At 43.1% G+C, this 57848-nt stretch overlaps 1 protein-coding gene across 1 annotated transcript; it reads right to left on the bottom strand.

Annotated features, from left to right (window-relative positions):
* Positions 1-12230: 12230 nt before the first annotated feature.
* CLRN1 (clarin 1) lies at positions 12231-55899 on the bottom strand. The gene is made up of 3 exons (NM_001192101.1): positions 55647-55899; positions 29482-29661; positions 12231-12496 (listed from the first exon to the last, which is right to left on the bottom strand). Exons 1-3 carry the CDS (start codon positions 55897-55899, stop codon positions 12231-12233), a joined length of 699 nt encoding a protein of 232 aa, NP_001179030.1.
* Positions 55900-57848: the final 1949 nt, after the last annotated feature.

Raw genomic sequence — 57848 nt, 5'->3', positions numbered from 1 at the left:
GCCTGGGGACCAGGGTAATGAGCCACTCGCCTGCTCTAGGAGCCATGACCTGCAGTGATGCTGGGCTAAAGCCCCCGGAGGTCTAGAGGAGAGATGAAGGTGTTAGGATGTCCTTGCCTTGATAGAGAGACTCCAAGTATGTGGCTTATACAAGCCAAAAGATCGTTGGTAAACTCCAGGTAACCTATATTCTAAAAGAGATATATCAACTTATTGCAATATAAGGAATTTATTTGGATCCTACAAAAAATTTTATGGAGGAAACTAAATACTATATGTTTTAAAAAGTGAATAAATACTGTATGTTTGATCATAATAACATAGAATTATATGATCATGTTTTTTAAGACGAGTCCTTCAGTTCAGTTCAGTTGCTCCGTTGTGTCTGACTCTTTGCGACCCCATGAATCGCAGCACGCCAGGCCTCCCTGTCCATCACAAACTCCCGGAGTTCACTCAGACTCACGTCCATCGAGTCAGTGATACTATCCAGCCATCCCATCCTCTGTTGTCCCCTTCTCCTCCTGCCCCCAATCCCCACCAGCATCAGAGTCTTTTCCAATGAGTCAACTCTTCGCATGAGGTGGCCAAAGTACTGGAGTTTCAGCTTCAGCATCATTCCCTCCAAAGAAATCCCAGGGCTGATCTCCTTCAGAATGGACTGGTTGGATCTCCTTGCAGTCCAAGGGACTCTCAAGAGTCTTCTCCAACACCACAGTTCAAAAGCATCAATTCTTCGGCGCTCAGCCTTCTTCACAGTCCAACTCTCACATCCATATATGACCACAGGAAAAACCATAGCCCTGACTAGACGAACCTTTGTTGGCAAAGTAATGTCTCTGCTTTTGAATATGCTATCTAGGTTGGTCATAACTTTCCTTCCAAGGAGTAGATATATACTACAATATTTATGGTTGAAACGATGTGATGTCTGGGATATGCCTCAAAATAACCCACTTGAGGAGGATCTGAAGTGAATGAGTCCATATAGATGAAAGAAAGTTGGTCCAGAGTTAGCAGTTGAAGACATGTAATAGGTAAACAGGGCTTCATTATATTACTTTTTTTAATCATGTGTATATTTGAAATTTTCCATAATAAAAAGTTAAAAATATCTGTGTTCATAACCAGTAATTTAAAATTTGTATTTTTAAAGGAATTTAGTCCAAAAAACCTTACACAAGAGCCAAAAGTAGTTATTGTGTCTTTGATAGAAATTTCTGGTAAAAAGTTTCCCTATGAGAAAAAAAAAATTCTTGAAGAGGAATAACTGTATTAAAACCTATAAGCATTAAAAAATTTCAATTGCTGAAATATAGTTTATTAATAATTTTGCTATTGATACATAATTATTTAAAATCTTACAGTAAATAGAAAAAGAAAACATAGAACTTGCTACTAATTCCCAAGCCAAATGTACCAGCTTTTATTAAGCTTGCATATTAATCATATAAACATTTAGCATTTACCAGTGCCTCCTGGATGATGGATGGTCTTATATTATTTTTTCCAATATAACTGTAATAAAATTATTTCTTGGGCTTGAAAACAAGTCTGGGTTAGCAGTGATTGGGATAGTGGCTTCTTAATCATCAGGAACCCAGGCTTTATCCATTTGTGTCTCTGTCATCCTCATACTTGGCTTGTACCTCATGGTCCGATATGGCTACTTCACCTACTGCCATTAACTCTGTTTTCCAGAGTGTGGAAAGGGGAAGGAAGAAAGGACAGGCCCTTTAAGAGCACGACGTGGCATTTGCACATGTCACTCTTGCTCATGAAACCCCTAGCTGGGCAACCGTTCATGCTGCTAAGAATGTTTTTACTATATTGTAAGGGGAGAGAGGCCATTGATGGGAGGGACAACGAATAGCCTCTTCCATTGATACCTTATATTAAAAGATAGATATGTTTATGTACAGTTTCCAGAAGTCTCCCTCTTGATCTGAATCTATTTCTTGCTTTTCTCTTTCCTCCATCTGTCTTCTGGTCCCTCCTCCCCTTTTCCTTGGCATCTTGTGAATAGCTTAGTTTGAGAGTGCAAGTGACTACATTCCTTCAGTTCTGGTGGTTCCGATCCAGACACCCACTCACCTATTATTCATGCATTTCTACCCATTTAGTCATTTGTCTCCCCCACACTCACACACAAAGTTTGGTTTTGCAGCTCGAGAGACATAGGTTTAAGTCCTACTTCCTCTCCTAGTCTGTCTGTGATCTTGGGTTAAGTCGACTAAGCTTTGTAAGCCTTGTTTTCCTCACCTGGAAGAAGGCATCATTGTATCTTAAAGAGTCCCTGCTTAGCCTACTTATCTGATAACTGTGAGGATGAGAATAGTCGTGGGGAAGTGCTTGGACTTTATAAAGGGTGAAGAGCCACATTGCTGGGAAGTAATGCACAGAGGGAGCCCAGGTATGCTGTACCTTCCCAAAACCTGATCATCCTGCTCTTCTCATGGAGTGAGCTGCTGGGAGCCATGTAGCTGCATGTGACCTTATCCCAATCATAGCAGATTCAGACATAGAATTTTGTCCCCAACAGGCTTGACTGTTTATTTGGGGAATATGCATTTGAACTGAAGAGTCATATGGTGGTTAGAGAATCCTCTAAGTGGTTGCGGTCTGTAGGAACCAATCACAAACCCTGGGTCCTTGGAGTTCAGCAAGTCTTTGTATTCTGTGTGATGCCTTATTCCTTCAACATATTGCATTTCTGTTCTTTGATTTGTTAGAGTGGTTTCTTTTCCGTACAAGAACCTCAACTAAGAAACTCTATTATTGGCAAATTTGGCAGAATGTAACATTTGGTGCTCTCATCTTATAAATCTGTGCCTTTTCACCCTCTCAAAGTGAAAGGTAAATGGTTTTTTGTGTTTCTGTGATCTTTCCCAATCATAACTGGGCATTAGAAGAGGCTCTGACAACAATTATTAATGCTGTAAAAAATGTGAATTTATGTGTGTGTGTATGTATGTATGTATGTACATATATATGTGTATATATATCCCTGGAGAAGGAAATGACAACCCTCTCCAGTATTCTTACCTGTAAAATTCCATGGACAGAGGAGCCTGGCAGGCTACAGTCCATGGGGTTGCAAAGAGTCAGATATGACTGAGCACAGCACACACGCACACACACACACACACACTTTATTCCTTATATTCCACTTATATAATAAAAGAGTTTTCTGTGTTAGAACAGAAATGAGAAGGTGGACTTTCTGAAGAAAAGGAAGAGCTTTCAACCTTCTCCACCTCCATTTAACACTAAAGCACTATGAGCAGATGACAGGGTGTGCTCTTCTCCAGCACACCCTCTCCCTATCACCGGCTCCATGCATTCTAGAACCCTAGGGTTGCAGAGCATCCCTGGGGAGCACTTCCTTTGCCTTGGGAAAGCAATCTTCTCACAGAAGCCTCAGAGTCAGGTAGGCTGTGAGCTGCCATGGTGTGAGCTGAGGTAGCAGACTTGATTCTGTGGGAACAGGAGGACTTAGAAACTTTCAGAATGAAGTAAAAGGGACTGTTTCAAATCCTAAAAGATGATGCTATGAAAGTGCTGCACTCAATACGCCAACAAATTTGGAAAACTCAGCAGTGGCCACAGGACTGGAAAAAGTCAGTTTTCATTCCAATCCCAAAGAAAGACAATGTCAAAGAATGTTCAAACTACCACACAGTTGCACTCATCACACACGCTAGTAAAGTACTGCTCAAAATTCCCCAAGCCAGGGTTCAACAGTATGTGACCCGTGAACTTTCAGATGTTCAAGCTGGATTTAGAAAAGGCAGAAGAAGTAGAGATCAAATTGCCAACATCCATTGGATCATCGAAAAAGCAAAAGAGTTCCAGAGAAACATCTATTTCTGCTTTATTGACTATGCCAAAGCCTTTGATTGTGTGGATCACAACAAACTGTGGAAAAGTCTTAAAGAGAAGGGAATACCAGATCACCTTACCTGCCTCCTGAGAAATCTGCATGCAGGTCAAGAAGCAACAGTTAGAACTGGACATGGAACAACAGACTGGTTCCAAATAGGAAAAGGAGTACATCAAGGCTGTATATTGTCACCCTGCTTATTTAACTTATATGCAGAGTACATCATGAGAAATGCTAGGCTGGATGAAGTACAAGCTGGTATCAAGATTGCCAGGAGAAATATCAATAACCTCAAGATATGCAGATGACACCACCGTTATGGCAGAAAGCAAAGAAGAACTAAAAAGCCTCTTGATGAAAGTGAAAGAGGAGAGTGAAAAAGTTGGCTTAAAACTCAGCATTCAAAAAACTAAGATCATGGCATCCGGTCCCATCACTTCATGCAAATAGATGAGGAAACAAGGGAAACAGAGATTTTATTTTTAGGGGCTCTAAAATCACTGCAGATTAAAAGACACTTGCTCCTTGGAAGAAAAGCTATGACCAACCTTGACAGCATATTAAAAAGCAGAGACATTACTTTGCCAACAAAGGTCCGTCTAGTCAAAGCTATGGTTTTTCTAGTAGTCATGTAGGGATGTAAGAGTTGGGCTATAAAGAAAGCTGAGCACCAAAGAATTGATACTTTTGAACTGTGGTGTTGGAGAAGACTCTTGAGAGTCCGTTGGACTGCAAAGAGATCCAACCAGTCAATCGTAAAGGAAATCAGTCCTGAATATTCATTGGAAGGACTGATGCTGAAGCTGAAACTCCAATACTTTGGCCACCTGATATAAAAAGCTGACTCTTTTGAAAAGACCCTGATGCTGGGAAAGATTGAAAGAGGGAGGAGAAAGGGACAACAGAGGATGAGATGGTTGGATGGCGTTACTGACTCAATGGACATGAGTTTGAGTAAGCTCCAGGAGTTGGTGATGGACAGGAAGCCTGGCGTGCTGCAGTCTATGGGGTTGCAAAGAGTCAGACATGACTGAGCGACTGAACTGAACTGAAAAGGGACATGAGTGAAAGGGCCAGGTAGGGATCAATGTCTTGGTTCTCTTTATGGCTGGAGGCTATTAAGAGCCATGAAATTTGGAAATTAAATCTAGTATGATTGTTATCTATGTTTGTCTACTGGGAAAGTCTGGGGATATTTAGATTGGTTTCAGATGGGTAAAGAAAAGTCAGGAAAATTTAACTTTTGCCCCAGTATTACAGAACTGGTGAGAGCAAGAGTTTGGGCTTAAGCCAAGTCACTTTCCCACTTCAGCAAGCTGATTCCACTGGAGTTCACTTACTGAGAAAATAGTCTATATTTTAGTGGCAGCATAGTTTCAGTGATTTGAGGGAACTGATTTAAGTTCTAAGAGAAGGGGCCAATGCCTTGTACATCTTTCCTGTAGGGTGTGTGTTTGAAGCTTAATCAACATCTCATGAGTCATTTTATTCACTAGAACCAGCATCAGCATCCTCTCTTAAATGTTGTAGGAAGTTCACTGGCAAAGATTTGGGAAGACGTAGTTAAACAATAGACCTTATATCTAACATTGCCACCCCCTCCAAAATGAAGAAGTGAAAGCCCTGGTAGCTTCATGGTTAGACAGAAACCAAGGGGAAGAGTACATGCAAAATGGTAGGAAGGAGACTGAGTTTAGGGACTTCAGTAAATATTAGGAGTAGTCAGATCTCTGGAACAGAAAGAAGAGTTGAAAATTGACCAACATTCAACAGAGATTTATCAAGTGCTTAGCACATGTCAGGTATTGTTCTAGGGACCAGGGATTCTGGGGACCACTGCTGAGTGGACAAAACAGAATTGATTTACAATGAAAGCATTTCAAGGATTGGGTTATATTTTATTTACATCTCTCCTTATTATGTTCTTGTCATTCAAAGATGATGGAAAGACTTGGATTTGTAAAGTCTGTATCCTCCTTGTTCAAAAAAACAAAGCAACTTCTAAAGTAGTATGCAATTAATGATGAGATTATAAAATAGAAGTAGAAGCAATAGGTAAATACATTTCAAAAATTTAAAAATCATTGGAATATGGACCCAGCCCAGAGTAAGCCTTGTTACTAAGACACATGTATCCTTGAAATGCTAGACACCGCAAGTGAGCCACAGACAGGGCTTTAGGCTTTTCAGTGGGGGAAGATGATACCATCACTGAAACAACCAACCACCCATGGTCTTTGGAAGAAGAATTATAAGTCCTAATACCAAGAGGAGGGAAAAACTTAAGAATCCTCCAAAAAGCAGGTCACTCTGTGAATATGCTAAAGGACTGTATCAGAAACCAAACACCACTTGGGTGAGGCTGGGAGAGCTCTCACCATGAATCCAGCGGCCGGGTCTCTGTGGGTTCACATGGCATCTCCTCCAACAACAGAGGGGAGGCATGCTCCTAGTGAGTCAGTCCCTGCAGCTTTCTTTGGCAGACATTAACACACGGGAAAGCATGGCTATTGATCCTGCATGTGTTTCATGAGATAAAGAACTTTAATGTGATTCGCAGAATCGCGAGAAGCAAGGCAAGAGGGAGATAAGAAGGCTTGAAGTGAGCTTCCTGCAGAGAAATGTGTGCTTGTAAACACGATCAGAACCATCTCCACTTGGGCCGTTTCGCTCACCCAGCTGTTATGTACAAGTGGGTCTGACCATAGCTGTGCTGCCAGGTGGGTGAGGAAGGCCAGAGAAAGGATGGAAAAAGGCTGTCACGTTTTGTTAGAATAGAAAGAATAAAGCTGGAATGAAACTGCTTTGCCTGTTCCATAGGAATCATCTAGAGTGCCCTCCTGCCCTTTTTAAAAGGGAGTACCCACTGTTCAGTCAGCCAGGATATCGGTGAATACAATACACAGAGAAAAGGTGAAGCTGCATCTCTATGTCTTTCTCTCAATGTAACTCCATGTCTTTTCTCTCTGATTTTAGAAAACAATAGAATGGGTAAAAAAATAGTGAAGTAAGTTTGGTCCATCATTAGAAGGCAAGAAATGACACTAAAAGACAATGAGTAATAAAGATTAATGTGTAGGATACAGACTCATATAACCAACCTTGATGGGTGGTTTTGGAGAACTTGCCAAACTGACATCCTCTTCTGGGATGAGCACATGCACAGGTACACGCAAGCACGCACATGCACGCGTGTGCGCGCGCGCACACACACACACACACACACTCTGCCCCCAGCCCCTCCCTGTAGCTGTGACTCATCCCTCTCATTGCTTGTGTGGAACAAGGGTGGGCACTTGACCAAGGGCATCTGGTACAGAGGCTGGCTGCTTCATTCTGATGTTCATTCTCTCTCTCTCCCACTCCCTCCCCCAATCCCTCTCACTCATTGGTCCTGGGTCTTAGGGGATACTGTAGATCCTGTAGACAATGTAGAGATGGAGTTTCTCCTCTCATACTTTGAAAAAACAAAGCTGGTGGGCAGAAAGAGAGAGGAAAGTGAATTAAAGGCTTAGGGAGAAAACAGGGGCCTGAGCCAGTGGCCTTAGATCCACACACACAGAGGAGGGGTAGGAGAAAAGAGAAAGGAAGGGAAGGGCAACCTTGGTCTCACTGGACTTTCCGATAGACTTGCCTGTCCAGGGGCTGAGTGCACACAGCGCCCTGGGTACCAGTGAGATGAAGATGCCTTGTGTCTTTCGAGTGAATCTCTCTCCCATGCATTCTCTCCCTCACTCCTTTCTCACTTAAGATGTTTTAAGTGGGTCTTTGTTTCTAAATTAAATGTTTCCTGACCAAGATACTAAGTAAAATAGAATGTTTTCTTTTTTTTGAGGTAAGGAATAGAGGATTAATGGATATGGCATAAATATATTTTATGTTTTTGTATATTTATGAATTTTAAAAAAGGAAATAGCTTATTTGTGCAGGTGGAAGGGTGGCTGTGAAATCTGCTAAAAACTGAAAAAAAAAAAAAAGTGAAGCAGAGTTCCCAGTGTTACGTTTCTTTTTAATTGATGTATAGTTGATTTACAATGTTGTATTGGTTTCAGGTGTACAGCACAGTGATTCAGTTGTACATTTTATATATATGTGTGTGTGTGTGTGTGTGTGTATACACACACATACTCTTTTACAGATTCTTTTCCCTTATAGATTATTACAAAATATTGTGTATAGTTTCCAGTTCTTATTGCCGGTTTTATGTTAATGTGTGTTTGTAGGGTGGGGGCAATATTTCACTGGTTCTATTTGCTTTTCTGCTCCTCCATGCCTGTTTCACTCCTACACCTGTACTCCAAACATCTCTGCCCAGTCCAGGTAGCTTCATATACAATTTGGACAGAAGTGGATGACTGTGGTGAAATGTAAAAAGTGATATTAAGTTCAATGGTCACTAATTTAGGAGTGAAACAGAGTCACATACATTCTTGCAGAAGAAGGTTGCTTTTTTCTCCAAAAAGTGATAGTGTTATTCACTCAGTCATGTCTGCCTCTTTGTGACCCCATGAACTGTAGCCCACCAGGCTCCTCTGTCCATGGGATTCTCCAGGCAAGAATACTGGAGTGGGTTGCAATGCACCTCTCCAGGGGAGTCTCCCAACCCAGGGATCGAACCCAGGTCTCCTGGATTGCAGGTAGATTCTTTACCATCTGAGCCACCAGGGAAGCCCCTTTTCCTCCAAACTAGCTAGAAAATCCCTAGGGCCAGGAGGGGCAGGAAAAGGAGAGGAAGTACACTAGATTATACCTAAAATCTCTGCTGGAGTGAGGGTCATCTTTTTCCAGCACCAGAGAACATTGGGGAAACTGAGGCAGTGCCCAGGTGTCATCCTCACTGCAGTCCAGGTGAAGCCCTAGTTGACAGCAGAGAATGAGTGTCCTGTCAGCGACCTTGCAGGAAGGACACCACTCAAGGCCCCAAGACTTGGCTTAGGACTTGTCTGACCCAGAACTGTGGAAAATTCCTCCTCTCAATGCCATGACCCCTCAGAAGGGGGAAGTGAGGGTAAGGTCATATGGTAAGGAATCTGCCTGTAATGTAAGAAATCTGGGTTTGATCCCTGGGTTGGTAAGATCCCCTGGAGAAGGAAATGGCAACACTCTCCAGTATTCTTGCCTGGAGAATTCCATGGACAGAGGAGCCTGGCGGGCTACAGTCCATGGGGTTGCAAAGAGTTAAGACACAACTGAGCGACTAATACTTTCACTTCTTTTCAAGGCAATTGAAAGATATTTTTCTTGGCTCTCAACCAAAGATCAAGAAAAAATGTTTATTAAAAAATGAAAAAACATTTTCCTGACTGTACATTTCCTCCCCCATCTTCAATGCTTTACACACAGCTAGATCCACTGTAGACGAAAGATTTGAATGAATGAAAAGGGATTTACTAACCAGCATTTGGAAAGCATACTGAAGGATACCAGCATAAGTTATAGTATTCATTTACTCTTGAGATATTTATGCAGAAAATTCATTCTCTGGTCTTCATTTTGGGGATAAGGGGATAAGTAATGTGGCTAGAGGGCCGGGGCTTCAAGGAAGGCAATGGTACAGACAGTCACTCAGTGGTTGTGGTTGAGGGTGCCCCTGGCCTGAGGCTGTATCTCAAGGGGCTTAGAGAGTGTCTCCTTGGCGTGAAGCAGAGCTTTCCTGGAGAGCAAGGCTTTGTTGGCGAGGCTTGGGTACTAAAAAATAACCACCCCAACTCAGCGGCTTTACAGAAAGTTTATTTACCACTCTTGTCACACTCCCAGGCAGGTCACAAGGCCCGCCTCTGTTTCGTCACCTCACCTCCTGGATCCCATGACTTCCCAGGCTGTACTGCCAGGGGCGGACAGAGGTGGAGGATCTCAAGTGAGAGTCTTCAGGGCCAAGCCCGAGAGTAGCTCAGGTCACCAGCCTACATCCCATCGACACAGACTCACTCCCATGGCCCCAGCTGCAAAGGAGCTGGGAACTGTGGCTTAGCTGTGTGCCTGAGAGGAACCTGATGGGGAATGCAAAACATTATCCACTACAGAGGGCCAGCGGGGGAAAGGGGGCAACAAACGAGCAGGGCCAAGGGAGCCCCTGTGTGGCAGCCAGTGTGAGTCTGCAGCTTCTGGTGGGCAAGGATGCGCGTCAGACACTGCCCTTCCTTGTGTGCAGGCACTGTCTCCATTTTGCACCGGCCTTGAGAGCATGTAAAGGGTTGTGAGAGCAGCTGCTCTGAAGCAGCCAAGGGGACCTCCAGAGCAAAAGACCTTTGTAATCGGCACAGCGTGCACGGAGGGAAGGCGCCCTCCTCCGCAGCCTCCTCTCCCGCCCCATATGCATGTGTTCGGTTCTGCAGCCTCCACGGGATTCAGGGAGTTTATTGTGTACGTGCACAGCCAGCTCTGCCCCGTAGAACCTGGCTTTCCGTTCCTTGCTGTTCTTTCCCACAGCGTAATAAGCACGGATGCTGATGGTGTGTGTGGACACCGGGAAAGGAGCGCCCTGCTGCGTTCCTGTTTGCTGCCCCGGAGCCAGCAGGGGGCCCCGCGTCCCCGTGAGAATGTGAGACCCAGGCTGCCACCTGGGGCGGGAGGTCAGACAGAGTGATGATTGTCATCCCTGGGCTGTGATCCTCCCAGAGGGACTCTCAGAGATCGACCCGGTCACGTCCTCCTTGGAAAGCTTTACTCGAAGGCCACATGGCACAGAGGTTTCTTCTGAGAGAAGAGAGGGAGCCAACTTAAGTGCTGTCCTCTGAGGGCCTGGGTGGTATCTTGTATTTTTGGGTGCGACCCACTTTGCAGGGACCGGCAGCCCTGCCTCCACTCCTCAGGGAGTGATCGTTCTCGTCAGGGAAGATCATTCATTCGCCTGTTAGGCTGTCACTGGATTTTCAGCTGCTGCTCTGAGTTTTCTCTGTTTATGGAACAAAGAACAATCAGGGAGGTGTTTTCTAAAGAAGAAAGTTTGGTGTTAGAAGGGAAGACAGAGAAAGGAGTCAGAAGGGACTGAGGGGCCTCTCGGGATCTCAGGCCAGTTGCCCTGGTCTGTGGAGTTCCTTGCGCTGTCCTGTCCACTCCTAGAGCAGCTGCTCTGAAGGAGCAGACGGGACCACGAAATGCTTCCGTATGTAAGTGTTTCATGAAGACTTCCAGAACTGGGTGCCCCCAGCCCATTACTGAAATAAGCAGCCTCTTTCTCACTAGATGGACTCATGGTCTTCTGGAAATTCTCCAGGTTCTTTCCTGAATGAAGGTAGAGAGACTAACATCTGGAAACGAAGTGAGTGTTCTCATGTTAGCCTGTGGGCTTCAGATCACCATCAGAGCAAGTATATAGTCAGGTACACAGTCATTTGTTTCTTGTAAATTGTTCCCCACCAAAAAAAGGATTTTTTTAAAAAGAGCCCTTTCAGAACCTCTTGTGTGGGGACTGAGTGCTGAGCAGCTGTGGCAAAGGGCCTGGTGGTCTGCTCTCTGTCATTCCCCGCCTCTTCCTGAGTGCTTTCTCCAGGGCAGCCGTTGGAAGACAGATGAATGGTCAGTTCTAGGTTCAGTTGCGGCCTCTGGTCAGCAACTTCATGGGTAACTGAGGAAAAAAGTCAGCTTGGGTCATGCTTTGTGACAGACCACCACCCAAGACGACAGTGATACTGTCTTAATTCCACAACGTAATACGATTTTCATAAGTGGGACTTAGTGCTTGAAGACACTAAAAAGTTTGAAGCAACAGCTCCCAATGAGTCATTTTGCAACAAATTTACTGGGCAGAATCACTTTTCATGATTCCTCAGTGGTCCCAGCAATTATGTCTATTGAAAGTACTGCGTTTCTTCTTTTTCCCTTTTAGAGGTTTATACATTTTGAATAACAGGCATGGAAATAAGACAGTGCTTTGAATGAGTTTTTAAAAAGTGCCTGATATACTTAGCATTGCTCAATTAATGCAGTATCATTTTAGGAAAGCGATTCCAGTTCTGTCTTCTGGTATCTGTGGCAACAAATGTGTGGATATTATCAGAAATAGTATTTGTTTGTTTTAAAATGTGTTCCTCAGACCTCTTGATTTCTTCCTGGCAGAGCAGACATTTTGCGCTCTGGTGTGGATGTGGAGTAATGGTTTGGTCATTCTAGTCAACTGTCTCAACTAGCCAGGTGAAGCAATTTCCCACCAGGTTGAACAACCTTCTGAAGCCTTTCTTCTGCTCCCTTTCATTTCCTGCCTGTGTCCTTAGCACCCAGTTTGTATATAATATCACATAGGGCTTGGTGCTTTAAGCTGTGCACCTAAAAGGTTGAGCAAAAGTAACCACAGCCAAGTGACCAGAGCTAGTCTCGTCTCTGTGAGAATGACAGACATGTTGGCCTTTCAGTACATTAGGTCTGCAGCTACATTAGCTGTTTCTGTGTCTTTAGATTTCGCAAAAGGGAACTGAAATCCAGCAAGTCGTATTAGAAGCCCATTCAGAAAATGAACAAAAAAGCAAATGAAAACCACCCAGAAGGAGGCGGTATATTTTTCACTTTGCGTTTTGTAGGCGTAAGTCCCTTCCTTGTAATTTGCAATTTTTTCTGAGAGGTGGTGGAGTTTCACTTCAGAGGCAAACAATATCATGACAAGACAGCCACAGGAGCCTGCAAGAGAAAGAACAAACAACGCGCTGGGACAACATTTCCTGATTGTAAGGGACGAGGAAGAGGGTTTACGTGCAAGCTAAAGAAAGCCTTTCCCACCAGCTCATTTGCATTTGTCTACAAAAATACTTCAAATACGTAATCATGAGCCTGATACCCCAACGACGGGCGGCAGTGTCTGGGTTATGGCTCTGAGTGAGAAGACTTGTTGCAGGGTAGAATCGAGCCAGTCTAACAAAGACTAGGAGATGTCCCACTTCGCATGAAGAGAGGCTGAATTGCTGGGCGCCTTAAAAGCGCGGTGGTGGAATCAGGCTGCACAGCAAGCCCGGCTATGGTATGACTTCAAGAGAGCACGTTTCTCTGTACTTCACAGGCCATACACGAAAAATGTTGTCATCTAGTCCCCTTGTGAAAGGGCTGAAAGCTTTCCTTCCCCTCCTCCGGCTCCCACCTGGCCACAGCTGCCCAGAGGTGTCCCTGTGCAAAGGCAGCCATGTCTAACATGTTAAGGTGGAGAGTACCTATTCTCCTTGTTGTAACAGAACTCAGGATTTTTACCTAGGTATGTGGCTGCCTTGAACAAAGACTACATTGGTTGAGGGAGGTTGGTATGTGGGGCTAGAAAAGTTTCCTTGAAGTGTGCAGCATTAGGGGCCTCCACTTTCTTTCCCTGTTGTCCTTCCTGTCGCTGAAATATGTATGCAATGGCTGGAGCACCATTTTGGGCAATGTGGCCTTAGAAATGGAAGCCGTGTGTTATGGTAAAATAGGAAAGGAGGAATCTTGGATATCAGATACCAGGAGTCACCAGACCAGCCCTGGACTTCAACTTCTAGGTTTTTACATGAGAGAATAATAAGTATTTATTTTGTTTAACCCATCATTATTATTTTCCTCTCGTTTATTACTCATTGGTAGCCTAATCTACTTTTAAATGGTGTGACTATGGCCTGGAGTTCTCTGCAGGACAGGGGCACAACATGTTGAGTGGTGCCTGAAAACTCAGGCCCTCTCCCCTGAGGATGGAGGAAGGGAGCCCCCCAGAGGGGTGGGTGGCACAGGGGGGCAGAAGCACGTGGCAAGGAGGGGCAGAGTCGGGGACACCATGGAGAGCCAGGGCTCTGAGGGCTCCCACAGCTACAGATGCATCCCAGGTCATCATAACAGGTTGCTAGTTAAAAGGAGACTTGCTGAAATGGTTTTCTGACTTTGATTAAAACAATTTGGTTTCACACTCTCAATCTCCCTTTTGTTATATGAAAGTAGTCCATTTAAAATGTTATTTATTTGGTCACTCTGTGCTGCATGTGGAATCTCAGTTCCCTGATCAGGGACCAACCCTGCACCCCCTGCAGTGACAGTTCAGAGTCCTAACCACTGGACCACCAGGGAAGTCCCAAAGTCAGTTTTATCCTCCCAGTCTCCCCTTCCTTGTCTACAAAATGTGGATAAGAAAGATGATTCAAGATTAACATTTGATATTAGAATAGTCACAGAGAAATGCTTGCTAACTGGTCACTATTCCTCTGGTGTTTATGTATTCTTTTTGCCTTGCAGGTCTTAACCATCATCCCTTACTGCACTCTACTACACACCAAAAAACCCCTAACTCCATCAGTTAGGCTACCCTGCCTTGTTCCTTCACACGCTCTCCCATTAGATTTGTGACTCCTTGAAGAGGAGTAAGTGCTTTTGCCTTCAGTGACAGTTAATTCAGATGTCTGGGAGCAGCAACGTAGTGGCTTAAGTTCTCATTCATTAATTCACTCAATCCTTTATTCAATGAGACTTACTGATGGGCCAAGCACGGTAGTAGTGGGGAGCTTTCAACATGAAAGAAAAGGTATATGGTGGCTTCTGCTCTAACAGAGAGTATAATTGGGCAGGGAACTCAGATAAAAAAGTTATAAACCTATCGCAGTGAGCATCAGAGTAAAGGGAGGTGCGGGTGGCTATACCTGAGAGGGCGGGCAGCATCCTAGAAGGTTCTTTGGAAGTAGCTGTAGGAAAAGTTAGCAAAGGGAGGCTGGACTGTGTGGGGAGAACATTCCAGACATGAGGTGCTAACATGCAAATGTTGCCCCATTCCTTTTCCAAAGGCTGGGTTTGGGTTGGTAGAGATGGGTAGGGTCAGGAGTGAACAGGAAAAGTGAAATTCCATTTCTTCTATTAGAATTTCACTGAGGACTGGCCCCACCAGCTTGCTCCTCGTAATCATACACCCCCAAATAATCAAATGATATAATTTTCTAGAAACTTCACTTCCCACCGGCCTCGCGGAATATTCCTTTGTAAAAATTGTCAGCCTATTTTTGTATTCTGAGCTTAAAACCAGAGCTCTCCCCTGGCAAAACCGTATTATTCCTTTATTGTTCAAACTAACAAAGAGGCTGCGATGCTGTTTTCTCTTTATCTTTTATTTGAAAATTGTGGAGAAAATGCCATTGCTTTTACCATGAGAACCTTCTTTGTGTGAGGAGATGGTGAATTTCAGACAGAAGTGAAACCCTGTATATTCTGGGTGCTTGAAAGAAAAATTCAAGTTCGGTTTCCTTTTTCAAGTTGTTTAATATTTTAAAGGTACTACTTTGTTAAGGAGACTGCATCATAGTGAGACCACATTTCAAATTCTTAAAGTCAAGGTTGCTGGGGTATCTTAAAACCAATAGCCCTTTGCTGGAGCTAATACTTCAAGCCTGCAAGCTCCCAAAACACGATGTAGTCGTTAAGAGGATAGTCTATGATTTAGCTCTGGATTTAGGAGTTATCCGTGAAGTAGACTTGGTCATTTCAGAGTCAGAGCATGGAAACCCAGCCTGAGTCTCTGCCAACCCCTGAGTGATGCTAAGACACATGGAGGGAAACAGCTCAGTGTGAACTTGGGGCATTTTTGCTTCTCTTTCCCCAGCTCTAAAAGAAATATAGGGCCACTGATACCTCTTTATGGCTTATGGAACAAAAGATACCCAAGAAGTGTTTCTCTTTTTGGCGTGGCTGCTGGGGACATGGAGAGAGGGGTGTAAGGGACAAGAATAAGTGTGAGTAATGATAAGAATAGGGTTCAGCATGTTTCTAGTTTGGCCCTTAGACTCCATCGAAGGGGTTCCTGCTATGGGCGCCATATTTAAAGGGTCCTGCTCTCTGTCCTGTTGATACCTCTCCCCCATAAGGTGAGGAATCCTTGATGTCAATGGAATGGGTCCATCTACAGTCCTTGACTGCGTTCTAGACTATACTCTTGCTGTTGTTCAGTCACTAAGTTGTGTCTGACTCTTTGGACTGCAGCACGCCAGGCTTTCCTGTCCTTCACTATCTTCCAGAGTTTGCTCAAACTCATGTCCATTGAGTTGATGATGCCATCCAACCATCTCATCCTCTGTCAGCCCCTTTTCTTCCTGCCTCCAATCTTTCCCAGCATCAGGGTCTTTTCTAATGAGCTGGCTCTTTGCATCAGGTGGCCCAAGTATTGGAGCTTCAGCATCAGTCCTTCCAATGAATATTCAAGGCTAATTTCCTTTAGGATTGACTGGTTTGATCTCCTTGCAGTCCAAGGGACTCTCAAGAATCGTCTCCAACACCACAGTTCAAAAGCATCAGTTCTTCAGTGCTCAGCCTTCTTTATGGTCCAACTCTCACATCTGTACATGACTACTGGAAAAAGCATAGCTTTTATATGGATCTTTGTTGGCAAAGTGATATCTCTGCTTTTTAATATGCTGTCTAGGTTGGTCATAGGTTTCCTTCCAAGGAGCAAGCGTCTTTTAATTTCGTGGCTGCAGTCACCATCTGCAGTGATTTTGGAGCCCAAGAAAATAAAGTCTGTCATTTTCCATTGTTTCCTCATCTATTTGCCTTGAAGACTGTACTCTTGGGACTCAGGAATTTTCTCTGCACACAGCCCTGAGCACTCTTCCTGAGCTGGCATGAGTGTCTTTCCAGGGTCCATCTCCCCAGGGGTGGATTTTGTGGCAGGTGCTGTACAGCTCTGAGGCCTGAGAGTGGCCAAGGAAAAGAACAGCTGTTTGGCAGGCATGGTCAGAGGTTGGATATGCGGTGGAGTGTTCATATGTGCTTGCTTGAGGCCCTTTACAGTGTGGATGGAACCAGGCATGGGAAGAGAAGTGAAGAGACAGGGGATGGTACTCCTCCCTTAGCCACATTCAGGTGCAGAATTTCCAGAGCTCAAGAATTCTAAATTTGGGACTTCCCTGGTGGTCCAGTGGCTAAGACTCTACACTCCCAATGCAGGGAGCCTGGGTTCAATCCCTGGTTAGGGAACTAGATCCCACATGCTGCAACTAAGACCTGGCACAGCCAATTAAATAAATAAATATAAATTTTTTTAATTATAAGAGAATATTAATTTTTTAAGTACTCTAATTTGAATCTTGCTTCCAGAACCTTATTTGTCAAGGGAGAAGGATAGAATATGTTTCATTGAATAGTTTAGCTTATAACTTTGAACTGTTTAGACATGTGGTATGTGGACTTGCATTCATGCTCTTGCCCACAGCCTCTCAGAGGTTAGGATCATGCCTGCATGCTTCCTTCTTTCTTTGCCCAGTTACTTGTGTGTCCCCCAAGAGCCCAAACTCAGCTGGGGCCATTTCAGTCCCCACCCCCCAGGTCTGTCTATCTGACCAACACTGCTCCAGCTCACAAGAAAGATTGGAGTACAACAGATGTAGGAAAACCCAACAAGCCTTGCTCAAGCTAGGATTTAGACTATAACCAGGCACATGACTGAGGTTTTTCTGCCGGTGTCTTACTCAAAGATGAGCTGTTTTCCTTTCACGTGTTTGATTTCCCCACCATCTGGCTGGTACCATAGTGGCTTTTTCCCCTTCTCCTTTTAATGACTTTGATTGCTCAGTTAATTTCTGACTGAATAGGATAGCCAAGTTATAAGGCCATCAAACCATGAATCATCAGTCAATTAACAAACATGTGTCATGTACTAGACACTGCACACTCAGGGCTCCCCTCTGGCAGCTGTCTGGGGCTGCAGGATTGGACATCTCTCTCTCCTCCAGTCCTTACATGTAGGGAATGAAGGTCACAGCCAACAAGAACACCGCTTCTTCATCCCTTGGTGACCCCTAAGGTTGACTATGGTCTCATGGGTGGGAACATCCTGACAGGATCCATGGAGTCTGGTGGAAATGTTCCCTCAAAGGTGAAAAAATAAAACAAAACCCCAACTCTGAAGCATTCTATTATCACTAAGATTGCATTTGGGAAATAGTAAATTAGAATTTCAATTCATTTAAAACAATGGCCAAGATTTCCAAAGAGCTAACACGTCATCTTTAAACTCTTTTAGAGATAACTGGGGTCAGGATTTGCCACCCTAAATTATCCCACTTCAACATATTGATTATTTTGAATTTAAGTTACATAAGAAGCAGCTAGTACAAGAAGGATACTCTGACCCTCCTCTGTCTCCCTGAAATCAGGAAATAAATTGCCCACTTGAAGGGCACCCTCTCTGTACCTGGAGGGTGGAGGACATCCTTATCACCAGAGATAGAGAATTCAGGGCCAAGATGCCTGTCTAAACAAAACTTGTAAGTTCTTCACCAATTTACTACCCCAAGCCCTAGCCACTTTGTCTTACTAATTTTTCACAAATTATTGTTTCTTTGTCTGAAAGATGTAAAAGCTGCCTGCTTGGGTCAGTTCTTCGAGTCTCATATTTTATGAGCTCTAGTACGAAATTAAATTTGGTCTTCTCTTGTTAATCTGCCTTTATCAATTTAATTATGAGACCAGGCAAAGAACCTGGAAGGGAAGGGAGAAAAGTTTTCTGTACCTGCGATGGCAACTCTTAGAGGCATTCCCTTTCCTCCACAGCATGATAAATTGAAAATTTCCTTCTTTAAGGAGACTTCAGAGATGATACACGGTGGTAGGAAAACCACAGCTTTTCAGGTGTAAGTGCTAATTTTCTGTGAAATTATGTAATTTCATTAGAAAATCAGTTTTATTGGTGAGATCTCTGGCCATGATTTCTTCCCCAAAAGGAAACTGCTCCAGTTCCAGACTACTTTAGACACCAGTGGCTACCATCTAGACTAGTAAGGCAAGCTAATCCCTAAGAATAGATTGAGGTTATCATGAGAGCCATTTGGTCACGTGTTTCTAAATAGCAGGTGTGGATGAAGTTATAATACCAGTTGCTGTTCTGTTGCTCAGTCTTGTCCAACTCTTTGTGACCCAGTGGACTGAAGCCCACTAGGCTTCTCTGTCCTTCACTATCTCCCCAAGTTTGCTCAAACTCACATCCATTGAGTCGGTGATGCCATGCAACTATATCATCCTCTGTCACCCCCTTCTCCTTCTGCCTTCAATCTTTCCCAGCATCAGGGTCTTTTCCAATGGCTCTTCACAATAGGTGGCCAAAGTATTGGGGCTTCAGCCTCAGCATCAGTCCTTCCAATGAATATTCAGAGTTGATTTCCTTTAGGATTGACTGGTTTGATCTCCTTGCAGTCCAAGAGAGTCTCAAGAGTCTTCCCCAGCTCCACAGTTCAAAAGCATCAGTTCTTCAGCACTCATAATACCAGTTAGGTTCAGCTTTCCCCCTTCTTCTGTAATATATGTCTTCTGTCATAGAGAGTTGCAGAGCCCATATCTAACTTAAGTTTTAGAAATGTCACATGAGTGAGAATGATTCATGCAAAGAAGAAATGGTCTTAAAACACCATGTTTGTCTAATCTAAATTGATTTTCAGAAAAGGAGATGGTCATTTGTTACTAGAAAATGTTCAGAGCTTATTCTGTTTTATTCATTTATTCAACAAATACTGGATGCTTACTGAACTATTCTAGGTACTGGGGATACAGCACTGAAAAAGCAGATGAGCAACTTCCCTGGTGGTCCAGTGGTTAAGACTCTGCATTTCCAATGCAGGGGACATGGGTTTGGTCCTCGGTCACAGAACGAAGATCCCACATGCCACATGGCATGGCCAAAAATAAATAAGATGCTATCTTCTATATCATAGTATCCCGACTCCCGCAAAAGCAGATGAAAATTCCTATCTTGATGGGATATGTATCTTAGTGATGGTGAGAATGGAGAGAGAGGCAATAACAAAATAAGTAAGTCCATTCTATAGTTTATCAGAGTGTGATGTGTACTAAAGAGAATAAAATAAAGCAGGGAAGAGAGATGGCCAGGGGAGGTCCCAGAGAGAAGATGACATTTCAGTGCCTCTTGATGATGTCAGGCAGTTAGATGACAGGTATTTGAGGGGAGGAGCATTTCAAACAGAAGGAACAGTGAATGCAAAGGAACCAGGTGGTTTTAGAAGAGAACCAGGCAGAGAGGAGTAAGACATGAGGCACGTGTGCGGTTTTTGTGGTGGGCAGAGCAAGTACTGCTTTGAAAGTTGTAGAAAGGACTTAGGTTTTGACTCTAAATTAAAAGAGGGTGGGACTTTCCTGGTGGTCCAGTGGTTAAGAATCTGCCTTCCAATGCAGTGGACACGGGCTTGATCCCTAGTTGGGGAACTAAGATCTCACATGCTGTGGGACAGCTAAGTCCATATGCCACAACCACCTCTGAACTGCAATGAAGAGCCCAGTGCAGCCAAAATAAAAAACTTAAAAATAAATGAAACAGAGGGAAGACGTAAGTAACCATTCTGAACAGACAGGAGTCTTTTTGCAATTGTGTTAGGACAAGATTGAGGGTCTCCTTGCAGGAGATCACACACAGCCAGGCCCTGAGCTAAGTGATCTAAACAGCCCTTCTACTGCATCCTTACCATGAATGACCTAGAATGCAGTCCCCTCACTATGATTCTGGCCCTTCAGATGGTACCCTGCACATCTAGACAAAACTCCTTGCCCATTGCCATGACAGGCTGGCTAATATTACTTCTCTCCCTCCTGTGGTCTCCTTCCAAAGTATATGCTGAGAAACTCGTGGAATATTTTTGTTGCTGACTTTTCTTACAACCAATCCTATCCTCCTCAGGCTCTGTAGCTTTGATGCCTGGACATCCTTGATTTCTTTCTCAGACCCTGAACAACAGCTCCTCCATAAGGATTGATGTGGAAATAAGTTGCAGTTGGTTTTTCAACTAACAGTTGCAGAATAATATGCCCTAGACTTATTACAGGGCTTCCCATGTGGCACTAGTGGTAAATAATCTGCCTGCTAATGCAGGAGTTGAAGGAGATTTGGGTTCAATCCCTGAGTCAGGAAGATCCCTCAGAGTGGTAAATGGCAACCCACTCCAGTATTCTTGCCTGGAAAATTCCATGAACAGAGGAGCCTGACAGGCTACAGTCCACAGGGTCACAAAGAGTCAGATACAACTGAGCGACTTAGCTGGCGCACACACACACACAAACACACACACATATGCATACACAGGCTTGTTAGAGAGGCCAGGATATTATGAATCCTGAAACTGATCTATGACATAAGCATCTTTCTATTTCTGTACTGTTCTTTATTTTCCTGTCTTCATATTTTATATTGACTGTGCTTATTAATGTCCCATGCCATGGTTACAATTATCCTAATTAATTACTCCCATATTAGGAGCGTCCCCTTTTTAAAGAAAAGCGGTATTTTCATTGTTTGCCTTGATTGGTGTAACTCAAACATGATGCTGCATATAAGAGAAGATACAATAAGTACAATTTGCAGTAAGTCCACATTTTGATGGTTTTCATCACCTCTAAAAGGCATGAATAAATGCATTTTATAGCATCCTCAGAGAATATTCACTGAACTGCCTAGAATATTCTACCATGGGTCCTTGGCAAGTCTTCCATGTAACCTGCTTTCTTACATGCACATGGGAGTTAGACTCTCTATCATCAATTGGGAAATTTCTTGAATGGAATGTAGAAAAGGCATACACTTATATAGTCAATTCTCTGGTGTGAAGCTACGGGTCTAGTTGCTTCCAAGATCCACTCCTTCTGTTTGGGTTCCCTCTATTTCTCTACCTCCTTTATTTGAGTACATTTATCTCTCTCCTACTATATTATGAACCTTGAAGGAAGGTTTTTTTCACCTTGTTTTCCCCATTCTGCCTTCCCTGGCCACACTCGCCTCCCTCTCATTGACTCTTGTGGGTGGCCTCCTTTTCACAAAGCTCACTGGTGACCTGTACTGGTTTTTTTTTTTTTTAACTTTTAATTAAAGTATAGTTGATTTACAATGTTGTGTTAGTTCCTGTCTGTGCTTAGTCACTCAGTTGTGTCCAACTCTTTGTGACCCATGAACTGTAGCCCGCCAGGCTCCTTTGTCCATGGGGATTCTCCAGGCAAGAATACCGGAGTGGGTTGCCACGTTCTCCTCCAGGGAATCTTCCTAACCCAAGGGTCAAACCCAGGTCTCCCACACTGCAGGCCGATTCTTTACTGTCTGAACCAGTGCTAGTTCCTAGTGTACAGCAAAGTAATTCAGTTACGTATATATATTTGTATATAGTCTTTTTCATATTCTTCTCCATTATGATTTATTACAGGATTTTGACTATAGTTCCGTGTACTATACAGCAGGACCTTGCTGTTTATCTATTTTATATATGGTTATATATATATATATAGTATTATATTTATTAAATATAGTTTATTTATTTTATATATAGTTAGTATCTATTAATCGCCACTCCTAATTTATCCCTCCCCCTACACCTTCCCCCTTTGGTAACTATGAGTTGGTTTTCTGTTGTTGACCTGTACACTTGAAACTTTCCCATCTTGTAGCCTCCAGGATACCACATCTCCTGATTTTCCTTCTTCATCTCCAGAGAGGCCTGGTCAGTATCCTTTCCTAGCTCCTCCTCCTTCTCAACCCCAGAACCAACTGATGGGATTGGCCCTAGGCCAATTTTTCTGTATCTACATTCTCTTTCTAGATGATCTCATCCATTTTCATTGCTTTGAATAATATGTATATCCTGACAACTCCTAAATTTATGTTTTTTGTCTAGACCTCTTCTCTAAGTTCCAGACTCATATACCTGACTATCTACTCGACATGTCCTCTTGAACATCTCATAAGATCTCAAACTTGATGGGCCCTAAATAGAATTCTTGATTTCTAATGCTAAGCTCCTCTCCCCACCACTTTTTTGCCCTGAACTCTAAGCCTGTTCCACCCCCAACTTATTCATCTTGGTTAATGCCACCACTGTCTACTAATTGCTTAAGCTGCCTGCAAAACATTTTGGATCTACTTTCAAAATGTTTTTAGAATCCATTCATCTCTCTCTATCTCCGATGCAATAGCCTACTCTTTCACCAGACATTTCTTAAAAGGTAAATCAGCTATCAGACAGCTTCTTAAGGCCTTTCAAAAAAGCTTCTCTGTGCAATTAGAATCAATTCTAAAAGACTTACAGTGGCTTTTGAGGTCTGACATTAACTGATGTTAGCTGATCTCTCTAATTTCTTTCTTTCTTTCTTTCTTTTTTTTGGCCATTTTCCCCTCACTGCCTACCCTCTAGTCGCATGGGCTTTCTTTCAGTGCCTACAGCAAGTTGGCCTCTTTCCCTAGCATCTCCTCTTGTGTGTTTTCTCCTCTCCTTGGGAAATTCTCTGAGGGTTCTCAGCTTTGTATCTTTAGAACTCAGCTACCTGGAGAAGCCTTCACCAACCACCGTATTAAGACTTGATCTCCCCTCCCCTTCATTCTCCATCATGGCAGTCTGTTTACCACCGTTTTTGTGATTATTGTGACCTTTAATTCCCTGTGTACACTTCTGTTGAACCTCCCACTAGATGGTTGGCTCCACGAGGGCAGGACAGTATGCCTGTGAATTGTGGTAACACCAGCACCCACTCATAATGGCTGGTTCATGGCGGCTACCAGTCAGGGTTTGTTGAATAAATGAAACATAGGCACCTGTATCAGTGGTTCTTACACTGGTCACACATTAGAATCCCCTGTTCAGTTCAGTTCAGTCATTCAGTCATGTCCAACTCTTTGCAACCCCATGGACTGCAGTACGCCAGGCTTCCCTGTCCACTCAAGCTCATGTCCATCGAGTCAGTAATGCCATCCAACCATCTCATCTTCTGTCGTTCCCTTCTCCTCCTGCCCTCAATCTTTCCCAGCATCAGGGTCTTTTCCAATGAATCAGTTCTTTGCATCAGGTGGCCAAAGTATTGGAGTTTCAGCTTCAGCATCACAGTATTCAGGACTGATTTCTTCTACGATTGACTGGTTTAATCTCCTTGCAGGCCAGGGGACTCTCAAGAGTCTTCGCCAACACCACAGTTCAAAACCGTCAATTCTTCAGTGCTCAGCTTTCTTTATAGTCCAATTCTCACATCCATACATGACTACCGGAAAAACCATAGCTTTGGCTAGATGGACCTTTATTGTAAAGTAATGTTTCTGCTTTAGGAACCTTTAAAAAGACCAGTGCCCAGCCTCCATCACCAGAGATTCCAATTTAATTAGTGTGGTGTTGGATCCAGCATCCTTATATTTAGAACTTTTTTTTTGGCTGCTCTGAGTCTTCATTGTGGCATGCAGACTTTCTCTAGTTGTGGTGAAAGGGCTTCTCATTGCCATGCATGGGCTCCTCTTGTTGCAGAGCATGGGTGCACAGGTTCTGTAGTTGCAGGATATGGGCTTCTCTTGTTAGCCCTGAGGCATGTGCGTTCTTAGTCGCCAACCAGTGATTGAACCTGCATCCCCGTTATTGGAAGGTGGAGTCTTAACCACTGGACCACCAGGGAAGTCCCAGTATATTTAGAACTTTCTTCTGGTGATTCTAATACACCGTCCCAGAAGAGAATCACTGTCCAAAATGCACTATGCATGTGTGTTAAATTGCTTCAGTCATGTCCAGCCCTTTGTGACCCTATGGCCTGTAGCCTGCCAAGCTCTTCTGTCCATAAGAGTCTCCAGGCAAACATACTGGAGTGGGTTGCCATGCCCTCCTCCAGGGAATCTTCCCAACCCAGGGATCTAACCTGTGTCTCTTCCATCTCCTGCATTGGCAGGTTGGTTCTTTACCACTGGCCCTTCCTGGGAAGCCCCAAAATGCACCATGGGAGACCACTAAGAAATCTAGTGTTATATCTCAGATCTAGGCTATAATTGACAAGATGAGAAAAACCAAATTAACTGACTTGGGTGGTTTCATGAGAGAATGATAATAGGAGACTGAGGATCGTGAGCTGGACTGGAGGCCATGAGAAGTGGGAGGCACTTCTGGTCCAGGATGGCACCAGGATTCTGGACCCTAAAGACAAGCGAGCTGTGGTGACTGCACCATTGTTGGCCTCATCCAGAACTTGGCTCCCTTTCCTTCTCTCCCCAGAGGGTCTGGCATGCAGCACATCAGGACACACTAGGAGATGCTCACAGCATTGTTACTCCAGGCAGCGTGCAAGGTCCCAGACAGACAAGCAGAAAGAGCTCTTTTCCCTCCCCTTCTCCTGCCTTCACACCTCAGGATGCCAAGTCTGAGGTTTCCACCCAGCAGGGAGGTGGACAGCTGAAGAAAGAGCCCTGGCATGACATAGCACAGGGAAGGGGGAATCCTGGGGAAGCCAGGGTGAGCTAGAGGAGAAGAAAAAAAGGGAGGAAGGAGTTTTTCTCTGCTGGCTGTGAGGGAGGCCACCTGGGCAGAGAAACAGGGGAGGCCACTCAGCAGAAGGGAGCTGCCCCGGGGGAGGAGTCTCTAGTGACGTGTAACCCCCACTGCCCCACCCCAACCCCTGCACCCTAGGGCACTAAGGGACTCCTCCCCCAGTACAAGCTCCAGCCTCTGAGTGTATGTTCCAGTGGCTCACATTCTGAGTGTCTGTGATTAAGGGCTGTGAAATCCCCATCTTTCCACAAGTAGGGGTTAAACCTGGGAGTCGCTGTGACTGTTATAGCTTTAGAGAAACTTTTCCAAACCTCCAGGGACTTCCGGGTACTATAGGTAGACCAAACAGAATGGAGTAGTTAGTCTGTGATTCAAGAATGGCCTGTTACCTCTAGAGGTCACAAAGTGTCAGTCCATCTGACGTCACACATGTTTTGTTGTCATGCACAGTTTTTTAAAAATTGTTGAAAATTTTGGCATTTCAAAATAAGAAATTGGGGACTTCCCTGGTGGCCCAATGATTAATAAGACTGCATTTCCAATGCAGGGGGCATGGCTTTGATCCTTCTTCTGGGAACTAAGATCCCACATGCTAATGGTTGGGCCAAAATGTAAATAAATAGATAAATCCCATTGAAAAACAAGAATTTGGGACTTTAAGAAAACAGATAATCTGGCAACACAGGGCGTTTATCCTCTGCCAGAGGCCGGTCTGTAGCTGGTTCATTCCTTTCTCCCCCTCTTCCTTCTCTCATCCACAAAACTTCATTGAGCACCTGCTTTTGCAATAAGTTCAAGGATAAATCCGATACAGTATAAGCACAGGGCCTGTGTTCCCGCATATATTTCTGTGCTCAGGCTTTCTTTGGATTGGACTTGGCCAAAAGCCGAGATAAGAACTGGGACTTGGATTAAATTCTGCATCCTTCTGAGTCATCCTGCTTTTCAAATACCGTTAGTTCGGTCGTCCATTAGAACTGTCAAATAATTTGTCTTCCAAATGGGCTGTTCTCAGTTTTCATTCAGAAGCCGGAGTGTGAGATAGCTGTGCCACTTAATAAGCTGCTGTGTCTCGGCATCAGACCAACTCTTCTTTCCTCTACCCTGTGATGCTGGGTCCAGACTCCCCACACTCGGGTTCTGCCTTGTTGGCTGCCTCCTGTTCTGCCCACAGGGAGAGGAACAAGCAGGGAAAGAGAGGTCTGGCTGGTCTTGCTGTGGGCTAGCGCTGTGCCAGGCAGCAACTGGGGAGTTCCCAAGCTCCTGCCACACTCCCAGAGCTGCCCCCTGGTGTCGCGTGAGAGTGACATCTCCTCAAGGGACAGTGCCACCTCCTCAGAGGGCTGAGACCCAGTGCCCTTGTGCCTCTCCTCCAGCCTCAAGGTTCTGGTAACCCTAAACTCTTCCCTGGGTTCTCTAAGCCGTAGGGATGGCCACTGCTATCTGACATTGCCATCTCTGACTTACCTCTGGGTCTCCTTTTTTTCAGTCCTCCAATGTCTGCATAATCAACTCCCTATAGCCCTGGTTCTCAAACCTGAGCTTTCAGCAGAGTCACCTGGTGTGCATGCTTAGTCGCGTCCAACTCTTTGGGACTCCATGGACTGTGGCCCACCAGGCTCCTCTGTCCATGGCAAGAATACTGGCGCAGGTTGCCATCTCTACATCCAGGGGATCTTCCCGACTCAGGGATCAAACCCAGTCTTTTGAGTCTCCTGCAGTGGCGGGCAGATTCTTTACCACTGGGCCACCTGGGAAGCTGTGAGTCACCTGGAGGGCTTGCTAAAACACAGATTGCTGGGCTCTACTCCAGAGTGTCTGATTCAGGAGGTCTAGGGTGAAGTCAGAGAATTTGCTTTTCTATCAAGTTCCCAGGTGATGCAGATGGTGCTGGTCTGGGGCCTCCACTTGAAGAACCACTGCGGAACATTATGTTCCCTCTGATAAGTTAGTATGTATCCTGTGGTCTAGTTGGCCCTTGGCTGATGCAAGGAGTTCCACTAAAATAGCACACCATCCAGATCTGCCAGTTTGGTTTGCTGTGTGGGGTGGGAGTGAAGTAACCCCAACACCCACTTTTAGCCTGGCCTTCCCTTGGGATTGAATCACTGTCTTTGTCTGTCTGTCTGCACCTTGTACCTGTGTTCTTGCTCCTCAGCCCTGATTGCAAAGGCCTTGGCCTCCCTTTAAACTGTTCTATCCTATCTCTCTGGAGCCTGTCCCACCACCTCTATGGGCCTCCTCTGCTAATTCTGTCCCATTCGAGTTCTGATTTCTCTGACCTGTGCTGTTTACGTGCCCAGCTTCACATCTCTTTCTGGACTTGCTTTCGCCAAGTCAGTGAATATGTACTGAATCGTTTGCTGTGTGCAGAGCCCCATGCTGGAGGCTTTTGTGAGAGTACCAAAGATGGGAAGGACTTAGACACTGCTGTCATAGGGTAATCATTGCTGCACGATTGAAACTGTATTGTTTACTTGTGAAAACTATGGAAACTATCTTAGCAGAACCCTCACTAGAGAGAGAACTACTTCAGTTGGGTAAATAATTTGATTAGCAAGATGTAGAGGGGGTAAAGGGCTTCCCAGATGGCTCAGTGGTAAAGAATGCCTGTGGTGCAAGGGACCTGAGTTCGATCCCTGGATTGGGAAGATTCCCCTGGCAACCCACTCTAGTGTTCTTGACTGAGCAACATACACGCACGCATGTTGAAAGGGGGTAAGACCCCAAGAAGTTGAGACAGGCTGAGACCTAGGACATTTTACTAGAGTGTTAACACCTGGACAAATCTCTCTTTGAGAGACAGGATGTGAAGAAACTCTAAGGGACTAAAAATCAGTGCATGCATGGGCAGTTGGGGCAAATTATGAACAGTAAAATACAAAAAAGGCCAACGCTCAGCTGCCACTTCTGAGTTTCAGGGAACAAAAGCAGGGTACTCCTCTTGACCCCTGCACACAGCACCCTGAGGAGGTGGGAAGAGCACTTAGGCCACCTCTCCAGCCTGACCCACAGATCTGCCTCCCCCCCCGCAATCCTCATCCCATTTAAGAAACCAGCTCCCCGTAAACTCAGGGAGCAAGCAACGACACCTGTTACTTTTCTTTACTCCCTCATGCTTCAGCACAAGTCCCCATAAAGCCTTGCCTGGATGCCTCCTCTGGCCTCTGAGCAATCTCCATTGATTAAGAAGCCCAAGAGCCCAGGGCAGTAACAAACTGTGCTCAGGTTATCATGGAGAGAGGCTGGTATACTGCTTTCTAAGATGAGTGAGCATCTGTTAACTGCACGGGTTTGTTTGATAGAGAAGGAGCTGTGCAAGTTGGTGAACAGAGTTGAATTGTGCAAGGAGAAGGGAGTGGTGTCAAGAGAGAGAAGGGGCCTGGGGGCTGGAGGCTGGGATGGGGAGCTGGCAGCCAAAGGGAAAGCTGCAGAGGAGAAGGAAAGAGTCTAATATGGATCTTCAATACAGCGTTTGCTAGTGTGAGCTGTATTCTGTCTTGTCTCTCTGTGAAATCACTAATAAAATTACTCGCTTCCTGGGGACAGGACAAACACTGAGTCTCTGCGAGTTTGGAGTGGAGTGAAATCAGAGACCTCCCATAGAACAGCGGTGCATATGAGCTAGACTCCTTTGATTTTCTCATCTGTATCTTCCTCTTGGAAACATCCTGTGCCATGAACTGGGTTTTATATTGTTTCCCATCAGCCTTGGTTATTGAGTAGGATGTTTATTGATGAACTAATTTCTGGGTTTAGAGTTTTACTTGTTCAGATACACCTCCGTAGGCTACACAAAGTCCCTGTAGGCCTGAATATGGCCACTCATGTGTGGGGGTACACTGGCTCTTTACTCTTTTTTGATGCCTTGTATTTATTTTTCTGATTATGAATAGATACATGCATATTACCAAACATTTGGAAATTAAAAAGTATGAGAAAAATGAAAACCACTCATAATTTTACTGCTCAGAGATTACCACCAACAGAATAGACTGTCTCTCTCTCTCTATATATATATACATACACATATGTGGGGGGCGGGGCTATATATATGGAGAGTCTGTATATATGTATACATTCCCTATATTTATATGGGAAATCAAATTAAGTTTATCTTTATAAAATCTTATATACAGCTTTTCCACTTTTTGATATGAGCATTTGTTCTTTCGATTACATCTTCTTCAAAACAATTTAATGCCAGCTAGTTGGATAGACTACCGTCAGGAATTTGTTGGCTCCGCTCTTGTTGGATAATTATACGTTTCTCCGCCTTTTGCTCTCATAAATACTGCCACAGTGAATGTCCATATATATGTACTGTCGTTTTACATGTGGGTAGGTGTATCTTTTGTACACTGACAAGCCCATTTGTCTTCAGAGGTAGAATTTTGTACTCACCTGAAATGAAGCTCAAGAGATACAACCCCAGTGGACCATGCAGAGTTTCAAAGGGCTTGCCAAAAGCATTGTACATGAAGAAGGCTGTCCCCACCAGGGTTAAAACGATAAGGATTGTGGAGAAGAGAATGACATTGACGTGAATACTGACTGGGATAGCTTTGAGCAAATCCAGGAAAACTGAAGACAAAACAAAGATTGGGAAAAATTTCATCAGTGGTCATTTGCAAGTGTAATTTAAAAGATTAAATCCCTCTTTTTTCACTTCAACAGTCCCTAAAATCCTTCAGATGAATACATTCTCACTTACTCATTTACAAGGGATTTACAAAAAGGTTTAAACATGGTATTACTTTATAGAACTCACCAGTAAAAACTAGCAGTGGGGAAAATTTGAGGGATTTTTTTTGCCCTTGGTCATATATAATTACTTAAGTGAACAAGTGCTAGTCTTATAACCAAAACCTATACATTTTGATGACCAAACTTTTAAAGACATTTCTCCGTAGCCTTTTTTTTTTTTTCAATCTATCTTAACTCGTAATGACATTTTCAGAACTGGGAGAGTTAAACCATCAGGAGATTTTTATACTTCCTTTGCTACAAAAAAAAAAAATCTAGTCCACACCAAGATTAAAGAATGAGGTATTTTCAGTTGACTTCAATATTTTGATGTAGCACAAACTGTGGGAAAATAATTTCTGGTGATACAAGAAATATTTTCCATTTAGAAAACATGCCAAATCTATTTCTAGATTTTGTGTTCAGGGCAAGTTTTTCTTGTTTGCAGAGGAAATGAAATACTTCATAAATGTAGCATTTCTCTTATCTGGTAAGGCATCAGCTTGCTTAGCATCAGCAAACCAGGCAAAACCAATCTGGATAAGTTTAGTCTAGTCCACAAACTTGATTTATTGAACACCTACTGTGTGCCAAACATTGTTCTAGGTGCTAATAGAGCCATAAAATAAGACAAGGTCCCTGTTGTCTTGTGGAGTTTTTAACCTAACAGGAGTTGATAGATAAATAACAAATAAATAAATGAATGTGATAGTTTATTGCCAAAGAAGGCCCCCATCAATTCCTTGCCTCTTTTTACATATATGTTACTTCCCCTATAAGAGGTAGAATTTATTCCTCAGTCCCCTTGAACCTGGGGGACTGCTCTATGACCATTTGAATATGGCAGAGCTTCCCAGGTGGCATTAATGGTAAAGAACCCGCCTGCCAACGCGGGAGACATAAGAGACGTGGGTTCAGTCTCTGGGTCAGGAAGATTTTCTGTAGAAGGAAATGGCACCCACTCCAGTATTCTTGCCTGGAGAATTCCATGGACAGAAGAGCCTGGTGGGCTACAGTCCCTGGGGTTGCAAACAGTCAGACACAACTAAAGCGACTTGGCACACACCCAGAAGCACATCATGCCACTTTCAGGCCTGGTCTATAAGAGGACCAGCCATTTCTACTTCTTTTCTTTTTGGAGGCTTGAGCTGCCATGCAGGAAGTCCAGTTCTCTGCTGGGAAAAGAGACCACCCAGAGGAGCACCAGGGCACCAGACACAGGAGGAAAGAATCTTACACATCCAGCCCAGAAAAGCCTCCAGGTGACTCCAACCTCAGCTGCTGTTCAACTGCAGCAGAGAGAGACCCAATCAAGAGCTGTCCCAGCTGAACTGGTACATTTTTGTTTTAAGCCCCTGAGCTTTGAGCAGCTATTGCACTCAGACACTTTTAGATAGTGATGATGCTATGGAGATATAAAAGAGGGTGATGGGATTTTGAGTGATGGATAAGTGGATGGGGGTGGTCAGGAAAGTGACACCAGAGCTGACACCTGAATGTTGAGAGGGAGGTGGCTATATAGAGATCTGGGGAAGAGCATTCCAGGGGAAAGGAACACAGCTGAAGCGGGAGGGAGCCAGTGCAGGTTCCTGGTGAATGAGGTTGAGGCAGAAGTGGGGTTGCTAGGCTGGGATCAAATTGTTACACCTGCTAGCTCCTGGTCTGTTGACCATGGTAAGGGGCGGGGGATGGTCTGCCCTTATGCTAAATTCATTTGGAAGCCACTGGAGAGTTTTAAGTAGGAGAATGACATAATCTACTCCAGGATGTAAAACAATAGCTCTGGGGCTTCCCTGGTGGTCCACTGCAATACAGGGGACACCAGTTCAATCCCTGGCATGGGGAGACCCCACATGCTGCAGAGCAAATAAGCTCGTGTGCCTCAACGACTGAGTCTGAGCTCTAGAGCCTGGGAGCCACAAGTAATGAAGCCCGTGCATCCAGAGCCCATGCTCTGCAACATGAGAAGCCACTGCAATGAGAAGCCCGAGCAGTGCAACTAGAGAATAGCCCTGCTTGCTGCAATTAGAGAAAAGCCCACCTGCAGCAAGCAAGACCCAGCACAGCCAAAACTGAAAAAAACAAATCTTCTTAAAAAAGAAGATTGCTCTGCCTTGCAGAGTCATGAGTCTAAGGGGGAGAAAGAAGGGGGAAGGGTACATGTGGAAGCTGGGATCCTGAGGATGGATTTGGGGCGATAATAAGAGATGGAGGCCTGGCCCAAGGCATAAGTGGCAAAGACCGTGAGAGGTTGTCAGATTTGTATTATATTTTGGAGACAGAAGATAGACTTGATGAAAGTAGAAATTGAGGATAACTCCTGTAGTAACTGAATAAACGGTGATGCTATTAAGTGGAATAGACCAGTAGAAGGAGCAGGTTTGGCCATTGGGGTGAGCAGTGATGCAAGAGTTCTATTTTAAATATTTGAAGTTTGAGTTGCATTTAAGCTATCCTAAGTAGAGACAACAAATAGGTTGTATGTATCTGGAGGTCTAGGAAGCAGGCAGAGATATTGAAGGAGGTGAAACTAGGGTGAGGAAAGCAAGGTGTCTAGAGCAAAAAGGAAAGCTTAAGGAGATAGTGACACTCTGGGGCCAACCCTGTACTTGCACGAACCCAGGGTAGATGTCTCATTAACTTCTATGACCAAGGTGTCTTCATGGCCTCACCCTAGTCCTGGCCCTGGTCATTAAAGCCAGGGGAATGGCTATCACTTGTGGAGAAGCTATAGTTAGAGGAAAGATGGACTCAGGAGAGGAAGAGAGTTTATGAGTTAGGAGCAAATTCACAGATTGAACAGCAGGGAAGCCAAGGGAAGAAAATGTCTCAAGGAGGAAGTGGTCAGCTGTGCAAATACAGGTCCTGTGGCCACAGTGCTGTGCTCCTGATCATGTGTCCGAAAGCGACCAGGAGAAGGAGGTGCATTGGTTCAGAACAAACCCTTCACCACTTGTAAGATATAACTCACAACATACGGACATGCATGAAACATGCTTAGTGCTATCAGAGAGGGAACATCCTCTTCACGAGTACAGACAAGGTCATTCTTTTAAGCATAAAAATCTACCTTCTATTTATGGGCTTCCTTGGTTGTTCAGGTGGTAAAGAATCTGCCTGCAATGCAGGAGACTTGGGTTCGATCCCTGGGTTGTAAAGACTCCCTGAAGAAGGAAATAGCAACCCACTCTAGTATTCTTGCCTGGAAAATTCCATGAACAGAGAAGCCTGGAGGGCTACAGTCCATAGGGTCACAGTCAGACAAGACTGAGTGACTTAACACTACTACTGCCTTTTAGGTAAAATGAAGCAAATTCTGAAATGCCATAATGTAAAACCCCAAGAATAGACTAACCCGTAAACATTGCTTTACCATGACATTTAAGTAATTGCTCTGTAACTGAAAAGCAGACACACAAAAAGGAGAGAGTACTTATACTTAAAGATGCTCATGTTCATTTGTCACTCTAAACAAAAAAAGTTCATGTTTTTAAATATCATTTTGGAAATTCAGTCACTGTGAACCAACCCCTCAGTGTATCAATAAAAATTAATGTATCTGGGGAAAATAGGTGAAGGATACCCGAAATGATAGTACTCTCTGCACCGTCATTGCAACTTTCTATGAGTCTAAAATTGTACCCTCGCTGGTATTCTCTGAGTCCTCACTCAGGAGTCCTGGGCAGGTCATTTGAACTGAGGTTTACTTACACAATGTTTCCTTTACAATCTCATAATAAGAGGGAAAAAAAGTGAAAGTGTTAGTTGCTTAGTCATGTCTGACTCTTTGCAACCCCATTGACTATTAAGCCCGCCAGGCTCCTCTATTCACGGGATTTCCCAGGCAAGAACACTGGAGTGGGTTCCCTTCTCCAGAGTATTTTCCTAATCAAGGGATCAAACCTGGGTCTTCTGTATCACAGGCAGATTCTTTACCATCTGAGCCACCCGGGAAGCCCCATAATAAGAGAAAATGAAAGAAAGTGAAGTCGCTCAGTCGTGTCCGACTCTTTGCGATCCCATGAACTGTAGCCTACCAGGCTCCTCCCTCCATGGCTCCTCCCTCCTCTTACTCCAGGCAAGAGTACTGGAGTGGGTTGCCATTTCCTTCTCCAGGGGATCTTCCCGACCCAGGGATCAAACTCGGGTCTCCCAAATTCCAGGCAGACGCTTTAACCTCTGAGCCACCAGGGAAGCCCCATAATAAGAGAAATGCACATTAAATCTGTGAGATACCATTTTCCACAAATCATATTTACAAAGATGAAAACATATAGCGATAGACTGTGTTAGTTAAGACGTAGGGAAATGGAGTCCTTTCTGTACTTTTCTTAGGAGTATAAATTGATATGGCTTCCTTTGGGGCTTTACATGACTGTAAAGAATTAAAATACATGTATCCTTCACTCAGCACTTTACTTCCAGGAGTTTATCCTATGGATGCTTTGTGCATGAATTCAATAGAATGTCACAAGGATATTCATGGCAGCATTTTTTAAATTTATTAATTTTTAATTGAAGGATAATTGCTTTACAGAATTTTGTTGTTTTCTTTCAAACATCAACATGAATCAGCCATAGGTGTACATATCATGGCAGCATTTTTTTTTTTTTGTAAAAACAAAAGGTGGGAAATTATTTGCATGTCTATCAGTATGGCATCCATACAATGGAATGTAAGTCAATGATTTCAAACAATGAAGCGAATCTTTAAGAACAGGTATGGACTTATCATTAAAATGTGATGTGTGATGAAAAAAACACACCGAAGGAGAAAGTGCCTGATTCTGTCATTTGGGGAAAAGCCAAAGGAGGATGTATATAGAAACAAGTAATAAGTATTTCACATATCTGATTTAATTCAACGATGCCATGGTATAGGTACCATTATTAGTTTTTTTCCTCTAGCAAATAGTTTCCTCTCTTTCCCAGAGGAAACATCTGGGACTCAGATGTAATGTGCCCAAGGTTTTTATTTAGTGAGTTGCAGAGACTTGAACTCATGTCCACTCTTATTCACCAGGCTAGAGCCTTGGGGACAGGCATGCTTGTCTAGGCAGAGACTATTTCTAAAAGATTACACGTGAAACTGGTAGCATTGCTTCTGGGCCAGGAGACTGAGAGATTTTTCATTATGTACCTTTTAAAAACATAATTTTTATTTACTTATTTATTTTCGGCTGGGATGGGTCTTTGTTGCTGTGTGGGCTTTTCTCTAGTTGCGGAGAGTGGGGGCTACTCTCTAGTTGCGGTGTGTGGGCTTCTCCTTGCAGTGGCTTCTCTTGTTGGGGCGCATGGGCGGTAGGGCACCAAGCTTCAGTAGTTGTGGCACACGAGCTCAGTGGTTGTGGTTCCCAGGCTCTAGAGCACAAACTCAGTAGTGTGTCACACCAGCTCAGTTGCTCCATGGCATGTGGGGTCTTCCCAGTTCAGGGATCAGACCCATGTCTCCTGAATTGGCAGGTGGATTCTTTACCACTGAACCACCTGCAAAGTCCCCATGATATTCCTTTTAGTTCCGTTTGGAAAAAAAAAATTTACCACTCTGCACGCATTATCTATTCAATAAATACATGAATATTAAAAACAACACAAAAGGATAAATGAAGACAAAAAGTTCCCATGACTGCTCTAGATTAAAAGAGACTTTAGGAGATACACTAACCAAATGCAATGTGTGGGTATTGTTTGCGATTTGAACAAAACTTTGTAAAAGACATTTTTGAAATAACCAAGGAAAATTGACAGTGGACTGAGTTTTAGATATTACACAACTGTTATTGATGTTGTTGGTTATGTTAAAGGTGTTGTGATTGTGTTTTGAAAAGTTCTTATTAATTAGAAATTGGATGGCTGGATAGATAGATAAAAATAAAATAAGAAAATGCCTCTGCTTTGTTTGGAAGATGGAGGCACACGGGGTGTTGAAATGCTGAGCCTGGGTTGTTAGTGATTGTACTGGTCCATGCTGCCCTGTGTTCTGAGGGCACAGAATGAACCAGCTGGTCTGTGATCACTTGCCCTCCAAAATTCCAACTTCTGAGACATCTCAATCAATCTGACCTGCTATTCTTATACTTGGTCAGCTGTTGCTTTGGTTTTGACCAGCAGTTATCAAAAACCTTGGTTGCTTCTATCTCTGCACCTGTAGAATAAGTAGCAACCTCTTCATGTCTGACGGGGCAGGTAGGTGAAACCTGTTTGAAAATGGAGGGTTATTACCAAATCGAAACAAAGGCAGAAGAAATTGTACTGATTTGCCTCCTGGAAAGAAAAGCCAGAAGCTAAAGTCAATATCACGTGGAGCATGTTAATTCTTACGAAGTCTCTTAAAATTCCTACAGTTGTGAGAAAGTTACCCAGGAGGGCACTAATCCCTGCTTATTATGCTTACATCTTATCAAGTTTCTTTGTTTGATAAAAATTCCCTGAGGTCTATAATGACCAATCAGAGCTCTGATAACAACTCTCCATTTTCCAACCAACACTAATCTGACTTTTCCTTTGCTGAAGATGAGAGCAGACCATTCAAATAAAAATTGGAAGTTGTCACTTTAATGATAGTGGATATTTTGTGTCCAGGAGGTAGATTTGTTCCTCTTTCCGTTCTTTGAGGTGTAGGATTACAACACAGAAGAAGGATTTGAACATGTTGATCTCTGGAGGGGCTGTCATTAATCCAGCAAGTCACTTCTCGGCCTCGAGAAATTACTTGATTAGCTGTTGACAAGTGAAAGGGAGTTATTTATGAAAACGGGCAGCCGATGCCATATTAATAGCACAGGCTTGGTCTGTGGGTTCAGCATTACTCTCCCTCTCTTTCATTCCCTTATCACTGATTTCCTCCATCTGTCTATGACTCCGTGTGTCTAGGTCTCCTCATCCTTCAACCATCCAAACCCCTAAGTACCCTTCCTTTTTTCACCAGACTTCTTCAAAGAGAAATATGTGAGTAATAAAAATACGAATAAAAATAACAGTCAAATAATTATATGGCATTTGCTGTGTGCCACATGCTTTAGGTATATCGCATAAATCAGCATACTTAATACAATATAAAGAAAGTACTATTATATGCTCAGTGTATAGATTTAAAAAAAAAGAAGGCATAGAGAAGTAAGTTGTATAAAGTCACACAGTGGCCTCACTGCCTTTACTTTTACTTTGCCCTCTATTGTCAAGATTAAATAAAATTAATACAGTAAAAAATTCTTTTTAATGTAATTTTGTGCATTTTGACAAATGCTTGCAATCATGTAACCACCACCGCAATCAATTATCAGAACTATTCCACATTTCCCCAAACTTCCTGCTTCCCCTTTGTAGTCAACCCATCCCCCATACAAAGCTCCTGAATGTGTGACTTTATAAGAAACTGCCAAGTGTTTTCCACAGTCGCTGTACCATTTCACTTCCTACCCACCATGCATGAGAGTCCCAGTTGTTCTCCTTTCTTGGGGACACTTGGCAGGTTTTTTTAAATTGTAGTCATTTAATAGAAGTGTAGTTTATCTTGTAGCTTTAATTAGTATTTGCCAAATGACTGATGATGTTGAGCATCCTTTTGTGAGTTATTTGCCTTCTATATATCTTTTTTTTGTTGTTGAAGTGTCTGTTCATATCTTTTGTGTGTGCATTTTTTACTGAATTGTTTATTACTGTTATTATTGAGTTTCAAGAATTCTTTCTGTGTGCTGGATACAAGGCATTTATCAGATAAGTAATTCACAAATATTTTCTCTGAGTCTGTGGTTTGTCTTTTCATTCTTTTATCAGTGTCTTTTGAAGAGCAGTCCTTATTTTAAAGAATTCCAATTTATCATTTTTTTTCTTTTATATATCATGTTTTAGATGTTAGATCTGCAAGGTCACAAATAATTTCCCCTATGTTTTCCTTCTAGAAATTTTTTAGTTTTAGGTTTGCAGTTAAGTCTACGATCCATTTTAAGTTATTTTTTGTGTATGGCCAAGGTTAAATTTTTTTACATATGAATACCTAGTGTTTCAAGACTTTAAAAGCTGACCATAGACTTAACATATGACCCAGCAATCCTATTCCTAAATGTTTACAATGGCTTTATTTATATTTGTTAAAAACTGGAAACATTTTAATATCCATCAACTGGTGAATGGACAAACTGTGGCCTGTCCGTAAAATAAGCGACCCCATGGACTGCAGCCTGCCAGGATCCTGTCCATGGGATTTTCCAGGCAAGAATACTGGAGGGGGTTGCCATTTATTTCTCCATAGTAATACAAAGGCATGGACTATTGGTGTGCATGATAGCAAGGGTGGATCTGAAATGTGTTATACTAACTGAAAGTAAGTGAATTCGAAAGGCTGCATATTGTATGATTCCATATAGATGACATTCTGGAAAAAGCAAAATGATAAGGACAGAAACGATAAGGATCATTGGTTACCCAGGGTTAGGGGTGGGGAGGAGACTGACCACAAAGGGGCATAAGGGAAACTTGGGGGGTAATGAAAATGTTCTATATCTTGATTGTGCTGGTATTAACATGCCTCTATGCCTCTCAGAATTCATAGACCTGTACACCTAAAAAGGATGAAATGTACAGTATGTAGTTATACCTGAGATGGTTAGATAACATCACTGGCTCAGTGGACATGAGTTTGAGCAAACTCCAGGAGATGGTGAAGGACAGGCAAGCCTGGCATGCTGCAATCCATGGGGTTGCAAAGTCAGACACCACTGAGCAACTGAATAACAATGACAGTAAAGCTCACCAAAAACAAAGAAAAGCAGGAGGAACAGGGTGTAAAGTGAATGCTGCCTTCCAGGTGTGAGTGATAGCCTCGGCAAAGGTGACCGTTTGGCATGGAGGAAGGAAGAGCTTGGTTAGAGATGAGAAAAGGAGCACTGGGCCAGGAGTCAGGCACTCAGGTTCGGGTCCACTCTGGGACTGTGAGCAGGTTAATGGATCCTTCTTTCTCTCTAAAATAAGGGTCTCCATGGGGCAGCCTGGGAATGGACTAGGCATTTGAAATTAGACAAAAGAAATTCAGTTTCAGCTTCTTTTCTAACTCTCTGAACTCCCTAAACTTTGATTTCTTTGAAAAAAATAAGACTAAGGGGATCCCATGATGGTCCAGTGGTTAGGACTCGGCATTTCCACTGTGGGGACCTTTATTTGATCCCTGGTCGGGGAACTAGGATCCTGCAAGCTGCATGGCACGGCCAATTAAAAACAATAATAATAATAAGACTAATCCCATCTTTCGCTGACATCTGTGAGGATTTAATGACATCGTGGAAGGAGAACCTAGTGTGTGATCAGTGCTCAGGAGAGGTCTGCTACAGTGCACCCCTGTCTTAGGCCAATTTCCCTACCATCCATCCCTCCCACCACCTCAAAGATACTGGTCTCCTCTCTCTGCCAGAGTATCAGTTTCCCCGTCTGTTGGATAAGTCCCACCAGCATACAAACATGCTCTCATTTTTCTCATCTTAAAAAAAAAATCTCACTCAAGTCCTCCTCCAGCTCTTACCCGCTTTCTCTGTTTCTCTTACAGCAAAAGCTCTCAGGGAGTTGCCTACATTCTCAGCGTCGTTGTCTTCTTTCTACCTTCTCTCTTGAACCCACTGCACTAATACTATTAATACATTTCCCAGGACAGCCAAGAGCTTCAAGCTGTCAAACCCAAGGGTCCATCTTTCTCCCCATCTTACCCAGTCTACATTTGGCACAGTGGCTCATTCCCCTGCTCCTGGAAACACTTTCTTCTCTTGGCTTCCAGACATTGCCGTCTCCTGGGTTTGTTACCTCCCTGGCCACCATCTTGATCTACTTTGTTGGCTCATCTTCATCTCCTGAGTCAACCAGAGGACAACTCATTTCTTTGACCTCTTCTCTCCCTCTTCACTCTCTTCCTCAGTGCTCTTTACAGTATCATTGCTTTGACCAGAAATACTCTCAAACAGATGTTTCCGGCATGACTTCTTCTTGAATCCCCAACTTGTATGTCCTCCAATTACCTACTGAACATGGGATATTGAGTAGGCATGTCAGTGTGTCCCAAAGTGAACTCAGAATCTCCTCTTCTCACTCTTGCTTCCTTTAGCGTTCTTCATTTGGTTGCTGGCAGTCCCATTCTTCCTTGGCCTCATCCTCAATTCCTCTGTTACTCTCACACTTTGTGTGAACCCATCAGGAAAACCTGCTGGTTCTGCCTTCAGAGTCAGACTATGTCTCCCTGTCTCCACTGCTCCTCCTGGTCTAAGCCACCAGTATCTCTCACTAGGAGGACTGCAAGGGCTTCCTAACCGGTCTCCCTGCCACCACCCCTCCATCCCGCACTCTGCTCTCAACCCGGTGGCCAGTGGGATCTTTCAAAAGTGAATTGGGTTATTTCAGTTCCCCACTTAAGCCCTTCTGGTGGATTCTCATCTTGCTGAGTATAAGCCAAGTCATTACAATGGCCCTAGATCACCCACACACAAGGTTGGACTTCTTGTCAAACCTCTGACTTCATCTGCTGCCTGTTTCCTTGCTTGGTGTGCTCCAGCCACTGGTCTCATTCCTGTACTTCAAATGTGCCAGAAACACTTGCACCTCCAGGCCTTTGCTTGTACTGTTCCTTCTGCCTGTATATCCCCTAGATATCCTCACAGCCTGTTCCTTCAGCTCCATGTCTTTACTTAGATGTCACTTTCTCAGGGAGACCTTCTTTTCTAAAAAATTATTTATGTTTAATTGAAGAATAATTGCCTTACAATATCGTGTTGGTTCCTGCCATACATCAACATGAATCTTAAAGTTGCAACCTCCTGCCCAGTCCCCCACCCCCGCACTACCAACCCCTTTCCTTGCTTTTATTTTTCTCCACAGCAATTATCACCATCTGATAAATTGTATATTTTTACTTGTTTGTTTGTTTCCTCCATAACATGAGGACAAGTGCCTTGGTCTGTCTTATCCACTGCTGTCTTCCTGGCATCTAAGGATGCTCGCAGAACAGTATTTCCCAACATTTTTTTTTCACTATTGCTTCTCACCCCAGGAGTCTTTTTAGACATTTCTCCTAATCGCCCTCCACTCATGAAATTTTAATGCCACAGATATACTATGTATTGGTTTCTGTATTATATTTGTATGTGTACTGTATACCATATAATATACACTTTTTGAAGGAGTAGGGGTTTTTGCTTGCCCTGAAGAACTAATTTTCACCTCCTTTGGGGGTTTCTGCTGCTGTGGAGAATGCACCATGTAGCTGCTGGACACGTGTGTGTTGGGTGGATATGTCTCGCTCTGGGGAGGATGTAGGGGCAGAGCCTGGTTAGCAGGTCTGGGGTTTTTTGGTGGAAACCAGTGGTTCTGATGGGAGGGCGTTAGTGCAGCATCTGTGAGGAGGGAAGGAAGGAGGGGAGAGGTCAGTCCAGCCAGAGACCACAGGGCCAAAGTAGATGAAGAAGCAGGTTGGCAGTTTTAAGTGTGTTGGGAGTTTCTGGTTGGGAACCAGAATTTGTCCTTTGAGTCAGGCAGTCACTGGTGACCTTAATAGAAGCTGTTTCTGGGGTTGGTGGTAATCGAAGCTGAATTGAAAGAGCTTTTGGAGAGAATCTGGGACAATGTGGAAATAGAATAGTTGCCAAAGGGATGAGAGGAGCTGGTGTGGGTCTTTTTTTTTTTTTTTTTTTTAAGAAGTTGAAAGACCTGGCTGGCAACTAGAATGGAATTTCAAATCTCTTTATTAAAAGAAAAATTTTAATCCAACATACTTGGGGGATTGTCAACATGTTAGATGGAAACTGATGGCTGTTATTTAATAATAAGGTTTAAAGTTTGGAATTTGTGAAAGAATCCACATCAAATGTTAACATGACACAGCTCTTTTTTGTTGCCAGGGTGGGAGAATGGGGCAAAACGGACTTCCTGTCTCTGTGTTTCTGTTAGTTTGTCCAACGTTCCTGCTGTTTATGGAGGGAACTTATAATTGAAAAATGTTATAACATTGAAATGGAAATTAAGATATGAATTTCACCTGCAATCCCATCAACATAAAAAGCAAGCCTTTCCTTTGTTTTTTTTTTTTTTCCTTTCAAATATATTACTGTAATCATAATGAAGTTCTGAGGTCACATTCTGTTCTTTTTATTCAGGATATAAGCAATCCCCATGTCACACAGATTGTCTTCATAACTACCATTTAGATAACTGCATGGATTTTCCATCAAACTGCTGCCCTGCTGCCCATTAGGTTGACTTCCATTATTTCTGCATTATGGTTACTGTTTCCCATGAGCATTTTCAAGTATATACCTTTTTCTTTCTCATTATAGGGGTGGGTGATGTGCAGGAATAACCTTTTGGAGGCATTCCCAGGAATAGAATGACTTGGGCCAGAATATTAAGAGAACACCATCTAGATATGTAGATACAAGGGAATCTAAAGACAGTGAGTTATATTCTATAACACTCATGTTAAACTCCTGGTTCAAAGCTCAATTCCTCTTTGGAAAGTCTGGAAAGCAGAGATTTCAGACAAGATATCAAGTTAGAAACAGAGCTAGAAGAAACCAGACGTTGAGTTGACTCTCCTAACAGAATAGAAGGCGCCCAGGTCATAGGAGGGCTTCTCTGGTGGCTCAGGTGGTAAAGAATCTGCCTGTAATGCGGGAGACCAGAGTTTGATCTCTGGGTTGGGAAGATCCCCTGGAGAAAGGAATGGCTTCAACCACTCTAGTATTCTTATCTGGAGAATTACATGAACAGAGAAGCCTGGCAGACTATAGTCCATAGGGTTGCACAGAGTCCGACATGACTGAGCTACTAACACATACATACATGCATATACAAGTCATAGGAAGGCAAGGGAACCCACATGGCTGAGCACACAGAGGAAAGCTGTGGGACCCTTGTGACTGCAGTCTGCTCTCATGAAACAGCCGAGTAAGTCATAAGGTAACGGCTTGGAGTGAAAACACGGTCACCGTGGTGCTCTCTGGAGGAAGTTTACCCTCCTGCCGTCATTCAGTGGGAGGCTCTGTTCCTCAAGCTGTATGCCTTGTGTCTGGACCCCCACTCTCCTTGAGCCTCTGAACTGTGGTCCCCCCATCCCCGCAAAGCCTTTCCCAGCCTTTCCCCCTTCTGTCCCTCTTTGGATATTCCAGATTCCCCAGCTCTTAAGCACCCACCACGCTCCAGCTCTGTCTCCCTTAGTCTTATCTGGCTTACAAAAGGCTCAAAGATACCTAGTGAACCGAACTCTTCCATTTCAGAGAGAAAACAGAGGCCATGTCTAGGCCTACTCCTGGTGCTCTCTGACCCTTTCCCACACTGTCCTTTCTGAATCCATTAATCATCTACCTGTCCCATCTGTCTACAGCCTTTTCTTCTAACTGCTGTATCCCGTCAGTGTAGACTTGTACTCAATATCCTCCCATTATATGTACGTATGTATACACACACACACACACACACCCACACACCCTAGCCTGGCCTTAGGACTCTTCTCACCACTCCCTGTCCTCAGTCTTCTCTGGGTCCTTACCTCTCCTTCCCTCCTCAGCTCCCACAAGGTCCTTTCCTCCCCCTTCCTACAGGAGGACCACTGCATCAAGACTGCTTTAGCAAAGGTCCCCCGTGACCTTCTGGTATAAGATTCAAAGGACCATTTTCATTGTCTCTCATGTGACACCTCCGTTGCTCCCTGGTTGAACATTGCTCCTCCCGTGGTTCCCCCTCAGCCAGGCCCTCCCAGTTCACTGACCATCTCCTCTCCTCCCCTTTGCACGTCCCTCCTCTTCTACCTGGAAATATTAGCGCTTTCTAGAACACATCTTCTTTTGCCTTCTCATTTGACTCCCACCTCGAGAAGCCTCCTCTTCAGTTGTAGCTCCAACTACTACCTCCAATCTGCCGGGCCCACCTCTCTGCCTTTGCCCCAGCCTTGCTCATGACCTCCATATCTGTATAACTGATGGACGTCTCTTGTTGCTAACCCATAAGTGAACTCATTAAACGTGACCAAAGTCATTCCACTTCCACTCTAAACTGTCCCCTTCTGTACTTATCTTGGCAAGTGATCCCAACCATCTAGCCAGTGGAAGCCTGGGGTTCATCCTCTATCACCAAGTTCTGTTGATATTTGCCTCTGATTATTTTGGGAATATTTGCACCCCGCTTCCAGCCTTCTGACAATGCTTTGGTTTGGACCTCCAAATCTTGGAGGTACCTTCTGACTATACTCCCTGCCTCTCTTTCAGTCTTCTAATCTGTCTTCTGTTCTGACACAAACCTACTTAACATCCTTAAGTGGTACCCCAATGCCTACAAGATAAAGTTAACCAGTGAAGTCCCTCACATTCTATTCTCTTCTTCCTCTCCAGCCTTACCTTCCTCCTTCTTTTGTCTCTCACGTGTCCTCTGTGCTCTGGCCACAATAGGCTCTTCCTATGTTGGTTCATGCTGTTCCTTTGCTCAGAATGGCTTGTTCAATGCCATCTAGTGATATCTAACTCTAATCCTTACTTTCCTCTGATCTCTCTGTGCCTTGCCCTGACAGACAGTAGTTCCGTTTCTTGGAACTTTGTAAACAAAAATGATTGTGTTGATGATAATGATAATGGGCACGATTACACCGTCCATAGTTCTGGTTCTTCCCCTTCTGGGCCCATGGGGATTTCATGTTTTGGCTCCTTTGAGGGCCCGGTCATGTAACATCCTTGGTGTGTGTCAGTTCCAGGTCAGAGAATTTAGTTGCCTGGGTGAGAGCTCTTTGTTACAATAACTGGTAATATTACAGATGGTGACTGAATCCTGGAATGGAACTATAGCTAATCTCTGATGAATATGTACTGTGAGCAACAAATCAATCTTTGTTAATTTTTTTTTTGGGGGGGGCTGCCCTGCATGTCTTGGAAGATCTCAGTTCCCCAACCAGAAATTGAATCTGGTCCACAGCAGTGAAGACCCAGAATCCTAGGCCATCATGGAATTCTAAGTCTTCTGTTGATTTAAACCTATAATATTGGACTTCATTATTAAAACATAGCCTCACCCATCTTGACTGAGAAAACTGTACATACAGCTCTTACAAGTGGTCAGTTATTTAAAAACACTTCTGCTAGATTCTTGGGTGTTTAGGAACAAGTACTGTCTCATTCCCCTTGAGTCTAGAAGAGCACTGGAGCACGTAAGCACCGATGATCTTTTCAGGGGGTGGTGAGAGCACCATACTCTAACTTACAAAGAATTTGTATTTTACATATGAAGTGACATTGTTTTCAATAGATCATTGGAAAGTAATAAGAATAAGATTTTTTTTTAAAGCTGTTTGTTTTTACTAACTGCTAAGTATGTTCTTTTATTGCCATTAATCCATGCTTTATTTGATCTCTTTAAATGTATGGCTTTCATTTCAGTTGCCTTAAAATTTATTTCATTTCTGTCTCCTGGGTTCTTCTGCTGTATTTTATCCCAAAACCTTGTTCTCTGTTTATCTCTTACTGATTACATCTTTCATCCTGCAATTCTTAAAACAGGACTCAGTAAACCTGGTCTAAGCCTCTGTTTAGGCACTAATCAAGAGTATGAGGCAGTTAGAATATCACACATGACCAAAGGAAGAAGAGGAGGGAGCTTGGTGGGAAGAGAGAAAAATAGTTAGACATTAATCAAAAGGTGACAGGCTGGGAAAAGAGTAGCTTTTGGAATCGGAAAAGTGAAAGTGTTAGTTGCGCAGTCGTGTCTGACTCTTCGAAACCCCACAGGACTGTAGCCCGCCTGGCTCCTCTCTCTGTCCATGGAATTCTCCAGGCAAGAATATTGGAGTGGGTTGCCATGCTTCCTGCAGGAGATCTTCCCAACCAGGGACTGAACCCGGGTTTCCTGCATTTCGGCAGATTCTTCACCGTCTGAGGCACTAGGGAAGCCCAAGTCTGAGATTAAATCTGGTTTTGCCACTTACCGCTCATGATGCTTCAGCTCCTTGTCTGTAAATGTGGATGGTAATATAAATAAGTTGCAGAACTTTTGAACAACACAATATCATTTATATGGAAGTTCTATAAATTTTACATAATCACTTAAGCATTTTTTTTAACATAATGAAAATGGCAGAAGAGTTGTATTTTACCATGAGTGAGATACTTAATGGATTTCCCTCATGGTCTAGCAGCTAAGACCCTGCTCTCCCAATGCAGGGGGCCTGGGTTTGATCCCTGGTCAAGAAAATAAATCCCACATGTAGAAACTTAAAAAAAAAAAAAAGATCCTGAATGCCACAGCAAAGATCGAAGATCCTATATGCCACAACGGAGATCCAGTGTAGCCAATAAATAAATATTTTTTGGAAAAAGAGTGGGAGATTCAAGAGCCCAGTGCAGTGTGAGAGCACCGGCGTTTTCAAGTCTCAGGATTGATCCCTGGAACTGGTGGGAGTTATCCAGCCCATAGGTGGAGCCATATCTGTATATTAGGACTTAATATCATCCCAGAGAGGCCCTGAGATTACATGGCATTCAGATGATCTGTCTTGCAGCTCAGGGTTTTTTTTTGTTTTGTTTTTCCCCTGGCCTGACAGGTGACTATTGCTATACATAATCCAAGAACTTCAGATTTGATCACTTATTTGCTCCTTGTCACACACTTCCCTCAGTAACGGATCTACTGCCCCCATCAGATCAGATCAGATCAGTCGCTCAGTCGTGTCCGACTCTTTGTGACCCCATGAATTGCAGCACGCCAGGCCTCCCTGTCCATCACCAACTCCTGGAGTTCACTCAGACTCGTGTCCATCAAGTCAGTGATGCCATCCAGCCATCTCATCCTCTGTCGTCCCCTTCTCCTCCTGCCCCCAATCCCTCCCAGCATCAGTCTTCCCAATGAGTCAACTCTTCGCATGAGGTGGCCAAAATACTGGAGTTTCAGCTTCAGCATCATTCCTTCCAAAGAAATCCCAGGGCTGATCTCCTTCAGAATGGACTGGGTGGATCTCCTTGCTGCCCCCATTCTCACTTCTATTTCCCTAGTGCTATTCCTTGCACATTTTCTGATGGCACACCTCTAAAGAGGGGCCCTGATAGTCTTCAGGGGACAGGAGAATGGAGGCCAAGATACTAGCTTTATCTTGATAAAGTGTTGGAGAAGGTGGTTTAGATTGTCCATCCAGTTCCATTGAATCGGTTGGTGTCACACTCCCAACCCCCTCAGCCCGTCAGCCCTCGCCTGTCAGCGAAAGTCCTCCTTCCCCCGGGCAGACCTGGCACCCTGACTCTGGCCAGGAGAAGAGCAGACTCCTGTAACTGGTGGGCAGATTTGGAAAGACGGAATGCCTTTGAAGCCAAAACTTGCTCAGTTTCTTACTATAAACCCACCATTCAGATCTGTTGTTCCCTCCGAGCCCAGGTGGATGTGGATGAAGTGTGAGACCCTTCCTAGAAATACGCCCGCTAAAGGAATGGAAGGCAAGTATTCCAGCTTGAACTCGACCAGAAAACCTCCCAACTGTTTGGGAACAATACTAAACATGACTTCTCCCCCTGCCCGCCTTCTGGTGACCTCGTCCAGCCCTAACACAGAGGGCTCCTGACTCTTCGACCTCACCTGATTCTGCCAGTCTCAGCTGTCATCTGCCACAGTACTTCTCAATCTTGGCTACACATTAGACTCACTTCGGAAGCTTCTAAGCCATCCAGTGCTCAGGCCCCGCCTCCAGAGATCCTGATCCAGCTGCTCAGGGATGGGGCCTTGGCATCGGTAGTTTTCAGGACTCCCTGAGTGATTCTAAAGCACAGCAGGGTTACAGACCACTGATCTAATGATTTAGGTCTCATCGACCCTATCTGTCTTCATCTGGCCAGATGTAAATTGCAGGTGACACCATCCGTGAAGCTCTCAAAACGAAGGCAGCCTCTGACAATGATGTTAGCAATGGTGCCACCTCTTCTTCCTAGATTAAAGCCATGGTGGTAGCTTCAGAGGTCCTGTTTTTCTTCTCGACTTGTCCTTCGCATGAAAGGGATGTTTCAAAAAGAAGTTGTATTTGGCCCCTTGGTGCTCAGCTATTCATTTTCTTGAAAGGGACTAAGGGGGAAGATTTCTTTCTTCTTACAGAAATGCTCTTTATCTGACTTTTCCCCTCAGCCCGTCTGCAGCCTGTCATTATGAAAATCCAGTAAAAGACATTTCTTGACATGAACTCAGTGCATTCATCTCCTTTAATATCACCCCGAATCTCACACCCAGGTATCGAGCCAGGCTTCTGATGGCTCCATGGTCAGGGAGAATGAAATCCATGACCCCAGCACTTAAAAGGAAGAGACTCGATGATATGATAGAACCACTTAAAATGCAGTTTTCTCAGTACCTCGCCTGAATTTCTTTCAGCTGAACTCTACCTATCTGACTCCAGCCTATGGGAAGCAGCCCCATCAGTGAGTCTTAATCACCCACAGTGGCTGAGGGACGGCAGATGCTTTGGTGCATATGTGTCTCCGATAACAGAACCCATTTAACTGCTCCGAATCCACAGGGTATGATTATGTTGGGGTAATAACTCCCAAGAATGGCTTTGCCACAGTTATAACATGCTGAGAGGGAGCGAAATACGAATCCTGCATAAATTAGTCTGCCAGGTACCGGTTAGCTATTAGTCAGTGCTATCAGACCTGTAATGAAAGGGTATCACACCACAGCCACTCTGGCTGTTTAGCTACATGACTGGATGAAAGGCAAATCTGATGTTGTTTCATTTAAATGAGTTTTTTTTTTTTAATCTACCTGTTTTTAGCTTTATGAAATCCCTAATACAGTTCAGAGATTAAAATGAGCTTTTATTTTTCATCTTTTGAGAAAAGAGATCTTGATTTGTACTCTAATTCTAACCCATTGACTCCTCATATCAGTTTTTATAGTGAATCAAATGTACCTGCATTTTTTTTTCTAATTCCTGCTTCTGTTTTGAAACCTGTTCTTGTCACCTCTGGAAGGAGCCCGCCATTTTCATCATTGCCGTGGTTAAATAATTATTGTAGTGCAAGTAACTAAGTGGGGCTTCCCAGGTGGCATGGGTTTGACCCCTGGGTCGGGAAGATCCTTTGGAGAAGGAAATGTCAACCCATCCCAGTATTTTTGCCTGGAAAATTCCATGGATAGAGGAGCCTGGCAAGCTATAATCCATGGAGTCACAAAGAGTCAGACACGACTGAGAACATGTACTCACACAAGTAACTAACTTTGAAGATCTTACCATGAAGGTTTTCACTGGCAGAGATTTTTAAATGAGCTAACCACAGTTGAAACCTGGTGTCTCTGCCTTCAGCATTAACTATCAACATCAAGATAATATAATTATATAACCCAAAGTTTAGCCACAAGCATGTGACCTGCTCAAGCTAGATCCTGGCTTACCTATTTTATTTTCTAAAGGTCAAATTGGGGCTGAAATATCAGGGCCACTGAAATGTGAAATAAAGAGGCAATGAATGAATTCAAATCTGAAGGCCAACTACCATCACTTGGTTATATGAGAACTAGGTCGTGTGAAGTACTAACACAGTGCTTTTTCATCTGTGAGGTTTTTTTTTCTTTTAAAATAAACTGAAGTAAAGTCGACTTACAATATTATATTAGTTTTAAATGTATAGCATAGTAGTTTTATCCTTTTATAGATTATACTTCATGCAAAGTTATTATAAAATATTGACTACATTTCCCATGTTGTATCTTAATGGTAGTGGGTAACTCTTAATCCTCTTCGCCTACTTTGCCTCCACCACCCATCTCCCCTCTGATAACCACTAGTTTGTTCTCTGTATCTGTGAGCCTTTTTCTGTTTTATTTGTTCACTTTTTATTTCAGATCCCACATATGATTGAAAACATATGGTATTTGTCTTTCTCTGTGTGACTTATTTTACTAAGTATAACACCCTCCAGGTCAATCCACATTGTCACAAGTGGCAAGATTTCATTCTTTTTTATGACTAATATCCCATTGTATATATAAACCATATCTTTTTTTAATCTATCCATCTGTTGATGGACACAGTTTCTATATCTTGGCTATCCTAAATGATGCTGCTAAGAACATAGGCTTACATATATCTTTTTGAATTAGTGTTTTTGCTTTCTTTGGATAAATATCTAGGTGTGGAATTGCCAGGTTGTGTGGTCATTCTATTTTTAAGTTTTTGAGGAACCTCCATACTGTTTTCCATAGTGGTTACCAATTCCCACCAACAGTACACAATTTTTCCGTTTCCTCCACGTCCTCAGCAGCCCAACATAGTATTTTAAATAGGTGGTGAAACTGAGTCCTGCTTGTACATCTTCCTCATCTCTTTGCATAATGTATGGAGACAGAAGGTGGTAGAGGAATGAGTAGATCAAGAATTTCAATCCTAGGTCTACTACTTACTAGGTCTGTGACTTTGGGAAATTTTTGTGACCTCTCTTGAGTTTCCACGTCTTCCACTTCTATTTGTTCAAGGGAAGCAGGATCATAACGCCTCCATCTCAAGGTTGGAGATCATGTATGCAAAATGCCTGGCACCCGTGAGGCACCCAGTAAATGGGCAGCTGAAACTAGTATTTTTTTCTTCTGGATTGCCTGAAAGTCCTTGGGGAAGATGAGTCACCCTCAGAGATTAGAAGAGAAAGCAGGATGGGGGGTGGGGTGGGAGGGAGGCTCTAGAGGGAGGGGATATATGTATAATTACAGCTGATTCAATTTGTTGTACAGCATAAACTAGCCAATGTTGTAAAGCAATTATACTCCAGTTTTTTAAACAAGCCTTCTTCTAAGGATGAAAAAAATAAACGAGAAAGCAGAGCAGCAAATTATAAGAACAGTTTAGAAGACATCCTCCAACAGATAAAGTTCACACACCAGGATTAAGTTCCAAAAGTTCCGCTGAGAACCTGCCACACGGAGTTTCAGAAGCAGCCCCATCCACCTCTACTTCCTCTCTCAGGAAAGCACAGGTCAATGACATTACTCACTGTCAGGATGGAGGGTAATTTAAAGGGAAGGCAGGGGTGTGTGTGTGTGTGTGTGTGTGTGTGTGTTTACATATTTTGTTGCTGTTGTCCAGTCACTAAGTGGGGTCTATTTTGTGACTCCTTGGACTGTAGCCCACCAGGCTCCTCTGTCAATGGGATTCTCCAAGCAAGAATACTGTAGTGGGTTACCATTTCTTCCTCCAGAGGATCTTCCCGACCCAGGGATTAAACCTGTGTTTTCTGCATTGGCAGTGGATTCTTTACCACTGAGCCAACAGGGAAGCCTGTTTACACATATAAGCAAGACTACAATTGTCAAACAAGGCTGATTTTGTGGATTATTTTTTCCAATAAGGATATTAGATGTAGTTGTTAGGAAGGAAGCAGAGATAAATGCTCTTGTCCTGGACTAGCCAAGGAGAACCAGAAGTTCCTTCTCTCAAAATCACCTTTTCTGTATTTCTCACTAATTTGAGGATGATTTCTGCTTAAGTTCTGCCTTTGGGTAAAGAACACCCTTGGAGTGTTAAATATACTAGTCATTCTTCATTTCTTGACATTACCAGTTAATAAAATCAGATTCAGGAAAAAGGAGTTTTGCAGTGAGGATGGAAGAGGAGCTTCTAGAGAAAATGAAGAGGAAAAAATAGAAGGAGGTTGGACAGACTCTCCATGCCTTTAGATCTCCCTTTTTCTCTTTCTCGATAATTCTCTCTTAATTCCTTGAGGGTTTATGGCTGTTCCTGCTCTTTGGAACCAACTAACCCCTCTCCCTAGAATTCCAAAACCATCCCATTTTTCACTTTCTCCTTCTTTAACCTGCAATTTTCTACACAAAAAGTGAAAGGTTATGACAGGGGAAAAAAAGAAGCACTGACTTTGATAATGAAATTCGTCTGAGTCCTAATAAATGGAAGGTATTTCAGAATACTTCAAAAATCAGGTGCTTTAAGCATGAGAGAGCAAAGGCACACAAACTCGCCACTTCTAATGATGGTGGCTAACATCTGTCAGTGGAAGCTGTGAGCATTTGAAACTAGAAGGGTCATGCAAATTTAAAGCTGGAGGGACCTTGTCTAGAACAGCCAGCCTCTTGTTATACAGATCATAGAGTGTTTGAACTGGAAGAAATGTTAGAAATCACCTAGTTTCACCTCCCATTTGATAGATGCAAGAGCTGAAAAGCAATGAAGTGACATAATTTGCTTCAAGTCTAATCTGCAACGAGTGGCAGAGTGCTGCCCCCATCCCACATTGCTTATTCTTGATAGTGCCAGTTTACCAAACACTGATTAAGCACCCCTTTGTGACATGCGTTGTACTAGGTCCTAGTATGAGGGAGCACCAGGATGCATAATAGCCTCTGCCTTCTTAGGGCTCAGGATCTCCTTGCAGAGAAATCTCAAGAACTTTTAATACAGGTGATGAGAAATAGCAGAGTGAGCATCAAGGTCTGGGAAGGAGAGAGGAGCAAGAAGAGGCCGTGAGAAGCTGGCTTTCCCCTTCTCATTAGTGAGGATAGCTAGAACATTACTATCTTCTAATCACTTTTTTCCTCAATGGGAGGTAAACAACCTCTCATTGGCGGAACTGTTCTAATGGGTGAGTGGGGCTGCACAATAGGGCACCTAAGCTGCAATGCCAGAGGGGCCCTGCAGGTTGAGTGAAACAGTACAAGTGTATCCTACCCACCTCCCTCCCACCAGCTAGTCTTCCGTGAACACACTAGGTGTCCCTCCTACCCCCACTGTGCCGGCTTCCTCATGGCAGTACGCTAAGGAAGAGGGGAGAGACAGGCAGTGTTACCAGAAGGCGGAACGTCAAAGACGTTTGCAGCCCCGCCATGTGTAGGCAGAGTGATGGGAAAGATGCAGGACATATAGAATGGTGACCAGTAGATCACCTGGAACAGCTGGGATCAGCAGGAGACCACGGGGATAGAACGCCAACTCTCAGTGATGGTCACAGAAATCCAGAATCCCAACTATTCTACCCCAAAATATGTTTGAGAAGCCACCTTCTTGCTCACAGAAGTAGTTTCAATGCTCCCTCTGCAATCTGGGTCATATGCCTTAACTGGTCAAGAAGCTCTGCTTCTCTAAAATATGAAGTAAGCTAAACCTCTGTTAAGCTTTTTACAAATTTTCAATCATAAGGTCCAAATTAAGATGCTTTAAAAAGTATGACTCAAGTTACAAGCTACGAAATGCTGTGATTGGTTAAATTTTGTTTTTCTGATTTAAAAAAAAAAATTATCCCATATGTTTTCCCCAGCTCATTGAACAGTCTTGGCAATGAAGAGATCAGCACATCTAGGAATGATTAATGCCATATGATTCTTGAAGATCATATTTTGATAATGCTCTGCAGTGTTTCAAACCAAAACAGAAACCCACCCACACACCCTGAGCTCAAAACTGATACTTTTTGTCTTGATGGCTACATTTAAAGTTTAAACACCATCATTAAAATTTTACAGGTGACATATCAGGAAAAATTAAGCCAACCAGTCGTGCTGCCTTGAAAGGAAAATAGTCCTTCATTATAATGAATGAAATTGTGTTTTATGTATGAATGCTAGTGATCTCGAGAAGATGAACCGCTGACCCATAAATGGATGAGAATCAGCCAGAGTAAACGAGGCAGAAGTTTTCCCAGCATAATTGTGCAGGCTCACAGGGGAGATTTTTGTTATAATTAAAAGAGACAGAGTGGTCAATAGGGAATATTTAATAGGAGTAAACATGACAACGTTGCCTAACTATTTTCTGGTTCATTCTTCATCCCCATGTTATACTTATATCTGGGTTTTAAAAGTAACACATATGTTGCACATAAAAATAATACACATAAACTTGTACAGCAGAACCAAGCAAAAACTCATTTAGAACATGGACACTGACAACGCCCAATTTATTCCAAATAAACCTCCAACTAAATTTGTCCAGTGCAAAATTTTCTTCATTAGGCTGGAGGAAACATTCAGAGAATCACAGGGACTAATGCAATGGTGTGAGGTAGGCGGGGGTATTGTTTAAACCCCATCAGCTCTGAAACTTCACAGAAAGCAAAGGGACCCCCAATTAGAACAACTTCATTACAGACAGAGCTGGCATAGGACACAGCCATGAAAAATTGCTTCACTGAACTACAGAGGAATGCGGCCCTGGGAGGATTAAATGAGACAAAATATGCATACTGCTTACTGTCAAGTACATATTTAGAAAACATATTATTGTTTTGTAACATATCCTGTGCTATGAGTAAAGTTTATCTTCATTTCACTGTGGAAAATGCAGAGACTCCAGAAAACCCCTGTAGGCTCTCTGCTTTTGTCTAAATTCATTTATGAGAAGCTTTACTCACACTTTAGCTTGCCAATGACTCATGCTTAAATCATTTCACTCATCTTTTTTCCTTCTTTGTCTTTTAATACAGTTGCAATTCGTGTGACATTCTGCTTTGTTCTTACCCTGAACCCCTTGGGAAACTAAACAACTCTAACAGCCCCCTTACCTTAAGGAAATAAAGCCATTCAATAAAAAGGGTGGGGATCCACTTCATCCAATCTAGTCAATGCTGATTTCTTAAAAAGCCGAAGACTAATTCTTGGGGATTTTCTGGAACCCTGTGCAAATTTCTGTCACTTAATAGCCTATGTGAGTTGAAAGTTGGTGTCCAATGGTGCTAAGAAGTGGGAAGGAATGTTGTGGAAATATAAATAGGCCAGCACTGAAATTTAATTAGACACTGCATATGTTAATAATAAATTCAATTAATTTAGCTTTCCACCTATGCTAGAAAAAAAAAATACCCAGGCAAAATAATAATTCATTTTAAATGCCTCAATTGGTAACCTCCTTTCCTGAAGACTGATTTATGCAGTAATTTACTGGCGGTGTCTTCATAAGATTGTTCCAAACCAGCCCATTTGAAATAATAATAATTTCTGAATGTGTGCTGGGAGAGATATAACAAATGACTTCTTATTAATTTTCATTTAATGAGTTGCCTATTCACATGGTAATTTTTTAAAAATTCTCTTCTTAAGACACACAGGTAGTAAATAGTCTGGGTAACACTTCCATTTCACAAACATCGCAATAGGAAAATCTGTCTCTTATGCTCCACGTAATTCAAAGGTCAGTCAGTGGCAAAGTTTCCTAAATATGTATCTAATTCTTTCTCAAGTAGCATGGCACATTATTTTAAATTTCTATAGTCAGGTGATCCAAATTAGGTAAGGAAAAAAGAAAAAAATATTTATCAACAGTAAAGTTCCTAGCAGGGGAAATGAGGGTATAGACAGGAAACAAACTTTGTGCCAGGAGTAAAAACAGCTAGAGTTGGTTAAGGAGCTCATGACACTGGTTCTTTTTTTTTTTTTTTTTTTTAACTTGTTATTTTGTATTGGGAAATCGCCAATTAACAATGTTGGGATAGTTTCAGCTGAACAGGGAAGGGACTCAGCCACACATACATGACACTGGTTCTATTTTAAAGAACAAAACAAAGATCTTCTCTTACACTTTCCTATTTCTCCAAGCTCCCCTCTTTTAAAAATAAGACCCCATAATTTCCTACATAAATATTAATATTTAAGAATGTTTATCTTTACCAAAAGTTCAATTCCCTGGTAACTCATTAACTGTAAGTTGTCATAAGAAAAATAGAATGAAATAATAAAAACCAGAAAGAAGCTGCTCAGAAGAGATCTATGTATTTCAGATGGTTCATACCTCTTCAACAAGTCCTGCAATAGACAGGGCAAGGTTCTTAAAAATAATTTCTTGCAACACTTGGAAGAGCTTGCCTGCACTATTAAATAATTCAAATGGAATAGTTACTTACACGAGAACCGAAAGGGCCTCTTTCCCAGGCCACACTGTCTCACGCCCTCTCCATGGAAAAGTCCGTACTGCATCTCGCCCATGAACTTGTCCAGCTCCTGCCCTGAGGCGTTGACGAGCAGAGCCCCAGTTTTGCAGAGAAAGGTGGCTTTGATCCACAAAGGTGTCCCCAGGGCTGTCACAACTCCGAGGGCACACATGAAGCTTAACATCCCAGCCATGCAAAAAATGACTTTCTTCTGTTGGCTTGGCATGATGAGAAATGGCTCTTATGAGGGTGAGGTTCAGAACTCAGACCTTTGTGACCAAGGAGAAATGACTGCCCCTTTGACTGTGTTTATTATAGAAGCTAAACAGACAAATCCCAACTGAAACAGCAACTTCACCACTGACGGCATCTCTCGCCAGGTTAAATGTCAGAATCCCAGGGTGGAGGCGGCTTCATCATGCTTGCTTGGTTTTTTTTCCTCCTTTTCTCTGCTTCTAATTTGAAATCTTAAGACTAAGAACCTAGAGAATAAACCTCTTTCAAAGTGCCTGCAAGTATCTGCTCTTCAATCCCCTGGTAACAGAGGTCTAAGATAACAGATGGAGTCCTCTGTGTAACCTGATAAATGCCTCCCCTTTCCTCTGCTTATTGTCTGATTGGGTGAGTTGAAACTTTCAGAAACAGGCTTGGCTCCCTTGGTAAATGATCAGCTACTTGAGAAGTTCATTTATTGATGTGTTTTTATTTTTGTTTTTGTTTTAGGTGGGAGGAGAAGAGGAGTTGCATTAGAGGTAGGAAGAATATATATATATATTTTCTTATATATGTATATATACATATAAATATATATATGTACACACGCAAATATACTGACAATTAATTGATTTTGAAAAATGCCCATTGTAGCAGGATAAAATATTGGACTGAATTGGTTTCTGCATGGATCTGAAGCACCATAGACGGACCACTGGGACTCCTAACTCCTTTTCTCCCGGATCAATGATTTAGAACCAGTGTGTCGATGAAGCATTTGATTCATTTTTTTTTTCCTGGCACACAGAAATATGGAGATGCAGATGCAAATATCTAGATTTCTAAATGTTTTCTTTTAAAAAGTTGACTGCTTTGGGATAATGACAAGGGAGTGTAGTTCTGGATCTGAGAAATATCAGAATCTGAAAGAAGACAGAGGCATTGTTGTGGAAAGAATAGATTGTGGTCAGATGGAAGGCACTGAGAATTCATCACTGAAAAGCAAAGGTCCCAGCAAAGGTAATCAGTCAGGGAGACAAGAGGCAGAGGGATGAGCAAGATTAAGTCACAAAGTGAGTTTGGTTAAATTGTCAAGATCTGAAAACTAAAGTTCAGAATTCAGTGACAAATTTTTAACTCTGCATTTCCAGTGAGATTCCTCTTTCTGCAAACAGATACAGTACTCATTTATGTGTGTGTGTGTGTGTGTGTGTGTGTGTGTGTTTAATGAATGTCTATTTATGCCACATTAGTGTGCTAGGCTCTAACTTACAAAGTGAACTTTTGGTTAGAACTTAGTATGTCTGATACCTTGCCAAGTGTCTTACCTAAATTACCTAATTCTCATGATTATCACATAAAGTGATAAGGCAGAAGATCACAATGATATGCCCACTTCACAGGTAAGGAAACTGAGGCGCAGAATCAGCAGACAACTTGCCCAAGAGAGTTGTGGAGCTGGATTCAAATCCAGCCCTTGTCCTGGAAGAGATGAGCAGCTCTTCAATTGGGTTGGGTTGGGCTAGAAGTAACAGGCTAGAGTATCCCATCATCTGTTATACAACTTAGGTGCTTGGGGAACACAGACATCTGCAGATAGAATTTTCCCACTTAGTCATGCTAGCTTCTAGTCTCTCAATCCATGTTTAAGCATGGTAGCTTAGGAGAAATTAATCGTGAAGATTCTACACCTAGAGATATAATGAGTCTCTAGGTTAATAGAACTTTGAGGGGAACTTTGAAGTACTTGGCATAGCTACCCATTTTTAGTAGTTGCCAGAGGCTGTCTTGTTGAAGATTGACAGCTAGGCATAGAACCAACTCAAGAATACCAGTGTCCTTTCAGGGAAGGAGGTAGGCACATAAACCATGGTCACAGGACAGGGCACACACAAGATTCCAAAGAGGTGCTCAAAATTAGGTTTACAACATAATCCTTTTTATTTCACGGAATGTGACACA

This window comes from Bos taurus, chromosome 1, assembly GCF_002263795.3.
Source record: "Bos taurus isolate L1 Dominette 01449 registration number 42190680 breed Hereford chromosome 1, ARS-UCD2.0, whole genome shotgun sequence".
Lineage (NCBI taxonomy): Eukaryota > Metazoa > Chordata > Mammalia > Artiodactyla > Bovidae > Bos > Bos taurus.
The sequence above is the reverse complement of the archived record's forward strand: the minus strand, read 5'-3'. Positions and strand labels throughout refer to the sequence as shown.

What these genes read in the sequence shown, in the direction of transcription:
- CLRN1 (NM_001192101.1), bottom strand. Translation starts at nt 55,899, where the DNA reads ATGCCAAGCCAACAGAAGAAAGTCATTTTTTGCATGGCTGGGATGTTA. An exon ending in GAGGCCCTTTCGGTTCTCGT is followed by an intron (nt 29,662 to 55,646) that starts GTAAGTAACTAT and finishes TTTTGTCTTCAG; the next exon opens with TTTTCCTGGATTTGCTCAAA. An exon ending in TCTCTTGAGCTTCATTTCAG is followed by an intron (nt 12,497 to 29,481) that starts GTGAGTACAAAA and finishes TTTCTCTTGCAG; the next exon opens with GCTCCTGTGGCTGTCTTGTC.